At 39.5% G+C, this 72,089-nt stretch overlaps 3 protein-coding genes across 7 annotated transcripts in view; 2 read left to right on the top strand and 1 right to left on the bottom strand.

The window, feature by feature from the left end:
- The window catches only part of FUZ (fuzzy planar cell polarity protein), a 17,515-nt gene extending 4,540 nt beyond the window's left edge, over nucleotides 1-12,975 (bottom strand). The window contains exons 1-3 of the mRNA XM_053452159.1: nucleotides 12,816-12,975; nucleotides 4,657-4,778; nucleotides 1,380-1,464 (exon numbers count right to left, since the gene is read on the bottom strand). Coding sequence (XP_053308134.1) covers nucleotides 1,380-1,464; nucleotides 4,657-4,778; nucleotides 12,816-12,902 — 294 coding nt within the window. The 5' untranslated portion in view covers nucleotides 12,903-12,975. The remainder of the gene's footprint in view (nucleotides 1-1,379; nucleotides 1,465-4,656; nucleotides 4,779-12,815) is intronic.
- Nucleotides 12,976-17,434: 4,459 nt separating this feature from the next.
- On the top strand, nucleotides 17,435-25,944 carry LOC128470292 (cathepsin D-like). Its single transcript, XM_053452160.1, has 9 exons — nucleotides 17,435-17,656; nucleotides 18,867-19,023; nucleotides 19,653-19,776; nucleotides 21,083-21,201; nucleotides 21,358-21,557; nucleotides 23,235-23,357; nucleotides 23,750-23,894; nucleotides 24,530-24,628; nucleotides 25,384-25,944. The coding sequence occupies exons 1-9, from the start codon at nucleotides 17,595-17,597 to the stop codon at nucleotides 25,543-25,545; spliced, it is 1,191 nt and encodes a 396-aa protein (XP_053308135.1). The 5' UTR covers nucleotides 17,435-17,594; the 3' UTR covers nucleotides 25,546-25,944.
- Nucleotides 25,945-34,358: 8,414 nt separating this feature from the next.
- On the top strand, nucleotides 34,359-71,076 carry LOC128470290 (potassium voltage-gated channel subfamily C member 1-like). 5 transcript variants are annotated; one of them, XM_053452158.1, is made up of 6 exons: nucleotides 34,359-34,622; nucleotides 38,083-39,135; nucleotides 55,421-56,354; nucleotides 60,983-61,177; nucleotides 64,061-64,100; nucleotides 70,724-71,076. In XM_053452158.1, coding segments are annotated over exons 2-6 (1,770 nt in total). In that variant the 5' UTR covers nucleotides 34,359-34,622; nucleotides 38,083-38,535; the 3' UTR covers nucleotides 70,725-71,076. The 5 variants fall into 5 exon arrangements, with proteins under 5 accessions (XP_053308133.1, XP_053308131.1, XP_053308130.1 ...); XM_053452156.1 differs by having other exon boundaries at nucleotides 64,061-64,186; XM_053452155.1 differs by lacking the exon at nucleotides 70,724-71,076 and adding an exon at nucleotides 69,386-69,523 and having other exon boundaries at nucleotides 64,061-64,186.
- The last annotated feature ends 1,013 nt before the right edge of the window (nucleotides 71,077-72,089 follow it).

Genomic DNA, 72,089 nt, shown 5'->3' with positions numbered 1-72,089 from the left:
ATAAAGTTTTTAAATGTATTGATAGATCTCTGGAGGGTTAGAAACAGATGAATTATTTCTGTCCTAAAGTTCTCTCCCTTTCTACTCCTCACCACTCGTACAAAGGGCACCCGAACCAATAAACAGCAACCGGCAAGCTAACAACAGCAGACAGCCTAATGGGGAGGAATAATCACGGAGACCCTGATGGCTGTTGCCTGGCCTAGGGCAGCGCGGAGGGTAAGTGCATCTCTGACCCTAGCATACATGTAAGGCAGATTTATTTAAATCGCCAATCATCACTAGATTTCATTAAGTCCGGCGTTGCCGGCCGACAACCTACATTAGGAGCAGAAAGCAGAATTTTCGTGATCTTGACAATAGGTCTGCTCCAAATGCCATCCTGATCCCCGACGCGCCCTCCTTACATTTTCATTTAAAATATTGACACACTAAATCCCTGCTTTGTATAAGCTACTTATGCACCAGTAGCAATAAGAAACATAACAGCCGCTAAAGTAAATACATTATTGCCTGGTAATAAATTTAACAATGTTAACCTTTCAGGAGGATCTAGAACCTGAAGTGAAATTTAGCTACTTGCCACTCTCCTCCCTTACTACTCTGTGTAGGGAGAACAGGTGTCCTTTTGGTCTCCGATACACAACAGTTCAAAAGTTTGGGGTCACTTTGGAATTTCCTTGGTTTTGAAAGAAAGATTTTTACCATTAAAATAACATGAAATGGATCAGAAATCCAGCGCAGACGGGGTTAATGTTGTAAATGACTATTGTAGCTGGAAACGGCTGATTTTTAATGGAATCTCTTCATAGGCGTACAGAGGCACTTTATCACTCCTGTGTTCCAATGGCCCTTTATCACTCCCATCACTCCTGGGTTCCAATGGCCCTTTATCACTCCCATCACTCCTGTGTTCCAATGGGCCTTTACCACTCCCATCACTCCTGTGTTCCAATGGCCCTTTATCACTCCCATCACTCCTGTGTTCCAATGGCCCTTTATCACTCCCATCACTCCTGTGTTCCAATGGCCCTTTATCACTCCCATCACTCCTGTGTTCCAACGGCCCTTTATCACTCCTGTGTTCCAATGGCCCTTTATCACTCCCATCACTCCTGTTCACTCCCATCACTCCTGTGTTCCAATGGCCCTTTATCACTGTCATCACTCCTGTGTTCCAATGGCACATTGTGTTCGCTGATCCAAGTTTAAGTTTAGAACCCTTTTGCGATTATGTTACAGCCAGAAATTTCCATGTTTTCCATGAAAGCTGCTCAGTGACCCCAAACCTTTGAACAGTAGTGTATACCCGGATGAGCTACCAGGAGTAAACGGAGGATTACCACGGTAAAAGAACATTAAGCGCAGGAACGTCTTACCATGGCGCTGAACACGTTTTCAAGCAGTTTGTTCAAAGCGTGGTCGCTGGCACTGCTTTCAGATGACATCACAATTAAATTAATGCTGAAAGAACAAAATAGGGAGAGACGCGGGATTATTGGCTCAGTATAATTAGGATTTAATAATTTAATTAATCTGGAATGTGGAGAGATTATGAGAATGTATAACGACAGAGAGGGTGGTAGGTACCTTGACCAGCCTTCCAGTGAGAGCAATAATCATAGATTATTTGTAGATCAAATCAGATACTGTTTTATACCCCCCACAGGCTCCTTACACATTGTTCTGGGCTCTGAACAACCAATCGGTGGCAGAAAAGCAACCTCACGTAGAGATGGGGGTCTGAACGGACCCCATCAGCATTCACTGAGCCAGCGCTGGAGCCGACTGGAGGTAAGTAGATCACACGCAAGGAGATTTGTTTGGCTCAAAACATTTTCGTTAAGGGAAAGAGCTGGGGGGGGGGATCAGTATGACGGCCCCATTACTAAGTCGCCGGGGGGTTGCTACATTTTTCAAAATGTTACTTCTTGCTAACTTTTTTGTTCGGCTACATTAATCACATGAGATACGTTTTTTTTGGCTCAAAACAATTCTGGCATCCAAGATGTTCCGTGAATCTACCCGACCTTCAACAAATACTTATTTGAAATGTCTCTTATACTGTTTAACACTTTCAGAGCCGTCTACACTCCATTCCGGACACACAATCTCGTACAAGGCAGATCGGCCCCATTCGGCCCCCGTCTAGTCGCCCGTTTCTCCTGCTGTAAAGACTCAAACCTTAATCAGTCGTTGGTCCCGTCTTAGATTCAGGCACATTTTTTACTCCAGCTGTTTCGATAGAAAACCTTCTCTTTTCTTTGCTTTGTCTTAATTCCTTGTCTAAAGGCTCAATAGACGTTATATAAAGTAATGGAGGCAGAGGGCAACCTTGCCTGGTGCCGTTGGCTATCCTGAACCGATCTGATACGATTCTTGCTCATATTGTTCTGGCTGAAGGGCCGATGTATATATATGTGTGTGTATATAAATAGTATAATAGCTTCCAAAATCCAACCAGCCAGCCCATAGGACCTAAATGAGAGCTCGATAAAACTAAGATCCTCTTAGTTTCCTTCAGCTTTTAAATCTATATTTACATTCTCAGCGAAATTAAAATCTCCTGCCATAATCAAGATAATTCTCCACCCTGCTCCAAAGCTTATGGAGAAAATGCTTTTGATAAGAATTTGGAGCATTTAAGTTCACTAAAGAGTACAGAATCTAATTTAAAACAAAGACTAACGTTGTATGTGACATATGCATTAATTTCTTGAAATTTTAACTTAGCCTTAATATCTTTTTCTATTAAAATCCACAACAGTTTTGATGGAACCTAATCTCTTCATCAAGCATCTCACTTTTATGAACGTGCACATTTTTAACTGCAAAAAAAAAAAAAAAAAGCTCAAATTCCAAAAACATGATACTTCGTGCAAACAAAACAAAAAGTTATTCTAACAAAGCACGTTCAAAAAACAAAGCATGTAATATTTCCTATCCACAAGCACTGCCGCAGAGATCAAATGTATGTTGTTTGGCGATGCTATAGAAAACTATAGAAATTGGACAGCAGATCGGCCCCATCCGGCCCCCGTCTAGTCGCCCGTTTCTCCTGCTGTAAAAACTCAGACCTTAATCAGTCGTTGGTCTCGTCTTAGATTCAGGAGCCGTATGTCTATCCCATGCATGTTTAATACCCTCACTGTATTACCCTCTACCACTTCTGCTGGGAGGCTGTTCCACAAATCTACTTAAGATCCATTTAGTATTTAGAGCAGGAAAAACTGGGCTTACCTTCTAACATCTGAAAAATAGCTACATCTATTTAAACTCAACATAACTGTGTCTTTATATGTTCTTATTAATGAAAAAATGGCAACTGACAAATATCCATAACAAACAGAGCAGGGTCACCCATTTATATGACGAAGATAAAGTAAGTGCTGGCAAAACGCATCAGGTAATAGGTCGGTGTACTCCATAATAAGTGAGACCTCAGGGATTTTTTACATTTTTATTATTATTATTGTTATGCATTATTATTATTATTGTTATGCATTATTATTATTAGAATTAATGTTATGCATTATTATTATTACACATTATTATTATTACTACGCGTTATTATTATTATTACTACGCATTATTATTATTATTATTGTTATGCATTATTACTATTATTATTATTGTTATGTATTATTATTATTATGCACTATTATTATTAGTATTACTATTAAATTTTTTTTTGGTTTGTCATAATAATACCCAGAGGAAATAAATTGTATCATCAACTCATCTATATATTTCTTGATGGTTTCATGGTGTGCGTGGTGGTTTTACTCATATGTGGTTTCATACCCCACCCATAAAAAATGGTTCGATTTTGACAGTTTTTGGGTGGGTGTCTGCTTGTGTTTCACGTACCGGATTTTCTTGTTGCCTGTTTCTATATTTCTTTTGTTACAGTTTTCTATTTTCACATAGAAAAACATTGAATAGAAGTGACACTGCTTTTATTGTAGCAGAAAGCATTATTTTCATGGAACGTAATCTCTTCATCATGAGTATAACTTTTATAAATGTGCACATCTCGCCACACCGGGGAAATAGCTCGCATTCCAAAAACATGATACTTTGTGCAAAAAAAACCCCAAAACCCAAAAAGTTATCCAAACAAAGCATGCTCAAAAAAATTATGTAACATTTCACAAACTTAATCAGTCCTTGGTCTTAGATTCAGGAGCCGTATGCATATCCTTTTTTTTTTTTTCCACATTCCAACATGTATTATATTTTTAGATTTCCCCTATTTTTCCACATTCCAACATATTTTATACTTTTTGATTTTCCCTATTTTTTATATATATATATATATATATATATATATATTATATTTTAACATATATTACCTTTTTTATATTTTTTCTTTCTTTTTTTTTTTTTTTAACATTCCAACGCATTTTATTTGTTTCTCAATTTTTTTTTTCACTTTCCAATATTCCCAGTTTTCTGACATTTAATTCTAGTTTTAGTTTAGAAAATCCCCGCCTTGGGTCGATCCCTTCAGTCGAGAAACCCCGACGTCTTTATCCTGCTGCATCACTCAACAGACACGAGGTGGTACAAAGCTTGATGCCCCATTAATAATAATGTCTTACGCACACAGAGCGCTTCGTTTCATCATTCTGTTAACTCTTGTGATTCGCTCACCTGTCATGAAAAGATCTCCAAACCACCTTGGTGTTTTCCGTAGAAGTAGAGGTCAGGAGAACATCCTGGTTATTGGCAAACATGTGAACGCCGTTCAATGAACCAATAACGGAAAACGTTAGCTGCAAAATAAATCATTTGAAAAGAGTCACTATGGTTCAAGTGAACAGTAAAGGCTAATACATCATTGTGAATGATTTTTCCAGGTGCTTAAGAGGATGGAAAAAAATGACATCATTTTAGGAGAAGGACTTAGGGGCCCAATTTGGTCGACAGACAAAGAAACATGGCAGATCGGCCCCATTCGGCCCCCTGTACAGTCCTCATTTTTTCCTGCTGTAAAGACTCAAACCGTAATCAGTCGTTGGTCTCATCTTAGATTCAGAACAAACCTATGTATAAGGCTAACAAATACTGAATAGACACGTAGATATTAAAATAATAATAATTTTTATTAACTTTTTATTATATTTTCGTAACTTTTACGGAGCATATCTACCGGAACACAATAAATAAGACAGGGATCTGTCGGTAGTAGCTATTAGGTTCGTGACCAGAGGCATTACCCTGTTTAATCTATATATTATATATTTGTCCAAAATTTCAATCCATTTCTACCATTTATCAGTCATCTGCCTCTCCCAATTTGCGATCGTCATAATTATGTTGTCATAATTGTAACCACTAAAATATGCACAGAAAGGAGCAACTGTTCATGCGCGGGGTTTGGTCAATTGATCTCCTATGAGTTACCCAAATCCTGGCCTATATGGGATTTACATCAAGCGAGGACTTCCTCCCAGGTTGGTTGGATCGTATTGCAGAAGCAGCGCCTATGTATATAAGTACCATTCTTCTTCACGCCTCCAGCAGGTGGCGGAACATTCTGGATAGAACGTTGACAACTTACAAGGAACTAAATACCTTGTACGGTAGGATTGTAATACACCTACACAACGGATATGACTCTTGGCCCTGACCATTGATCTGGATATTTTATGAATGGATAATACCGTATTGGCCCGAATATAGGACGCACTTTTTTCCCCCACTTTAAGTCTTTAAAGTGGGGGTGCGGCCTATATTCGGGGTCTAGCGCCCGACGCCCGGGACATGCAGTCCCGGGCGCCGGCAGGCAGCGGGGTTAGGATACAGATCCCCCGCAGCGGTGCAGGGGACCTGTATCCTACTGTCTGATACGCTCAGACAGCCTCCCCTGCCGGCACTTTCCACGGGGGGAGTACCGGCACGGGAGGTTGTCTAAGCGCATCGCACGGACGTTCACCGGCAGCGGCGATGCGCCGTTGCCGGTGAACGTGCGCACGATGCATTCTAACCCCCCCGACTTACCAGGGCAGACTCCCGGGTCTTGCAGGGCCGGCGGAAGACATCTACGCAATACGCGTATACAACTTCCGGTACCGGCACTTCCGCTGAGTGCCGGCACCGGGAGTTGTATACACGATGTGCATAGATGTCCCCCTCCGGCCCCGTAAGACACCCGGGAGTCTGCTCTGGTAAGTCGGGGGGGGGGAGGACAGAGTGGTAGCATATCGCGGGGAGGACAGAGTGGCAGCGTATCTCGAGGGGGGGGAGGACAGAGTGGCAGCATATCTCGGGGAGGGAGAGAGGGCAGAGTGGCAGCATATCTCGGAGGGGGAGGACAGAGTGGCAGCATATCTCGGGGGGGGGAGAGGACAGAGTGGCAGCATGTTTTTTGGTGCTTTTTTAAAGAAAAAAATTTTTCTTTAAAAAAGCACCAAACTTTTAGGGGGCGGCCTATATCCGAGCCAATACGGTATGTGTGTTCCTGCCCCATGCTTTCATAGCTGGGGGGGTCCTTCCACAAATATGTAATTCGAAAAATTTTAAAACATTCTTTAAACTGTCAAGTTATCTGCGTACAAAATATGTTATCTAAAAAGATTTATTTTTTTTTAAGTAACCCTTTTCCCTTTTTTTAATAATGGATTTCCTTGTCTAAAAGCCAGTTGAAGCTGCTTCAAGACTTCAGTTTCTGTATAGTTAGTAAGATGTTATCGGCATACAGGCACATTTTTAACTCCAGCTGTTTCGATGTAAAACCTTCTCTTTTCTTTGCTTTGTCTTAATTCCTTGTCTAAAGGCTCAATAGACGTTATATAAAGTAATGGAGGCAGAGGGCAACCTTGCCTGGTGCCGTTAGTTATCCTGAACCGATCTGATACGATTCTTGCTCATATTGTTCTGGCTGAAGGTCCGATGTATCTCTCTCTCTCTCTCTATATATATATATATATATATATATATATATATATATATATATATATATATATATATATATATATATATATATATATATGTGTGTATATAAATAGTATAATAGCTTCCAAAATCCAACCAGCCAGCCCATAGGACCTAAATGAGCGCTCGATAAAATTAATCTAAAATTTACATTCTCAGCGAAATTAAAATCTCCTGCCATAATCGAGATGCCCTGTTGCACTTTCTCCACCCTACTTCAAAGCTTATGGAGGAAATGCTTTTGATTCAGAACATTTAAATTCACTAAAGAGTACAGAATCTAATTTAAAACAAAGACTAACGTTGTATGTGACATATGCATTCATTTCTTGAAATGTAATCTCAGCCTTAATATCTTTTTCGATTAAAATTAGCGATAGGAAGTCCGGATCACTAAAGTGAATCGGTTCATTTTGAGTGGTTCGTTGAAATCACGAACTGCTCCGTAACTAAACTTACAGTTATGTGCAATGTCAATAAGTTCATCATCTTATCTAGAAGATAAATATCCGGGGGTGCTGGAAGTTGAGGTTAATTTAGGGGCAGTTCACAGTTAATGGGGTGTTTAGGGTTAATTTAATGGCCAGGACCGAGGAGTTCAGGTGCAGTTGGGGGCAAAGAGGTGCAAACTAAAGGGGTCATTGGCATGCTGGAATACCCATATACAACAATTTTCACGGAACCTAATCTCTTCATCAAGCGTCTCACTTTTGTAAACGTGCATATTTCCCCATCAAAACAGAGGCTGCAGCGTGGAGAGTATCTTAACTGCAGATAAAGCTCAAATTCCAAAAGCATGGTATTTTGTGCAAACGAAATCCACATAACAAAAAGTTATCCAAACAAAGCATATTAACAAAAAAAACATGTAATATTTCATATCCAAGAGCACTGCATTTTCAGAACGTATAGCCGCAGAGATCAAATTTATATTGTGTGGCGATGCTATAGAAAACTATAGAAATTGGACAGCAGATCGGCCCCATTCGCCCCCCGTCTAGTTGGCCCATTTGCCCTAGTGTAAAGACTCAAAACGTAATCGGTCCTTGGTCTTAGATTCAGGAGCCGTATGTATATCCTACAGCATGTCTTCTAAATTCAGACAGCAGCTTGCCTCTTCTCTATTTTTCATGTGATGTCCTTACTCTATGAGATGACCCCTGAGGTCTTACTGGCACACTAGCCTTTAGAATTAGAACTCATATGATCAAGATTTTCTTGGGAAAAACAATCTGATTTGTGATGTAAAATGTATGTTCACCTTACTCTATAATAACCCATTTTCAATGCCCTGGCTGAGGGAAGGAGGTTCTCATCCAGGATTTGACGTTGCATGGCCACATCCATCGTCGCTTCGATGCGGTGAAGTTGTCCTGTCCACTTAGCAGAAAAACATAATGTTTCCACCTCCGTGTTTGACGGTGGGGATGGTGTTCTTGGGGTCCTCCTCCTCCTCCAAACACGGTGAGGTCTCATCCGACCACAACACTTTCACCTCTGAATCATTCAGACGTTTACTGGCAAACTTCAGACGGGCCGATACGGGCTTTCTTGAGCAGGGGGACCTTGCGGGGGCTGCAGGATTTCAGTCCTTCACGGCGTAGTGTGTTACCAATTGTTTTCTTGGTGACTTTGGTCCCAGCTGCCTTGAGATCACTGACGAGATCCCCCCATGTAGTTCTGGGCTGATTCCTCCCTGGTTCTCATGATCATTGAGTGAGATCCACATGGTGAGATCTTGCATGGAGCCCCAGATCAAGGGAGATTGACAGTTATTTTGTGTTTCTTCCATTTGCGAATGATCGCACCAACTGTTGTCACCTTCTCACCAAGCTGCTTGGCGATGGTCTTGTAGCCCATTCCAGCCTTGTGTAGGTCTACAATCTTGTCCCTGCCATCCTTGGACAGCTCTTTGGTCTTGGCCATGGCGGAGAGTTTGGAATCTGATTGATTGATTGATTGATTGCTTCTGTGGACAGGTGTCTTTTCTATAGATAACAAGCTGAGATTAGGAGCACTCCCTTTAAGAGAATGTTCCTAATGTCAGCGGGTTACCTGTATAAGACACCTGGGAGACAGACATCTTGCTGATTGATAGGGGATCAACTACGTATTTCACTGAGTATAATGTAAATCAATTAATAACTTGTTTGAAACGCGTTATTCTGGATTATTTCTGTTGTTATTCTGTCTCTCACTGTTTAAATAAACCTACCATTGAAATCATAGACTGATCATGTCTTTGTCAGTGAGCAAACGTACAAAATCACCAGGGGGTCAAATACCGTATTGGCTCGGATATAGGCCGCCCCCGTATATAGGCCGCACCCTAAAAGTTTGGTGCTTTTTTAAAGAAATTTTTTTTCTTTAAAAAAGCACCAAAAAAAACATGATGCCACTCTGCCCCCCCCCGACATATGCTGCCACTGTCCTCCCTCCCCGAGATATGCTGCCACTGTCCTCCTCCTCCCCCCCTGAGATATGCTGCCACTGTCCCCCCTCCCCGAGATATGCTGCCACTGTCCTCCTCCTCCCCCCCCGAGATACGCTACCACTGTCCTCCTCCCCCCCCCGAGATACGCTACCACTGTCCTCCTCCTCCCCTCCCCCAGATATGCTGCCACTGTCCTCCTCTGCCCCCCCTCCTCGACTTACCGGAGCAGACTCCCGGGTGTCTTGCGGGGCCGGCGGGGGACATCTACGCAATACACGTATGCAACTTCCGGTGCCGGTACCGGAAGTTGCATACGCGTATTGCGTAGATGTCCCCCGCCGGCCCCGCAAGACACCCGGGAGTCTGCTCCGGTAAGTCGGGGGTGGGCAGAGGTAAAACGCATCGTGCGGATGGTCCGCACGATGCGCTTACACAACCTCCCGTGCCGGCACCCCCCCCCGTGGGAAGTGCTGGCAGGGGAGGCTGTCTGAGCGTATCGGGGAGTAGGATGCAGGTCCCCTGCACCGCTGCGTGGGATCTGTATCCTAACCCCGCTGCCTGCCCGGCGCCCGGGACTGCATGTCCCGGGCATCGGGCGCTAGACCCCGAATATAGGCCGCACCCCCACTTTAAAGCCTTAAAGTGGGGGGAAAAAGTGCGGCCTATATTCAAGCCAATACGGTAATTATTTCCTTTACTGTAGATTACCAGCGCAGTTAATGATTCACAAAAGGATCTGTTAAAAATGGATCGTTCCGTCTCGTGAACGGATTCATCAAGTTCATCGAAAAGAACGATTTGTTCATGAACTGGACCTCACTATTAAAATAGCTACTCATTCTCTTGTCTTCTTAACCGAAACACCAAGTTATAATAGAGATGTGCAAAGATGAAGAGGCTGCTGAGAGGCTGTTCCACACTTCTACCACCCTCTCATTAAAGTAAAGTAAATCTTCCTTACATTAAGTAAAACTTTCTTATATTAAAGTAAATATCTCAGGCCTTTGGCGAACCTCAAGCTACTTCTACTGGGAGGCTGTTCCACACTCCTACCACCCCCTCAGTAAAGTAAATCTTCCTCACAATAAAGTAAATATCTCAGGCCTTTGGTAGACCTCAAGCTACTTCTACTGGGAGGCTGTTACACACATCTACCACCCTCTAAGTAATTTCATCCAATCCAAAGGGAAGGACACAAAATTTGTTGTCCGAAAGCCAATGAGCAAAATAAAAAAAAATTGTCCAAAATGATTTTTGTCCTTGTGCACAAGTCATATAATAAGTCAACACTGCCTTGAAGGTGTATTGTTGTAACCGGTAAAGATAATAATTTTATTGCAACCTGGTACATTAAACATTACCCTGGCAGGTGCAACGAGGTGACACTGGGTCATCAGCAGTAATCCGGGAACTTCCAAAATACTTACTGTAATACTCTGCAGGGTGGGACATCAGGACATCAAAGACTTTGGGGAACGCCTGGGAATGTCCACAGCAAAATGCGTTGGGTGACCACAAAATGTTCTCCTCACCTGCCTGGTATGAGAATTTCACGAGAATTTTGTTCTTTTTGTGATATTCACTACCTGAAGACGAGTGACGCCCAACATTCCAGATTTTTTGTCCACCTGATATACACTGGAGGGACCAGACGACCATTTTTTCAATGGGATGCTTATGGAAAATACACTGAAAATTGTGCTGAAATTTTCTCTTGATGATTTGTACATCTTGCTGATTCATGGATTCAATTGGGGAGCAATTATTTCTCATCAAATATAGCCTTACGAACAGCAACCAGCATCCTCAGTTAACTTAACTTGACAGTGACATCTGCTGGTGAGATCATACAATATCATACAACACAGCCATAACATCATGACCACCGGCTTAATATTGTGCAGGTCCCCCATTTGCTGCCAAAACAACCCTGACCCGTCGAGGCATGGACTCCGCTAGACCTCTGAAGGTGTGCTGCGGTATCTGCACCAAGATGTTAGCAGCAGATCCTTTAAGCCCTGAAAATTGCGAGGTGCGGCCTCCATGGATCAGACTTATTTGCCCAGCACATATCTCAGATGCTCGACTGGATTGAGATTCGGGGACTTTGGAGGCCAAGTAAACGCCCTGAACTCGTTGTTGTGTCCCTCAAACCATTCCTGAACCATTTTTGTTTTGTGGCGGGGCGCATTTTCCTGTTGAAAGAGATCATCAGGGAATACCGTGTCCATGAAAGGGTGTACAGGGTCTGCAAACAGTGCTTAGGTAGGTGGGACGTGTCAGAGTAACATCCACATTAATGGCAGGACCCAAGGTTTCCCAGCAGAACATTTCCCAAAGCATCACACTGACTCTGCCGACTTGTCTTCTTCCCATAGTGCATCCTGGTGCCTGGTCAGCATGGGCACCCTCACTGGTCTGCAGCTACCCAGCCCCAAACGCAACAAACTGCGACGCTCTGCGTGTTCTGACTCCTTTCTATCAGAGCCAGCAGTAACTCTTTCAGCTATTTGAGCTCCAGCAGCTCGTCTGTTGGATTTGCCCGCACCGGCAGCATTCACCCCACGTGCATCAATGAGCCTCGGCCACCCCTGACCCTGTCTCCGGTCACCGCTTTTCCTTTCTTGGATCACTTTTGATAGATACCGACCCCTGCAGACCAGGAACCCCCCAAGAGCTGCAGTTTTGGAGATGCTCTGACCCGGTTGTCTCGCCATCACAAATTGGTCCTCGTAAAAGTCACTCAAATCCTTATGTTAGCCCATTTTTCCTGATTCTAACATCAACTTTGAGGACGAAAAGTTCACTCGCTGCCCAATATACCCCCCCCCCACTGACAGGCGCCATGATAACAAGATTATCCGTGTTATTCCCTTCACCTGTTAGCGCTCAGAATGTTATGGCTGATCGGTATATCACATATCTAAAAAAAACAATGTAACCGTTCTCTGTTTGTATCCACACTGAATACTCTCAAAAGATGTTTAAACAAGAAAATATTTAGCACCATTACAACGACAAATAAATAAATAATATAGATATATACAACGTAATGTAAAAAGATAACTAGATAACAGTACATAACTAATTTATTAATCCTTTATAGGAAGGAATACTGAACTCTGAATATATAACCGTGTAATATATATATATATATATATATATATATATATATATATATATATATATATTTCTTTTTATAAACACAGCTGGAATGTATTATTCAGTAACATTCAATGTTTTTATTAAAGCCCAAACTTCACAGATTAAATGTACCTATTATTTAACACCCCTGAAAAAAAATATAGTTTTTGAATGTATTTCTGGCAATATCTAACATACTCAACTGACTGTCAGCTCTTGTGGTACCTGCTTTCCAAGTATTTGTAAACAATTGCCCCGGCTCATATGCCCCTGTGCTGCCTGTGTTTATGTTTCCTACCTGCCTGCTGCTGCCCTTGCTCCGGCAGTACAGGGGCACCCCGCTACTGGCTGCCAAGCACAGCAGGAACACCGAAGACTCCTCCATATCTCTCCCACATGAAGCCAAGCACGCCCGTCACCACACAGAACCGTCCCAGCTGGCAGCTGCCATCTTGCCCCCGCACTGCACGATGGGAAGGCGTCTGGCATCGCATCCAGACGCCGTCGCTAGGTAACGAAAGGAGGCAGGGCACTAGGTTCTCGCACAGAACGGCGGTGGGAGGAGTTAATGTGTATTTGCTGAAACTGGACACTAGAGGGCGACAAACGCTATTAAAACCGCTGCTGGGAATGGAATGCTAATATTTATTATTATTATTATTATTATTATTATTATTATTGTCGTTGTTATTATTTTATTTAACAGTGTATAATTTACAATCTGTAAATAGAACATAGTAAGCAGTATTGCATCATATTACAACTTGGACTCAGAGACCCAACAAGACAAGCTATTTAAAAAAAATAAAATAATAATAATAAAAAAATATATATATTTATATATATATATATATATATATATATATATATATTTATATATAAAAAAATATATATAATTAATTGATTTATATATATACAGTAAAGTCATTTAAGCAAGCATGGGATAGGCATAATGCCAAGCTAGATATAGGATAAGGGCAAGTACTAAAGGAGAGTACTCAGAGGTTGGGCAGACTGGATGGGCCTTCTGGCTCTTATCTGCCGTCACTTTCTATGTTTCTATGTTTCTATATATCATATTCCGCAGCGCTGTACAATGGGATATACAAATATATAACTGATTTACTTATGATTTAGATTGTAAGCTCTACAGGACAGGGACCCCCTTTCTTAATCTATTGCACTTCTCCTATATTATACAGTAATGGGTAAGTAAGTACACCTGTCAGCCCTTAATAAATAAACATATACATACATACATCTATATCGTCATTATTGACGTTACTCTGGGAAGGCAGATCTTCTTTAATACAGGGGTTTTTAACCAGCTGGGATTTTTCATATCGACAGTATTCCCATGCCATAAAATTAATTAGGGTCCGTAAAAGACGGGTCTAATATTAACAAAGACACGACGGCGTCTCCTTCAGAATCTGGAGGGTACACGTTAAGTTACGTGTGTAAATGAGTCATATGTATGTGAATTTAAAGCCCTGAGGATCAATTAACTTTGTCTATCAAACAACAAAGCGACATTGATTCCCCCGCCGTCGTCTCATGCTCCGGGAACAAAGTATTTTAAAGAGGACAAGAGCTTTTTGTTGAAGATATTCAGAATTTTTATGATTTTTTCATAAAAAATAAGAAAAAATTGAACAGAAAAAGGTATAAGGTTTTTGACATCTGCGTATTTGCTTATTTATACATGTTTTGGCCTTGTTATTTTTAGCCCCGTGAATGAAAAACAGAATAAAGGGACACTCCAGCCATCATATGCACTTTAACGTATAGAATAGTTTTGTGGTACATTTTTGTGGGGTTGCCGTTGTAAATACACGAGGGGCTTCTGCTGAATAATCCTGAATGCATTTGCCCCCAGCACAGGCAGGCTGTTTAAAGGGCAGAGATGGCACAGACAGGCTGTTTGGGGCAGACATGGCACAGGCGGGCTGTTTTAGGTAGAGAGGTGGCACAGGCAGGCTGTTTAAAGGGCAGGGGTTGGCACAGGCAGGCTATTTAGGAGCAGGGATGGCACATGCAGTCTGTTTAGGGGCATAGATGGCACAGGTAGGCTGTTTAGGAGCAGATGTGGCACATGTGGGCTGTTTGGGGGCACAGACAAGCTGTTTGATGACAATGATGGCACAGACAAGGTACTTTGGTGCACTGACAATCTGCCTAGGGCAAAGATGGCACAGACAAGCTGTTTGGGGCAAAGGTAGTACTGTGGGACATATTGTTTGTTAAGCTGGGGGGGGCAATTTTTGCACCGTGGCCCTGGTTTCTAGCCACACTCCTCATGTGGTAACTTGACCATGCAACAAAATAGACGGGTCTGGTGTCTAAATATTTGCAGGGCCGCTTTTCATTGTTAGACCATTGGTGAGGCCAGCTCCAGGGCTGCAGCTTCCACATCAGGTATTTTTTTCTGGTTTTGGGGAATGCATACTGAAGTACTCACAATAAACTGTCCATTAAAGTCCTTATCATACCATCTTGTTGTGAGCAACAGAACATCTCAGTCTTAACCACCCATACAGACTTTTTTGATTAAAGGGTGTCTAAGGGGGGCAGGACTTTGTTGGATAAGCAGGACTTCATTAGCATTGCCATAAAGCGTTGTGTTTATGTTTCATATTACACCAAAATGCTCAAAGAATGGTAATTATTTTCCAGCGAGGCTTTCAAATCCAAAACAAAGTAAGATGTTAGAGTATTTCCAGTATGATTACCAGTAATGGACTATTTCTTCCCCGCTATCTGTAAGGGGGAATTAATTAGTGGGAATTACATGTGGATCCCGTACCCTTGCGCTGTGACATTCGGGTCAAATCTTTTCATTTTTAGATAACGTTACTTTTTTCAGCCGGTTCTGTTAACTGGTGTTTTTTTTTTCATCTTTGTTCTCCTTGTTCATTTTTTATCAGACAGCCGGTTAGTAATTACGTTGTTCATATCCTTATGGCAAAAAAAAAGCATCGCCAGTGATCTTATTGTCCAATTATTGTATAATTTGAAATGACTAATCTGCCTTTTTTCGGTTTTACTGTAAGATTAAAGAGATGGCACAAAACGATTGCACAGTAGACCAGGGGCGTTCCGCACCTCGACCGATTTATTAAAGGAACCATGCCCCATTTATTTTTTAAATGTCTAGCAACTTATTGTATTATTTTATATTTCTTATAATTCCATGTATTTTTCTTTAATTTTATTAATTTAATAAAAGCAAAATAAAATCCAAGATGGGAATGCTGATGCTTTATGGCGATGCTAATGAAGTCCGTTCCTCCATAGACCTTCATTAGTCAGAGAGTCCGACTGGGTGATTAAGACCGAGCCATTCTATTGTTTCCCCACAGGCAGTATGATAAGGAGTCGGGGTGTTTAGTAGATCGGGGCTCAGATAACAGAGCGAGAATCATACAAACGGCTGATATGCAGCCGCCTGAAAACATTATGTGATGGGGCAAAAATATATTTTTCTTCTTTTTTTTTTTTTTTTTTTTTTTTTTTACACCTGAACATTAAGCACAGATGTTGTATACAAGCTGTAAATAAGTAAATTATAAAGCCATATGGTATGCTGGACCCTTCTGAATTTCAGCTATTTAATGCTTTTATTTATTTCTTTTCTTTGCAGAAACCTGTTCGGCGCTCATCGTAAAAATATATATTTCATTTAAAAAAAATAAAAAAAATTAGTCCAAATTCCCAGAATTTTCTATTACACATTGATGTTATTTTATTAAAGCACTGAGGACTAATTTCACTTAATGAAGCTTTGAGGTTTTTTTTTCACATTTTTTATTCATTTTTTTGCCTCACTGTGGGGCAGCTTTTGAAAAAAAAGAGCTAATTGGAATTAACAATAATAATAATAATAATAATGATAATAATAAGGTTACGCAGTTGGCGTTTCCTATGTTAAATAGAAAATGTATTGATTTTCTTCCCTTCCTTTACCCGGACTTCTCTTGTTGTATTTGTGTCATTATCTGGGTACCAATTAATGGCTTCATGTGCAGTTTTTTTAACCAAAGGTCCTAATTTTTGGACTTTTGGTTAATGCCAATCTCTCATTTTCCCCATCGTTTCAATTTTAGTTAGATACACTAAATTAACAGATGTAATGCGGTTTATGGACTGAAATAAGCAATATTACATATTTGAAACCCCCCTCAGGGATTTACCAAGGGAGCAGCCATGTAAACCCTCTGTTTCCACGATCTCCATGATTATTCCTCCCCATTAAGTTATCTCTTGCTGATTATCGTTGATTGGTTCAGACAGGCTTTGCTGTGACAATTTCAGGATGAGAAATTGAATAGATGATGTTGGTTGTGCCTCACTGAGACACAAATATCCGCTTACCCAACGCGTTTAAATTATAAAAAATGAAAAACCAGAATTAAAAACGAGTGACTTTATTTACGGCAAATGCTGTGATGGCAACCGTCCTGCTTCAAAGGAAGAGACAATCAGCAAAATACACAACATTTAATTGCCACTTTCATGTTTGTCTTACACTGTCTGACTCTGCCACCTGTGCTGGGAACCCATTCCATACACCAACTTCATAGTAGCCAAGCAGATATCTTTATATGTGAGCTGTGAACAGTTCTGGTGGTAAAAGCGTAGCAATCGTCAGGATCATCCGACCGCTTTTCACTTCTGAATAAGAAGGGTTAATGGGCAGTGACCCGCTTCCTGATTTCACCAAGCAGCTCGATGCCGTTATTAGTCAGCGGCAGCGCGTGGCTCTCGTGATCAGTCACACGGCATGCGGCCTCCCACCATCCCCATACTCTAAAGGCTACTGTTTACTGACGGCCCAGACGGCCAATAATTCAACCCCAAAACAAAAACCCACAGCTGAAAACACCCCCCCCCCGCCTTCAGGGGAAGAGAAAAAAAAGAAGCGACGGATACTTGTTGAGGTTTCAAAAAGTTAATAAGAGGAAGTCAACAGACGAGAAGAAAGAAACTTGTTACAAAGTTTCCAATTCAGGCTCTACAAGACTCTTAGCACAAGAACCCAGAAGACCAGAAGAAGACCCAGAAGACCAGACCCAACATGAAGACCGCGCTGGTCCTCCTCCAATTACTCTTCTCACTAAGCACCGGTGACGTGATTAGGTAAGTGGCGTCTGTCTACTCAACGGGGATTTAGAATTTTCAGTTGCAGAAGGTTCTGACGTTTTAGCCGGCCGTCTTCTTCTGCATGGACCATGTTGGTCGCGGTTTAATTTTGTAGCCCCATGGCTACCAGGCCTTAAAGCCTCAGAATCCCAAAGCAAGACCCAAAGACTTTCCGGGCACGGGTCACGACAGCCGGATCTGCCCCGGGAATTCTCTTTCCCACGTTGGAGGATGTGAAGTCACCTGGCCAAAAATCGGAGTTTCTGGAGCAGATTGCCGACGAAACGCGTCTCTTACTTACTGTTTTCCGTCATGGTCATTAGCAGGACGATTATGGAGGTCACAGAGCGCAACCCCGACTCTAAAATGAACTTTTCTGGGGTTGCTACACAAAATTATATAAATCTCACCGGACGGAAGAGTTTGCAGAGAAAGTTGCCAATATCTGAGTTTTTTTTTAAAAAAATTCCATACATATGAGTTACATTTATTAAGGAAAACCACGGTTACTTTGTTTATAAAGAAATATAGAACATTTGATGGCCATTTGGCCCCTTTAGTCTGTATCTTACTTGGTTGCAGGCGGGGGACCGGCTGTCCGGTGGGCCGCTGACCATCAGCGCCACACGCTAACTCCAGCGGCAGATCGGGTGCTGCGTATCCAGCCGCCATTCCCATGCATGTTTTAATTAGATTGTATCAATAAATACGGCCCTTGTTTTTTGTAAATAGCATTTAGAGGACTCTTTACACCTCGGCTGGTCGCTGGCTGACAGCGCATTGGGCATCGTGGACAAAAAACCTGGAAATCTTGTAAAAACCGAGTTCCGCTTTTTATTGAAGAAACGTCCAGAGAACCTTGCGTTGCTACGAGGGTTGACAAGATTTCAAGCTGGCATGAATAACGTGAAGAGATGGAGCTCGACACGTAGGGCCAGATGCGGACTTTAAATAGAATTAGCGATCACACAAGTGCGGGATGGTTTCTAGAGCTAGCAGAATTAAGGGTTAATTCATTTATAGGCCATGGCAGGGATGTAGTATTGCGTTTCTGTACATATTGTTACAGTATCCAGTTTCTTATACTTCTAGATCAGAAAGTCCAGCTCTGGGATGACAATGATGATGACTTCAGTCGGTGTTCTTGGTTCTCGAACGTTCTCTCATATCAATGTTTTTATTTGTAACGTTTGTGGTGCTCGTTCAGGATCCCGTTAAAGAAGTTTAAAACCATCAGGCACGCGATGAGCGAGGGGATGTCCATGGAGGAGCTCAAACGCCGAGGGTCAGAGGTGGAAACCCTGAAACACAAGCCAGTTCCTCGAGTGACCGAGTTCCCGGAGAAACTCACCAACTACCTGGATGTGAGTTTGGTTAAAGTCTACTGTCCCTGACACCCCCTACTAGAGAAGAAAACATATTAACGTGCTCTGTGAGTAACCCTACAAGCTGCCTTCTTCCTCTATGACCTGACATTTCTTAACATTGATTGGTTACTTGAAGCTGTCAATCAGTGGCAGGAAAGGACTTCCATTGAACTCTACAGGAACACTTTCCTGCTACTAATTGACAGTTCAAGGAGCCAATCAGGGGTTAGAAAGTCCTCCTACTGAAGTCAATGGGAAGACCCCTGGTTGCTGAAGGGCTTTCTCCTACTGTATCTTTAGGACATTGGTGAAGACCTCAATTCTAAGAGTAACAACAGTCACATCCTCACCGGAACATCTTCACTCATATATCCCCAAAGGAGATAGACGGAGATAATTTATGTTTTGGTGTTACAAGCAGAGTTTTTTTTACACCATGGTCCTTGTAGCGATGGAGGTGGACCCACTGAGGTCACTCTTGGATAACATTTTCCGTCCCGCTTCTTCTCAGCGGTGGCAATGATGGGAAAAAAATCAATGGCGTCATTCCATAATTATTATTTTTTGGAAGGTACGTTTCTCCCGATACTGTCGCTTACGTTTTTATTTTATTATTTTTTTTCCAGGCTCAATACTACGGAGAAATCTCTATAGGAACCCCACCCCAAACCTTTTCCGTGATCTTCGACACCGGCTCTTCTAACCTGTGGGTCCCCTCCATACATTGCTCCTTTTTTGATATCGCTTGTTGTAAGTAACAATTTGAAAAACCCCCCCCAAAAAAAAAGATTTTCTACAGTCCGCACCTTGAAGTCGTGTTAAATATTCTCATTTGCTCTCAAGGAAACCACTCAGGAACCTGTATTTATTAACAAATTTATTTACGGAGTTTCATTAGGAACATAAATTGTCTTTAGAAATGCCTACCGTCTCTCGGGGGCCAATGAAGAGTTTTCTTGGGCCCAGAGATGCTCGAGAGTAACTCACCTTCCCAAGAGTTACTGTAACGAGTCCAACCGGAGCGTCTTCTTCAAGCCTTCACGGATTAGATCATCAGACAGAGGGCTCTTCACAGAGTACCAGCTCCGAGCAGGCTCTCCTTCTTTGCTTTTTTTTCCCGACCCGTGGAGTTTTAGATATATGGCTCAGACGCGGCGCTGAAGTTCATTTAAATTCCGCTCTAATGGTGCAGTCTCTGCAAGCAAAAAAAAAAAGGTTATTGAGGCAAATGCAGGAAATCAAAGCACTTACAATCCTTCCGCTCTCTGCTTTAATTTCTCTTTAGCAAGGTATACAATATATATATATATGGTTAACACACAATAAAGAAATGGCCTCCATTAAAGTGAATGACGGGGGTAAGTAACTATTTGAGTACCGGTTATATAAGAGAGCACTAGAAGGTCCACCGTAGACAGTTGGGAGTTCCTTTCGCATGTCCTCTCTCTCATTTCCCAACCTTTACATTTGTCCCTCTGATTTCAAGAGGTCCCTCTGATTTCAAGAAGTCCCTCTGATTTCAAGAGGTCCCTCTGATTTCAAGAAGTCCCTCTGATTTCAAGAGGTCCCTCTGATTTCAAGAGATCTTTCTGTGAACTTGTTAGTCTAGTTGTGAACGGAGGCATTGGGATCTGACGTCGCCCCCCAACTCCCCGATACAGTAGAAGATGGATCCATACCAACCTGTTTCTTATTAATAGTTAATTTATTCCTCATTGTTATGGCTCTTTTCCCTTCAAATATGGATACTGGATAGTGTTATGTGGCCCTAAAGTGGCCCTAAAGTGGCCCTGACAGCCGGACACCACTTTTAAGCATGGGCTATTATCCTTATGCCACTGCCATCAGAAGTTTGCTGCCCTAGTGGCCAACCAGTGGTAGTGCAGTTTAATGCGCAACTGTCTGTACAAACCATTACTTGGTGTTCAATGCTAAATCATGCTATCTGTTAACACCCATTGCATTTTTTTTTATGTAGAATAGTTCATTTTCTGAAACTCTTTTCCTTTATTACATTTCTCAAGGATATATATTTTCTTATTCTTCTGTTATCCAGGGTTTCATAGAAAATACGACTCCGGGAAATCCAGCTCCTACAAGGAAAATCACACAGATTTCTCCATCCGCTACGGAACGGGGAGCCTCACGGGATTCCTGAGTCAGGACACGGTTACAGTACGTGTTCACTCCATACAAGAGTGCGCACGGACCAAGAGGATGGCGTTTTTTTAATATTTTTTATTATAGGTCATTTAAATGTGGTTGACTTTTAGTATTTATGTTCATTCCTTCTGTTCTCAGCTCCATTGTAATGGTTGATCTCGTTCCCAGATCGGTGACCTAAAGACCCAGAACCAAACCTTCGCCGAAGCTGTCAAACAGCCGGGCATCGTGTTCGTTGCTGCTCGTTTTGATGGCATTCTGGGGATGGCGTACCCAAATATCTCTGTTGACGGGGTGCTGCCAGTTTTTGATAACATGATGCGGCAGAAGCTGGTAGAAAAGAATGTGTTCTCATTTTACCTAAACAGGTTAGTGAATAGTACCCCATTTTAATTTCCCATCTTGCGTTAAGAGCGTATTAGGTCAACAGGAGGATGGCTATACAGAAAATGGGCCTTAGGGCCTTAGGACCTCCAACGGTCTCCTCACAAAAAAGACCTCTGGTGATTAGGAAAAGTTCATTAGGGTTCCTAAGATGGTTTCCACTGGTTCTAAAGGTTCTTGTACCTTATTTAAAGAAGTACAATAACGCACTCTCTCTGATGATCTGCTCATTAATAGGACTGTGCAAAGAACAAGAGGTCATCCATTAAGGCTTGGAGAAGGGAGTCTTTTCTCAAAGCAGTGGGGGGGAAAAATGGTTCTTTACAGTGAGGGCAGTAAACATGTGGAATCCACTCCCCACAGAGATCCCATAGATGCCTTTAAATACAGACTGGAGAGTATATAATATGAAGAACATACAGGGATATAATTGGCTATAAGGACAGAGTTAGGTATATCTTGTGGATCCAATGAGAGATCAGGTGCCATTTTTCCCCTTTTTGAAGGATGATTGAAAATCCCTTCAATGCACGGCTTTTGCCTTCTTCTGGATCAACATTTGTGTCTTTTTTAAGCCTAAATTAATATAGCTAGTTAGATGGAGGGTAATTTGGGTTCAATTCTATCCTCGATCTGTATAATGGAAGAGGCTAAGGATTGGTAGGATAGGACCCCTTTATGGCAGGATAGGTCGGTGGCTGCCAGTAGCCATGGAGTCAAACGTAGCCGGGTCAAAACCAGAAGTACGTGGATATGAAGCCAAATCGGTAGACACGAATTAAGGTCAGGGCAAGCTAAGCGAGCAGAGGGGAGGACATTGGGGGGCGGCGATGGATTCTGCGTCGCGGGAGAAGCGGAACGTCAGAGGTAAGTCTTTAGATTAGTCAAGACAATTAGTCTGACTTCACTCTTTGGAAAACAAGGATCCTAAAGGATTAACTTCATAGATATCACAAATAAGAGCTCTATTTTCTCGGAACGAGAGAATACGAGACTTTGCTGCCCCTTTAATTTTCTGAATTCCATCCAGTGTGTCAGAATCCCGTCCTAAATTATGTGTCAGGATTCATTCCATCATCAAAAACACAGAATCAGGAGACCTGCCTCTTCTAATCGATCAATACACAGCGCTCATGTAAATTGCCTTGTCAGGCATTCACTCAGACATTAGCATCTCTTTTTCGTAAAATACTTTCAAATATAGGACATTTGGTGGTCATCAGATATTTAAACACTCGCCGTTCAGCGGGAAAAAAAATGCCCTGATGTGTTTTTCGTCCGATTCCATCATGGCCATTTTGTGCCGGATCACATTAGTAGTCAAAGTGCCCAACGGTGCCCAGATGGTTAATTTTTTTATTGTACTACCAGTAGTTTATGACTAAATACATAATGATCTAATTCCATAGGACCACGCCTGGACTGGCCTTGGGGCGCACCAGCCAAGGTGCACCACTGCTCAATAGCGCCTCCTACCTACCTTTAAATCTGCGCTCATAAAGGGCGGTAGACGGTGATCATTATCTGAGTCAAATATCAAAGGTTTTTATACATCACGGTTTATCAAACCATTATTATCTTATTGTTTGTGAATTCTAAGGTCAGACGTCATTAAAAGAGATCAGTGGCATTGATAATTGCCTGTGTTTGTTTTTGTGAAGGGATCCCACCGCAGCAGTTGGAGGTGAACTTCTTCTGGGTGGTACTGACCCAAAATACTACACCGGAGACTTTCATTATGTAAATGTCACCCGCATGGCTTACTGGCAGATCAAAGCAAATGAGTAAGTAGCAACCTGCTCCGCCATGTTTAATCATGGACATTCCAACCTGTAGCCATCATTCCATGATCCCTCTACCATATGTGCCATGTACCATGGATGGTACCTACACGACTTTCATGCCAAGGTAAAGACAACAAACCTTATTATTGACTTAGGCGTTTATCAGACAATAGTTACGGAGTATGGAACCAATAGTACCTAGAAACCTAAATGAATAAGTAGCTTGGCCCTAACCTAGGTCATATGAACCGTACCATCCACTGGTAAGCAGGCAAGGTCTCCAGGGCCATTTCATGGTGACTCTCCAGGCCAACACAAGAGAGAAAGAGTTAAAAATCTCTAAATTCAAGATAAAACCCCTTGGATGCATCACCGTTATTTTATTTACCCAGGGTGAATGTTGGTAACGAGCTCACTCTCTGCAACGGAGGCTGCCAGGCCATTGTGGACACCGGGACTTCTTTAATTACGGGACCTGTTGAAGAAATTCGGGCTCTTCACAAAAAAATAGGAGCTTTGCCACTTTTCAATGGCGAGGTAGGTGTCATCAAGTTTCCAAAGCATCCAACACAAACCATTGCTACACGTAGATGCCCAACCTGGTCCTATCCATCTACATATTCATTAGGTAAAGTTGGCATTAGGTAAAGTTGGCAGTAGTCCTTCAAGTCCTTTGCGGTGTCTTCCCTATATTCTTATGATATTCTATTATGTTCTTCATTATATTCTTCAATCCTGTCCTAAACCACGTTTATAAGTAAATCTGACATCAGTAAGAGATACAGACACAACCCCTCTGATATGAAAAGGATTCGAATATTGCGCAACAACCAAAATGGCAGAATCCCAGGAGCGACATTCCATAATTGGTTCCTACATGCATTATTAAGTGTGTTATTAAACTTTCATGACATTATTATATATATGTTTATAGTGTAATCACACTGTATAGAAATGTTTGTCGATCAATAAAGTAATCAGGTAGCGAAGGGCGGTGTGTGACCATGATCCATATGGGACCATTGATGGTTGGTTTGGACCCTTGTGCATATCGCTATTAAGGTATTGCTTTTGTAGACCTGGATGAACATGAATGTAATGCGTTCTGTGATCGAGTTAGCGTATTATTCAGCTTGGATTCACATTTATGTGTTGTTATTTTTTTTCTCCAGTATATGATATTATGCAATAAGATTGAATCTCTTCCCACCGTCTCGTTTAATCTCGGAGGAGTGCAATACAACCTCACAGGATCCCAGTATGTGCTCAAGGTAAGGGCTTAGAACTAAACAAGATCACCTATAGAGATTGATAGTGGTTTACGTTGCGAAAAATACTTGCGTCCATCAAGCTCGACCCTTTTCCTATTCCTTGTTTACCGTTGATCCAAAAGAAGGCAAAAAAAACCCCATATGTCAGCAATTTCCAATTGTGCTTTCAATGGGGGAAGCCCCCCATTTCTCTAATGTCATAGCCTTCTTTTCAAATGACCCCAGGCCCAATTGAAAGCACCCCAACATTGCAGCCATGCACACAGCCCCTAGGCCGCATTGCAAGGACACCTAATCCACAGGGTTGGCTTGGGGTTATGCCCACTATGTCTAGATACTATGATGTGATGACATTCTACTCTTCCTTGCCCCTGATCCGTAATAATGTCACAAGCCACTCTGAAATTTATTGCAAGTGATCACTCAGACTGCCTGTAAACATCCCCTACCTGTAATCCTTAGTTTGATGAGTAGATATCCTTTTTTTATAAGTTTCATCATCCGCACATCAATATTTGGTAGTGAAATTAGACCTTCATTATCGGTGAGCATTAGTAGTCATGGAACCTAGAGTTCTTCTTTCTTGCAACATTGTGTCTTTGATGCCCATGATCAAGCGTCATTGTTGTTGGGCGTGAAAGTTGAGGTGCCCGGTGGTCGAGCGACACAGCTTTGAACGTTGTGTCTTTGACCAATTCTTTCGGGATTTATGGACTATTTTATGGCGCTAATGATGTTATTTCTGCTGCACACAGATAACGACGATGGGACACACAATTTGTCTTAGTGGTTTCATGGGACTGGACGTACCGCCCCCTGCTGGTCCTTTGTGGATCCTTGGAGATGTCTTCATTGGCCAATATTACACAGTCTTTGATCGGGACAACAACCGCGTGGGATTCGCAAAATCTAAATAATCTCAGCAATTAGATTCAACTGGTCTCCTTTTTGGACCAACAATGGTTAAGAATTACAACCCGGCTTTGACTTTAAATCCGTCACATCCGCCTAAAAAGTTTTGTTTGCGAAAATAATGTTTTTTTTAAAAAATTTAATACAAAACGATCAGTTGTTAAGTGGATAATCAAATAAATATTTAACAGCGGATGTTCGATATGTATATATATATATATACTAGAAATTAAAAAAAGCTTTTACAGTATATCTGTACTCTTCCGGTCAATATATATATATACGGTATATCTGATAGACGGTGGAATGGAATGATGGGTTTACCAGGAACTGGCGGATGATGTGAAATTGTGTAATAGTTTATAAAAAGATCTTTTTAGAAAAAACAACAGGTAAGAAAATAAGTTACGATCCTCAGATGTCATTGATCATGATTCTCTTTCAAGCCGATTGCATGTGATTCCCGGCTTTAGCTTGTGATTGGAATCTGTATTGATTGACAACTCGTCTTACTGCGTTAATGGAAGGGCTTTCAAACCACTGTTTTGGTAATTTTTTAAAATATATTTTAAAGGGGAAATAACCAAATATGTCGAGTGTGACCTTTTAACTGCCGTCAGTTTCTATAATAAAGATCCTTCGGTCAGTGAATCCAGCCCAATATTCTGTGAGGGTTCTACTTACTTGGTCTGATAGCTCTTTGTCGGGGTTAAAGCTCTGCTGACATGGACGTCAAGACCTACGGCTCTCCATGTTGCAAGAACTAGAAGAAATATCAAATTCTAGAAGCACAGACCATAGGTTACCTGTTAAACTGTGGTTGCAAGTAGACCTGTGCAAATGGGCCAAAAACACATGGAGAAGACAAATTATTCGGTTGGGTTTTGGCCCATTCGTTTTCAAACAACAAATTACATTCCCTGCCCATTGGGTTTTGCCGAAAATTCGATAGGCATTTTTGATTCGGGAATGAAATTCGTTGCCCGATGCCACATTCATTCATTCACACTCTCTCATTCGTTCATTCTCCTTCTCACACTTACAGAGAGTGAACGAGAATGAGAGTGTGAGCGAGTGAATGGGGGCCCATGAATTTCAGATGAAAATTCAGAGCTTTTTTCTTTGTTTTCATCCAATTCAGTGGGTGGGGGATCTGGCCTTGTTTTGGGGCTTTGTACAAAATGACCAAAATTTGGTAAATTAGCAATTTGTACAAATCCGAAAGCACAAGTCTAGTTACAAGAGCCATCAAAACTATGAGTAGATACATTCTAATGGACACTTAATTCTCGTCTTCCTCTTGAGATACACACTTTATGTTTCGTCCTTCCATCAGAATTTTATGTCCTGGTTTTGCTCCGGTTCTGCACCTGAATTTTTTATATTTGTTTATAAAAAACCCCCCTAATCTGCACAAGTGTTCGGGAAATAAGATGAAATGCGCGTCTGCCTGTCACGTTTTCATCCGCACTTACAGAGTTATGTTTTTATAAGTGAACGCTTTTAGTCAAAAGGCAGCTCGTTTGATCTCAGATGAAAATGTGCTGCGCGTGTGGTTGTTTAGGAAGAAGCCTTTTTGTCTGTATAATAAGGTAAACTACAAATGTTCCTGACATCAAAGAGGCGGAACAAACCAAGACAATTTTGCTGTGAATTGGAGATAACAAAACAAGGTCGAATTGTCAATTTTTTGAAGTCCCGAAAACCTACAATGGGGTAAAGAGGTCCTTGGGCTAACAAGGCTATGTGGAACCACATGGGAAGCAATGTGTGCCAGCACCTAGCTCGATATACTGACGAGAAACAAGTATCTCTATCCATTTAACCCAAACCACGAGCCAATGGCCAGGTTGGCATGAACGCTAAACCAAGATTTCGCAGGAGAGCTGAGCTTTTCAGCTCTCCGTATTCACCATGCACGATGGAGGGCCAACCTCGGGGACCTTTACCGGCAAGAAGGACTCTTCGGAAATGTCCTGTACCCCTCAAATGTTAAGACTCTTCACATTCTATACTTTAAAATCTACTCTCGTTTGGATCTTAGTGTCATCACGCAGGTTTCTTACATCATCAAATGTTAGTGATGTTAATTCTTGACACCTTCCTGTATTTTTTAATATTTAATATATTTTCAGAATTCTTTCCATTGATATCTAAAATTTAAATATTGTTTTTTTATTAAATATAGCATTACAGTTTGAAAAAAAAAATTTTAATCTCTGCACGAGAACGGATGTCTATCTATCTCATGATGTGTAAAAACCCTAAATAGTAGACGTGGCTTCTACGCCACGGCTTTAATAAATCAACCCTAAAGTGTAGACTAGTATTGAATGCAAATTAAATTGAAAAATGGTTTACTATTTGATTATGGCGTGAAAGGCAGTGATAAAACAGTCCGTGACAGGAGAAGGCACAAGGACTCGCCAAAAGATGGAACATTTTCAGGCGGCTGACCTCATCTGAATCGGTCTGCGCTCCCACTTATTACATTTCCGACCTTGTATTCCCTTTTGCTTTGGATAACAAAGCCCTGTTATAAATAAGGGATGACTTTTCATATTTTATTCATAGATTGCAAGATACGTGATGGTTACTTTTTGTTCGTATTTGGTGTTATGTGTGTTTGGGTGATTTCACGTCAGGTGGCAAGTCGGAAACGGAGCTATCATTAGGGCTGGCTCCATCTGCCGGTTCCAACGAAAGCCACTTGGAAAGTTCTTCAAAAGACCTTGGTGAGCCCATTTTTTTTACAAGAGTTGGAATTCAATCAGCAGACTTATTCTTGGGGACCTACTTGCGATCCAGAAGGACTAATGAATGTGACTCAACTGTAGACCTCCCTATTGAAAGTCCATTCATTTCTTTGGTCACAAATATCATTTATGGTTCTGCTAGCAGTTCCTGGAATGTTTTATATTGTTTTAAGATTATATCTGTGTTTCTTGAAGTCAGTAGCCCATCATTCTGGTCAAGAAATTGGTTCCAGAGCCCAAAAGACTACCAAGAAAACCTTTACCTGCTCTTAAGGCTTCTTTGGGCTATGGGCAACAAGAACATTCTTCCAGGAGGCTTAAGTATGTTGGTAAATGGTGCCATACCCTTGAAAAAAGGTGTACTGACCTTTATATACACAACAAGCACCCATTTTGGGGGTTTGGTTTCCATGGTAAAGGTTAATTGCTCGAGTCACAGATATTAATTTGTTCTGCAAGTCTAGCCGCTTTATCATAGCTATTTTATTCTTACCTCCTGCGAGATGCCTTGATGTAGCAGGTGTGCTTGCGCGCTTTGGCCATAATACCGCTTTCTGATTATTAAAAATATATATTTACGGGTTCGGATTTCCGCGTTGGCAATTTGCTCTTCTTTGTCTGTGATGGATCGGGTTGCGATGTACCTTTTTCACGTACGGAACTGAGACATGATCGTGCGCAGAAACGTCTTCTTCTACCCGTGGAATGTTTCTAATAACCTCGCTGTAGCTGTATTTAGATTATATCACCTCCTACATAGACCGCTGATGTGTTGGCAACATAAAAAAAAGAAGTAGTCGCTGATTCTGAGCAGCCGTAGTGAATACCTCCTTAAAGACTCATGCGAGCCCAAATAGTAAATACCTTTCAGCTGTGAAAAATTCACAATGAACAAGTGATCCTGGATTCGGAACAAAAACCCTTTCTCGCCTACGTACATCAAGCGGAACACCAGGAGATAAAAGAGAGCTGAAAGAGAGCGGATTGGGCTGCGTTTGTGTTTTAATACGCTAAAAAAAAAGTCAAAAAGGGCAACAAAGGCAATCATATCCAATCACGTCTTTAATCAGATGGTTTTGGAATTTTTCCATACGCTACAAATACAGGATAATCATAGCCTATCATGCGTTGTAGTGAGTGAGTCCATGGAACCCCTTCCAGCCGGGAAGCCAAAATGTCAGCCCCATCCAAGCCACGGGATAAATGAATGATAAGGTGGCATTGATAGGGATTTTCCAGTGGTGGGATGAAGTGCCCCTCTTGCCCCTACACCCGATGCCCATGTACAGGTGCTGGTACCCACTGACATATAGACCTGCGTGTAGCGGCGGACAAGCCACTAAAACGTCTGGTTTCAACCATCTTGTCTTATAATGTGGGAGACCAGCCTACCATGCACTGGAGGTAATTCTGGACCAAACCATCATGGTTACTGAGGAGTTTCTGTGGCCTGGGTGGGTGGATAAAATTTTGGAATCCTTTGGTTTTTCTTTCACTTTCTCAGTTTGGCTCCAAGAGCCAAAATAAATCCTGCGTCGTTGTCAAAGCTAACAGGGTTCTGGAGGAACCTCTGCTTGTGGACCTCCATAAGTTCTCCAATCTCATGCTTGATGTCCCTCATCCTCGATAACATCCCTTCTTTTTACGCATCTCAATCTCCTGTCTCAATCTCCTGTCTCACTGTCTCCCTTCGCCCCAACATAGCGGGGCATAAGGACTTGTTGCACTAGGGACCCCGTTGTGCCTAGGGTAACTATCCTTTTACCCTACATTAAAGAAGACCCTAACTATGACACCAAACTCTTTATCTCACTCAACTCTATGTGTATATAAACCTTCAAATTAGTACAAGGGCACACCAAATGAGTACCCGCATGCAGTCATGTCCATGCGCGGGGCAGGAAGGCATCTTTCACGCTATCGGGTCATGCCAGCATATCACTTTCATGGATGTCAACGTCCTATCCCTTCTTCTTCTTACCTTTCATCTCCCACCTTCATGGGCCAGATGTGCTACACTTTCGGTGGCCTTCGCAGGACCCCGAGGTCATTTACAGGACGTCAGCGTCAGGCTAATTCATTCTTATACCATAATTATTAAATAAAAAAAAAAACAACCGAAATAACCACCAACGTTAATTCAATTACTTACTTGCGGAAAAACATTGAAGCAACCCAACAATGACAAACGACATTTGTCCTTCCTTTCATGTTTTCAATAAAAAAAAAAAAAGAAAAAAAAGTTGTTTGTTCTTTTTGTCCCCGAGCCAATCAAATCACTTGCTATTCCTGCAGCGCACCCCTTTTGTGCGATTTATCTAACTGCATTTTAATGAATTAGACTTTAATGCAGACTCCTGCTTTTAAATGTCAAAATACCCTTGTTTTCACCTTGTGGCCAAAGTAATTCGTTTCCGAGCGCATCTATAATTCCGGGTTCCCGGCCCAGGAAAATCCACAGGCATCGGCCACAATTCTATGAGAGTATAACGGGAAATTAGCAGCTATTTTAAATAATTCTAGGTCAAAATGGGCAACAGCATGAAGGCCGTGCTTGCCAGGTCATGAAGTGGTTGTTGCAAACGATTTCCAAGGTGAAAAGCGCGGCCACAGCCAACACTTGATCTCCACTAGTATTTTTTTATTCATTTTTACTTCAAAAAAATGTTTTCTGTCTTGGGAACCAATTTATGCGTTAGAAAATCTATAATGTCTGTCTAAATGTTTCCACCGGGTCTTCTGCTGGTTCGTGGCTCTCCAGAGCCTTGTGTTTCCCCCTAATGCCCTGCAGAGCCTTCGAACGGCGTAATTACCCCTGCAGAGCCTTGACGTCCCTCATCTAACCCTTTACTAGAACCACTAACTGGTCTATGCTGAAAAGATTGGTCCAAAAAGTTGTCCTTAGGTCTGGTAACCCTTTACCCCTCAATGTCTGGGTTTTTAACCCAACCCCGGGTTCCCAAGTTGAATTGATTCTCAGGGTGATGCAGTCTGGAGTTGACTTTATGGTCTCTCCCCCGATTCAATGATATCTGAGAATCCCTACCGCTTTCCTCACCGCTACATAACAGATGAAATTACTGCTTGAATACAGGAAGCAATGTCTAAAACATTGTTTAAAAACATGTCAATGCTTAGATGACCCGGACCGGTGTATCCTTCAGGTATCTGGTCACGCATTGTGTAGGACACAAATCTCTAAGGGCTCGCATTGGTAGATCTTCTCGTAAGAAGCTTAAATTGATCTTAAGACAGGATCTACAACATGAGAGAAAGAAAAGGAGGGAAAAGTTGGATTTCAAATTTCAAAAACTCATCAACCTTTCCTTCAAGGTTTGTGGTGCTCTTTGAATTCCACATATAAATGTAAAAAAAAAACAAAGCAGGATCCAATCCCCAAGGGTAGAGACGACCTTCTGCATAACGCCTTCACAGTAGGAATCAGCAAATGTATACACAACCTTTCCTCTCTGACTACCTGGATTCCTTTTAAACAAGGCTGATGGTGGTCTCATAAGGTACAAGAGGAAGAACCACCTAGACACCTAGCCTAAAACATCTAGGTAACCCAACGTGCCAGGTCATCGCTCTGCCATTCATAAGATTAGGCTCTGCGCATGCTTGCCTGTGCCCTATGTACTATAGGGTATCATACTGGGGGGGTTTAGAGCTTACCTAAATCTCTAGTTTTGCTGCTATGCCCTTAAAACGGAATTCTCCTCTGGAGGTCCCCATAAGGAACCAAGTTTTCAGCATGGGTTATTGACTACTGCTACCCCACTCCAACCATCAATGGTGGGGAGATCCTCCCTTTCAAAGTACTACTTAGAAATGGACAAAGTTACTTCTCCCACTATGTCTTCATTCACGAAATCCTAACACTGGAGGTCCATTTGGTAAAGCGTATAGCTTCCTGCTTCATTGTCAGTTCAAAACAGGAAAAGTAGAATAAAATCCTTCAGGATTAAGACCATCTTTCTGTCCATATGGGTATGGAAGAGAAAAAAAGAGAAATGAATTTAACAAAGTACCGGAGGAAAGTTTATTTCAAAGGAGGAGAAACGTTATAACAAATATCTTAAAATAGAGGGTCAGAGGCTTAGATGTAATGTAAAGAAGTTACTTTACTAAGAGTGTGGTAGATCAGTGGAACAGCCTCCCAGCAGAAGTGGTAGGGGGTAATACAGTGAGGGTATTAAACATGCATGGCATAGGCATACGGCTCCTGAATCTAAGACAAGGCCAACGACTGATTAAAGTTTGAGTCTTTACAGCAGACTAGATGGGCCGAATCAGTCTGATCTGCCGGCAAATCCCACACCTTGTGGGTGTTAAAAGGGGTGCATTGCAGTGAAAGGGTTGATATTCATCCCCCCCCCTGGATTTTCATATATACATATAATATATACACACACACACACAGATATATATATATCCAGTGAAAATGGAAAGGGTTTGGGAGATTTAAAATTGCAGATTTCCACTGTTTATGCCACCTTTTGATAAATGCCCTCCAATGAATCCAAAATACTGCAGTGATTCCAGTGCCACAACATTCACAAGCGTCTAAGGGAAACTGAATATAACATGATGCAGAAGGGCTGGGTGGTTGATGGTTGCTTGGAGTGGGGATGGGGGCCACTTTCAAGTCCATAAGACCCTGAGTGCCATTTATATTTTAATTATATGTATTCTTATCTGCAATGCCCACAAGATCAAGTCAACTCATGATCTAAGGGGATTTAGAGGTGACTTCTGGAGCTGAAATGCTCCATTTACTGCAGAACCTATAGCTGTCAATCCACATTCAGCCCCTTGGTGCAGCTAACCGCACAAAGCAGGCTGCTGATTGGTTAATTCGAATTCTAAGAGGTGCTGCAGCATCTGAAGCCTTTTGCTGCAGCAATCCTCCAAGGCTACCCTCCAGAGACCTCCCTGCCATCGCAGTCACACAACATCACAATCCCTCTTTCGACACACAAGCTGCAATCTGTAGCAACAACACAAATACAATGTTGCAACAAAATAAAAACAGATAACGATGTAACAAAGGCAAAAAAAAAAGACAATAATGCAACAGTTACTCTACAAACAGAACAAAAGCATAATACACTTAATGACTGTATGTAAGAAAGATAGAAGACACCCAACCATCTACATCTAGAAAGTCTTTCTAACCTCATGATGGAAATCTTGAATAGAATTACCAGAAATACCAGAATTCTGGATCCTTGCTTCATCCTATTCATTCCTTGCTAATTCCCCATGGGTACCCAATAAAGATCAGAGTGTCACACATTACACCTTTAATCTATTTGCACAAGTGTACAACATTCCTTTGTAACCCCCCCTTTCCTTAAGGTGGCTGGACTCATCCATCACACACCTCAAGATGCTTCAGCAATGCAACAATCCAAGATTCTAATTCAGAACGTACCATACATTGCAGAAGTAGGGGTGGGAGGTGGGGGGGGGGGACATCATCATTTGAACCTTCCCACCTTGCAGCTGAACATTCAATGTCCACATGATAATGCCATATTACAAGCTCTGGGAATATCAAGTATCACCAGGAGGAGAGAAGGAGATACAGCACTGGAGATTTTTTTTTTTACATTTATTTGCAGAACAGCTTCCTCTTGGTGTTCCTATAAAGGTAAATTACATGATCCAAAAAAAAAAAAAAACCCCCTTACCTTAGCCTTCATCAGGTTGGCATATAGAATTACAAAAATAATAATAAAAAAAAAAGAAAGAAAAAAGAAATGGAGGTTGAAATTCCACCTTAATGAGGCAATGATGTCATAGCACTGTCTGCAGCAGGGAGGCACATCCCCATTCTGCATCTTGCAAACTGGAGAGAGATACATACACAGGCACAAGCCATTGGATTTTTTTTTCTTTTTTTTTTTTCCCTTTTTTTCTTTTTTTTTTTTTTTTTTGAAACCTCCCATTCTTTTTTTGACAAGGCTGTAACCAGCAGGCCAGGCAAGGCAACAATATTTACCCCTTTCTGCAAACAAGCTGATTTTCTCCCTTGTTTTTTTTTTCCTAGCTATATATATTTTTTTATTATATATATATATATTTTTTTTTTTTAATTCATTCACAATTTTTTTCACAGACAGCCTGGCGGATGCAGATCTTCCATACCCATCATGTCAATTTTCATGTGATTAATTTCAGAGCAGTGGGGGGAAAAAAAAGATAGTTATATATTTACAGGTTTGCATGGATGAATGTTATTTTTTTTATAAACCTAGCGGTGCATTTATCCTTATTAAGAAGAAATCCTTTTATTGAGAAATATAAGTATCCTGTTACATGTAAGTATTGCATTTTATGGCTGTATCATTATTTATTATGAATTATTAGTAGTAGTATTATTTACTTATTATTTATTACTTTATTATTATTAATGCTATGCAGATATATAGGGTTTGAAGTAGTATGTGTGTCCTATAAGCTGTTGTAATATTTTTTTTTATATGTTTTGCATTCAAAACCTGTTACTGATGTAAGAAGCCCTATACTTCTATAGGCTTTACATTCCCATAGGGGAATTCTAGCCTTGTCAGCTAGTCAAGGAGACCAGGCACAGATGCTGGAGGGTGCCCTCCTCCTTCCTTATAGTCAAGCATGAGTACAGTCCCATCATAATGTATGGGCATGAGTCCTCAATCACCTACCCAGGCTTGATCTACACATCCATACAGCCTGTGGAGTGCTTCATGCTTTCAACTGGACATGCAAACCAGAAGGGATGCTGAGGAAAGCGAAATATGTGAATTAACCCTGTCTGGTCTGTGTCAGTTCAGATGCTCAGAAATAATAGATAGCCATATGGAGATAGAAATAATAATATAATATAATATAATATATATATAAAATAGAGAGAAGGAGAGAGGGGGGAGAGAAAGGTTAATTTATAATATATATATCTATATCTATCTATCTATCTATCTATCTATCTATCTATCTATCTATATATATATATATACATTACTTTGGTGTCCAATGATCTTGTATTGATTGTATGCCATTTAGTTGCATGTAAAATTGTGCCTTTTCCCCCTTTTTTCTCCCAAACCATACTTAACTCTTTTGTAGCCAGTGGGCCCAAGACGTGGTGCAGGCCCCTTAGACAGTCAAAGCTTAATACTTACTTTCCAAAGCTTTCCTTCCTCTAGAGGATCAGGGAATGTGATGCACTTTCCAAACTTGCATGCACACCTTTAATGCTGGTTTAGATGCTGGATAGTGGAGAGAAGGCACAGACACAGTAATTCAGTGGTGGAGGGACCAAGTCTAATGTTGGTGTAAGTGAGTATGACAAACAACCTAACATAGGGTAGTATGGGGAAAGAGGGTTCTGAGACATAATAAAAAAAAACAAGACAGATTTATGTGTATTATCTCCAAAATAATTTCAAGACCAGTGGGTTGGGAAATAACCCAAGGGTCATTCTAGAGGATCACAAATTCAATGGTATAGAGCTATATGATCAAGGAGTTCTTAATCTGATGGGAAAAAGCCATTAGTGATTTGCTGCATACACCATGGGGGAGGGGGGCTGATAATATACCCCTAGGATTAAAGCACATACATACCTACAGGCATATACATGGACATTCAGCCTGGAAGCCTATAAGGAGACAGATTTATGGGTCCATAGATAGATGTTTTCTGGGACTATTGATAACAACAAAGGGAAATGCAGAGGTTGCAGAACCAGCAGCCCTAGGAGGTTCTGGTCACTAATATCCCCCACCAAGGTCAATTAACCCACCCTGTCCCCTGCATGCAAGCCCTATCCAGGCTTTTATCAATCACCCTACTGACTTCAAAGTGTAATATTTCTACTCTAGAGCACTAACTGAGCCATCGCAATAAAGGCAATCGCGTTAACCCTTTGACTACCAGTTATGCAGTATCCACTATGGGAGAGAGAGGGTTTAACAGACCACTGCTGTTTATGTCTTAAGTCTGCTGCATAGATCAATGTGAATTCTGGGTTTGATATGTGATTGCTGATTAAATTTGAAATGCCATCACCTTTTTAAGGTGACTTTGTCAACATCTATTCAAGAATATATATATATATATATATATATATATATATATATATATATATATATATATATATACATACTGCAGAGCATTTAAAAGGCAAACCCTGAATATTGCCCCTGAAGAATGAGATTTATCTTCCTGCATGGGCTCCCTGTAACCTACAGCTCTCCTTGAGGTCTTGCAGGGAAAAAAACAAGTTAATCAGAATTAGTCTGTAGATAGTGGATGATGTGGATAGGAGGGGGTGGTGGGAATTGGGGGTGTAGGAGGATACATAGAGACTAGTCCAACATGGGGAGAGGGAATTAATACATAATATGTATGAAGCCATGCACTGTACAGGAGACAGCCTGTGTAATGGATTTAAGAATGAGAGGAACTTAATGGGGAGGTGAGTGTAAGAGGTGGAAAAAGGAGTGTGAGAGTGTAAGGGGGGTTATGTATAGTATGTAGGTGCAGTTATTGTATGCAGAAACCCATTCATCCAGTATCCATTCCCACTATATGTGTGAACGAGAGAGAAGAGGGGGGATAAGTGAAGAAAGATAGATACAGAAATAGAGGAAGAAATAAAGAGATAAATATAAAAGCAAAAGAGAGAAGGAGGGGGAGAGAAAATGAGGGAGAACGATGCAGAGATAGGGAGAGTGAGTGAGAGAGATGAGGAGAGAGAAAGTGAGGGACAGATATAGAAAAAGAAAGATCGAGAGAGCGAGAAAGAGAGGAGATGAAGAAAGAGGGAGAGAAAGAAGAAAGAAAAAGAAAAAAATGGAGAGAGGCAGTATTTCAATGGAGAAGGTACAGTTACAAGAGCAATCCGTGAGCTACATACTAACATTTACCACACACGCTTAAAAGGTGTGAGAAAGGGACACACAGCAGAGGTGGTTTCCACACTATGATACAAAGCATGAAGCTTAAAGGCAGCACAGCCCTTCCACTCATTCACTATAACACCAAAGAGACCCACACACATCGCAGAACCACTCACCCTCTTAGCATTACCCATATTGATCCGCTAGGGAAAGCCCACTCAGCAATTTTTTTTTTTCCATGAACCATTGGGTCATTTAGGCAGCAGAGTCACAAGGGTTAAATATTCCACCCCATCACCTCCTAAGGAGGCACTTTCGGGTGATGATATTGTAAGTGCAGAACATTACAGGGAATAGCTCTCCTCCTGCTGAGACATACACAATGTGGACACAGGGGGTACTTACAGTTCCAGAGGAGGCAATTAACATAGTTAACCCTTAAGCTGACCAACAATGAGAAATATGTGTGTCTATCTAGAGTCCTTATTCTTAGATAGCAAACAACACTAAATCATAACAAACATGAATCTGAATAATATACATAATTAATTTACAGCATATACTATGCATTTCTTACATTATTATATATATATAATAATAATAATATATATTATATATTATATATATATATATAAAAGGCATATGGCAATGGAAATATAGGACAAGGTAGAAGAGAGGAGTTATCTGGGACAGATGATGGGATTTCAAGGAAAGAAATGTAGATTTACTGAAGCTTTGGAAAGGATAATGAGATGGGAATAATGTAAGTGACGTGGATTTCAATGAGTGTATTTCAGATGGATATGGAACTATGTAAAAAAATTACAAAAAAAAAATAAGAGAAAAAAAAATTAATGAAAATAAAGTAACCTGTATATATTTTCCTTCTTCTTTCAGGCTCCCCAGTAGCACCAGCCAGACGTGTTTGAGAATCCAGTGATTTTTTTTTGAATATCATCCATCAACTTTACTATCCACAGTCTTCCAGCCTCAAAACTAGAACCCTGTTTTAGATCTTGAATTGATACATTCTATATATTTTTATACAGAAGAAAAACAAAAACAAAAAGGAAATCTTTCCAAATATCTTAATTACAAGGAAGCTCTATCCTCTCTCTGCAGCTTTCTCCTGTATTAGGTCTCTCTTTTTTTTGGAGGGGGGGTGTGTGTAGTGAAGGGGCTGGATGTGTGTGAGCTGGAGAAAAAAAAATATAATTACCCTGTGATGACGTCATAAGTTTGAAGCCACCTGATTTGATGTCCCTGTGAAACCTGATCTGTACTTGCAGATTTCTGTAGGAAAAAAAAAAAAAAAAACACTTGGGGTAAAAAAAAAACCCAAATGCACTTATGATCAGTTCAGTTTGTGTCTCATCCTTTCGTGGGCGAAAGTCTGGTAACAAACCTCCTTCAAAGTCATGTTTGAAAGGAGATATGGGCAAATCAGAGGAAAGCGACAAGATTGTCATTAATGTGGGTGGCATTAGACATGAGACCTACAGAAGTACCCTGAAGACATTGCCAGGTACCAGGCTCTCCTGGCTTACAGAACCAGATGCCTTCAGCAACTTTGATTATGACCCCAAAACAGATGAGTTCTTCTTTGATAGACATCCGCAAGTGTTTGCCTATGTGCTCAACTATTACAGGACAGGGAAACTCCATTGTCCAGCAGATGTCTGTGGTCCTCTTTATGAAGAAGAGTTGGCCTTTTGGGGCATTGATGAAACTGACGTGGAGGCTTGTTGCTGGATGAATTACAGGCAACACAGAGATGCAGAAGAAGCCTTGGATAGCTTTGAAACTCCAGAACCCACCGAGGAAGAAGAAGATGGGGATCTGAAAAGACTCTGTCTACAAGAAGATGGTAGAAAGCTGGGTTGGTGGAAAAGACTCCAGCCTAAAGTCTGGGCTCTCTTTGAAGATCCTTATTCTTCCAAAGCTGCCAGGGTAATGTATACAAAGCTTTTATTGACCTCTTTGTCTTTTCATTTGGCTATATGAACGTGTAGATATACTGATAGCATTGTTTAGTATTTCATTGCTCATTTTAATCTGGAAAATCATTTTAAATGAGGTATAGTAGTAGAGAGGCTATCCTTCTCTAGAAGGATAGTCAACCACAGGGGATGATGAGGGGACATGTTGATGATAATGGTGAAGCCTATCATCTAGGTCTTGCAATCTTAGGGTACAATGTTCTAGATAGGGTACAGAAATACAGGTGCATTCTCAAAGGGCCAGGGGCAACTGATGCATGCTGTATCCATAAGCCCACCATTGCTTTAACTGCAGAATATAGTGCAGGGTGCAAGTGTTAATGGGGAGGTCTGGAAATTGGACTGCAGTGCAGAGGAAAGCAGCAAAGCTTGCAAGAAATTCCCCTGCTGGAATCTAGCTTTACCTTGGATGTGCAATGGGTCTCTTAGACCAGGATAAATCAGAATTTAGGGCTATAGAAGGCTGATACAGATGACCGCAGACCATTCACTCCATAGCATGACTTAGAAGAAGGCAATCAAGTCTACCGAGACTTAATAAAACACAGTGGTCCTTCTACATGATGAAGCTGCAGTTGGCATAGCTCTTTATTTTACTCTTTACAATTAGATTCCAGCAACTTGCTGTCTGTGTTCTGGAAACCTTCATCCAGACCCAGACAGCATTTAATGCTATCAAGTAACCACAGATATGAGAATCTCAAATGTGGGCTAATCTAATATTTGGTGATTCCATTGAAAGAAACAAAGCAACCAAAAAGGTTTGTTTCAGGAGGTAGGTCAAAACCACCAATATGAGACACAGCATCAGCATTTGGTGCATTAACATTGGAAAAAAGAATTATACCGATCAAGTATTTAACAATTAGGACAAATATGGGCTATTACATTCCTTTTTTTGTAATAGACTTATAGCTCAATTGACACATAGATGAGGTTGATGCTGATTTAAAATCAAGGGTAATTTGTTTACTTGGGTTAACCACAAAACCTCTTTCCCTAATGTATCGGTTCATCTTCCTCTGTTGGTTCTAGTTTTGAATGTACGGATTGTAAGACGAGCTGCGGAAATTGTTGGCGCTATATAAATAAAAGATAATAATAATAATAATAATAATAATAATAATAAAACAGCTATAAACACCATGATGTATCTTCTTGACGTGTGAAGCTAAATGCAATTCTCCTTACCGCCAGTAGAGGGCGATATTCTCAAAATAAACTAGAAAAATGCAGCAAGAATTTTAGCTAAGTCTGCAGTTTCTTACACCTCTCTTCCAAATTAATTATCTATTGTCTTGTACAGTAAACCGTGTGTGAGATGGTTGAGATCTATGGCAGTCCCCATAAATAACCATAAAACCCATGAAACCACTTAGGAAAACCTGATTCCAATTATTGATCTATTTTTTCTGCATCAAAGGCATTCATCCCCACCCCCCACCAAGTATTACAATACAATATTATTATTACCTTATTTTTATTTATATGGCGCCAACAATTTCTGCAGCGCATCTTACAGTCCCTACATTCAAAGGGTCCGACAGAACTAGAACTGACCGACTTAGACGAACCGATACATTAGGCGAAGAGGGCCCGGCTTGCAAGATTATAATCTATAGGTGCTTTTTATTCATATATATTATTCATATATATTATATAATAATATATATATATATATATATATATATATTATTATTATTCATATATATTTAAATTAGCAAATCAAATTGGCTATAATCCAATTTGAGATTTTTTTAGGATTAATTCATTATTATGAAAATAATTGTTGAAGGCTACAGATTTATAGCTTAATCAGTTGCACTGACATCATACATACGCACGTTATGTACTTAATAATCATTTAATGAGTGTGAGATGAGATAAGACTATCACAAGTAGATCATAGAATTCTAAAACATTAAGAACAGAGCGTTACTAGAGGCAGTTTAACTCCTGGCATGCCATGGGATGTAGAAGTGTATTCCTCTAGGCTGTAAGCTAATGAACAGATCTCATTGCCTAATGTATCAGATCGTCTTAGTCTAGTTGTGTCAGACCCTTTGAATGTAGGGACTGTAAGAAGCTCTGCGGGAATTGTTGGCGCTACATAAATAAAATATAATAATATTATTATTATTAATAATAATACCCCAACCTCCAATCTGCCACTGGAATGGGTAAAATCCATCAGCCCTGTACCTAGTATATTCCATCTGTGGTTTATACCCTCTTTGGGCCATCAGCAATGCGTCTATGATAGCTGTCCATGGTGCTGAACACTGCAATAATAGGAGCAGAGGTGCTGATTCTGCTGGTGTCAGCTTAAAACGAAACGTGGAGGCTGAAGCAGAGATCCGATACTAACATGTAGTAAATAAAAATGTTATTTACTAATAATATATACATTGTAACTTAACCAGCAAACAAAACCATATCAAATGCAGAAATAGATCATAAAACCCTATTTTGATGACCTCCAGACTTCTGCTGCAAAGGCCACTCAGCACAGACTCCCAGTACTCTCAGCTGGCTATGCTATAAGGTGTAATTCCAAACAGTTTTCATTATTAGGGGGTTAAACATTTGTTTTCTGTGCCCCTCCAAGTTCTATAAGTCTTAATAACCAGAGTTACATTATGTAACCAATGTAACCATTGTTGTTGTTTTCAGGTCTCCTAATACCCCACGTCTTTACTATAGGATTTTAAAAACTTTAAACTCTGTACATTTTATTATATTTTGTCAACTTTTTATTTTTTCTAGAATAAAAAAGGCTAGTTCTCAAATAATAAAACAAGGTTATTTCTCTTCAAATGAAGCTTAGCAGTCATTAGGGCTCTTTTTATCTGCCCCCAAAGAGGCTTCTTTCTCTGGAGTCTGCAGTACAGTAGTTATTGACAGCAAAAGCCTTGGCAAATATTATGACGGTGAATGCCAATGTTTGTTTATATTGGATTACATTCACTAAAAGCATATTACATTAATGATATTTCTAGATATATATATATGGTTTCTTGGGAGGGTTTGTTAGAGACCTTTAGGCGAGAATTGCTTCTAGGAATTCTTGTAGGTTCCAGGAATTTGTCCATGAGTGTGAAGAAACGTAGCACTGAATACTCTTTCTTATTGAAAATATGATAAATTATACCAAAATATATATAAAAAAAACTAACACAAAAAAAATAACTATAGAAAATTGGGAGAGAATAGAAACAGGGTTTGCTGGCAGATCGGCCCCATCCGGCCCTTCTAGTCTGCCTGTTTCTCCTGCTGTAAAGACTCAAACCTTAATCAGTTGTTGGTCTCGTCTTAGATTCAGGATCCATATCTCTATCCCGTGCATGTTTAATACCCTCACTGTATTAGCCTCTACCACTTCTGCTGGGAGGCCGTTCCACTTATCTACCACCCTTTCAGCACTGATGGCACTGGAGTATGATGTCATATCTAGGTGCCCTCAGTATCACCACCCATTAATCATATGGAGCAAAGGAGTAGCAGATGAGCCTCCAGACGCGCATGCTTCTCTGCTACCTTCCACTTGACCACCAGGGTTAGTGAAGCCCCCTTTTTCTCGTCAGGATAAGTAATGAAACAGGGAGAACAAACCGTATTCGGCCTCAAAATAAGTAAACAATGAGTCCTCCTCTGCTTCCGTTCCTTTACTCTCTTCGCTCTCTAGGTTATGTTATCAGAAAATCTATTGGTTCTCCCTATCGCCATTAATTATTATTATTTTTTTTAATTATATGAGCCAATAAAAAAAAAGCCACATTAATAAAAAACAAACGCTATACTGTTTAAATCAATTTAAATTGGGAAGTCCCAATTTTGTCTTTTTGTAACTTTTTGTATATGTACCCATTGTATGGCAGGGCCAGAATATTTAAAATATATTAATGATTTATTGGTCTAAAATCCACTTTTTTGTCACTTTAAGAAATCTATAAAATAACGCATTCACAGCTCTATTGGCTAACGCGATATCACACGCATCGACAGTCTTACTGCAGCGTGCAGCGAAACAGCTGGGCCCCGGCCATGTCTTATATTTAAATATATATCATAGTTATGGGATTTAATAGGGATTTACCAGGGTTTCCATGTTGGGAGAGAGTAACGTCCTTTATGATTTTACATGGAACAAAGCTCATTAGAATGCTAAAGTTTTTAATTATATTTTACCATGTCTTTTGCAATTTCTTTCCCCCCCTTTTTTTATTATTATTGGAAATATACAAGCAATTTATAAAAAAAAAAATGATCTATATACTACTAAACTAATAATAATAATATTAAAAAATAATAAATAATAATAATAATATTAATAATTTCAGGCTCCTGCTCACCCTGCGTTCCAGAAAGAGTTAAGCCTTAGTTATAAGACTCATGGGGTGAATGGGTTAATTCTGGGACAACAAAAATTGCCACTTTGGATAAAATATAGTTCTTGGCAACACATTAACCCATGCTTTGCCGCTTCGAAAAGCTCTGTAAGTTCTTCTGTAGTGGTTGGCAGCTTCGGTCCTAGAGGTCCTCTATTATCACACGTTTCCAATGTATCCCCCCCCCAAAATGTCCAGGTAGCCCTTCTATTAGCCCAGATGGTTCTTTGAGGCAGACGATGATGATTGACGGGCCGTTCTTGGCTGATGTGAGAAATTACTGATAACTTGGAGGAGCTTGGGCAACCGAGCAGGGTCCACCACTAGACTTTACAATGTGATATACCCAGTTTCTGCATCTTCTAACCAAAGCCAAGCGTGTCTAGAAGCAGAAGACTGTTTGCCACATTTTAGAACGCTGCCGTGGACGTTGCTTTATCTTTATCCATCCTTTTTTCTCACCAAAACATACAATTTGATGGCGACGAAGAACCCCCTGTCCCATCTTGAAGGTCCTTTTTCTACAAGCTGTCAAATGTTAAACCTCACTTGATCCTTGACCCGGTCGGATGTTCAGAATAGCCGGATAGACTCAAACTCCCTCATTGTATTAACTTCTACCACCTCTGCTGGAAGATAATCCTACTGATCCACCAACATCCCAGTAACATATATAAAATGCCCAACAATACCCAATAGAAGACACCCCGATAAATCTTAACATTACAAATAAGACTAATAAATTCCATTTACGTGTTTCTATATCTGGTACGAAATCTACCGTTTTCAGGTCTTGGTTAATTTTACTGTTTTAGCCTTAAATCTTGCGTACTATCGTTTTTTTTGTGTTGTTGCTGTAGTGCAATAGATGTTACAGCATTGCAGTGTCTTTCGGACATGAAGGATATCTCTTGCTTGGCTAGCAGACGCCGAACGTGTAGCCAATTATAGACAATGTCCCGATGACCGTAGAGTGAAGAACACATTCGAAAACACGCAGTCATCCTATTTTCAAACAAAAAAAAGCAAAAAAAAAAAGGTGATTGGTTGGACAATGAAAACACAATTAAGGAACTTATCGAATGGAATGTGAGGGGCCGAGGGATGTTGGGTGTTTATATATCACTGCAGTCTCAGTAGGAAAAAATAAAATAAAATCCCACCCAAAAATTCCGAATTTGGAAATAAGTCCCAAGTTCCATTCGTAGAATCCCTTATTTCAAGCTGTTACCAGGAATAGTTCTTTAAATGTAAGGAGAACGCAATAATTATGAATTAGGGCAAAAAACGGATGCATTGGAGGATATTTTTATAAAATTATATTTTAATGTTTTCCAAAAAACACGAAAATAACAAAATATGACATGGGGTTTTTTCTCTTTAAGGAACAGGCAGCATTGAGCCTTCTGAGGACCTCTATTGCGATGATGTGAAGCATGCCAAATATCAGGCTAAGCATCATGGGAAATATGGTCAGTCCTGGAATACCCGAGGTGGCCCACACCTGATTATTCCACTCGTAGACCTCCGCGCGCTTTTAGAACTCGCTAAAAATTAAAATCTCCTGCCTGCCCTAATTAAACATTCCCTTTTTGTCTCCGGCTTTATTTTTAGCCTCAGCCTGAAGGTATGTTACATCATCATGGGAATGACAGTGGGATCTTCATAGAACTCAGGAGAAATTCTCGGAACTCTGGCCTATTTTGCTGCATTTAGAAAACAAAAAAATTAATAAATAAAATCCTCCCCATTGTGCCAATTTATACAAAAAATAAAGGGCCAGCCTGGGTTCTTTCCGTCTAGAAGAAGGGTTAGAGTAGATCCTTGGGTATCTATAATAAATCTTAATTTTCAGAAATAGTTTACATAAAGGTCATGTTATTTTATACTTTTATTTAATACAGTTTCCTTAAAATGGGGAAATGTGTGAATTATACTTGTATTTTTGTTAAAAATGGCAGATTAGGGGCTCCAGAAAGTATGGTGACTGTATGACGTGCTGGCAACATTTTGTATTACTTAAAATATCGTTAAACTTATCCTTAAATTTACCTTCATGGCACAAGTGGACATGGAGGAGAGTATTGTGCAGGGTAACATAGCTAGCCTGTCCATGCAGATTAACAGAAGTAGTAGGGCGTTCAATCACAAGAGGTGCCAGGTCATGAAGGTCATGACCGGTCTTGTTACGCGTCTGTGTGGTGGAACCTTGTATGTCCTCTTCTAGGAAGACCAGTAGATGGAGAAGGTAGATGGAAGTAACACAAAGGTAGAGGGGTTGGAGAGACTGTGAGAAATGGGTGGAGAGGACATGATGTTGAGGGTTGAAGGGGAAAGGGAAAGTAGACTTGAAGGCAGGTCTGTTTGAAGGAACATCCAACAAACTTGATACTTTCCATATTGATTCTTGTATGGATTGGGGTGGTGGCAGTGATTCAGAGAAGTCTTTGTTCATTGAGGTCTCCAGATCCCTAGGTCCAAACTGGCAAAGTGACTTCATTGTATACCTTGAGAACAACCCAATAAAGGCTTTAAAATCAGCCGATCGAGCAGATAAAGTTTGGTTTTGAACTTGTTCATGACTCAGATAAACCTTTTTAACCCATGAACGTGACCTCTAACGAATCCAGAGGGAACAGCGCACATAATAATATCAAATATGTATAAAATATGCATGAATAACATCTATTCAGGGTAATAAACATGGACTGCAGTAATATTTGCACAGACGAAGAACTCGGTTTCCTTTTTTAAAGGGACAATAAACCCTAAATGACCCGGCCTGTATTCACTGACCCCAAACCATAACAAACAGTGAAACTACCGATTGCTTTACTATGACTGCTCTGCTCCTCATACAATAACTTAATTATAGCGTTCAACCAAAAACTCTATAAACAAAACCCCCAGAATTCTGTCCACCACGTCACTCATGTTTAGCTGTTCTGAGTTGATATCCCATATCGGATAGAACTCAAACTTTCAGCAGATCTTCATAGGCCCGATCCTCAAGGTGCAGGTGGATCATGTTTTGCCCGAGCAGAATATTAAATCGACGTTTACTTTGCAACTTGCAGATATTGCCCTAAAATAGTGCTGCATAGGACACGGGTAAGACTAAGCGTACCCCGAACGAGTTAATACCGGGGAGGCAGTTCAGCTTCTGGTCTGCTCTAACGTTCTAACCATTAATGGAGCCTCCGACACCAGCGCGATGAGTTAACAGCCTCGGCTGACCTGGCACCGTGCTTTGCTTTTCCGAGCTAGATTCGCACTGCGACTTGTCACTGCAGTACATCCTCCGTGACAAATATCAGCAGATATAAAGAACAATATCTTATGGATCTATCTACTCGACCGTAGAATCGACGTATCCTGCAACATCCAGAATGCTGCGTCTTTCCCACGGTGGCCAGGGCTGTTGAGGAAGACCCCTCGGGCTCTGCACTGCAGCCTATAGTGCTGCAGTGCAGATGTTCAAGCAAACAGCGTTATCTTTGGGATTCTTATTAGAACAGACAATTACCGGGGGGGGGGCGGCCGGAACGTCAACTATTGATGTCTTTGGCGGCAGCGTCCTCAGCCTGTCCTATTCAGTAAATAACTGCTGCTGATACCCAGTAGCCAAAACTGAAATTCCCGAGCCCCCTTACAAAACCCCTCATTTACATCATCACAGAATTTGACGCTTTCAGCATTTATTTTTTGCTGAGAATGGACAGACTGGTCACTTTAAACCAGTGTTCTAGACCGGTGGTTCCCTACTCTGGTCCTCAAAGAAACCCAACGGCGTAAGGTTTCAGGATCTCCTTAGATACAGGTGGGCCTGTCAGGAACAAGTAACTTCATGCGCTCATATTAGCCTTAAAGTGAAACCGTGGTCTTCACAACTTTAAGGTCAATTCATTGATTAAAACCACCCGTGTGCTTATTTGCTTGCGATATTTAGTTAATAAATCCTGCTTATTAAAGATAAGTCTCAGAGTGTCAGAACCATAACTCATAATATCAGTCAGAATAGATTTCTAGAATCACCAGAATATTATGGGATACAGTAAGGAATTATTGATTGGTTTTCTAATTTTTAATGCCAACGTTCTCTTCCTTTCTCCTCCCCAACCCTTACAATGGCTACCTGGACCACTCATGGTCGTTCATGGGAACGTAGTTCCTGCGACGTCAGCAGGACCACCTACTGGCGTCGGCGGGAATGGCCACTGACATCAGCGGAACCGCACTGTCACTGTAGGATTTGGGGGCAAATGCCCCATAGCTGTTGGCGGATTAGAGCTGGAACCAATACTCTGCTTTCTGTAAGATGAAGTCATCAAAGCTTTGAGCCCCTAATGAGCACGTTCAATGGTTATAAATCACCCCACTTACAGCCTGTGGTTACCCTGCAGGTTAAATACATCTTGATTTCAATGCTATCGGATACACGATATAGATGTCGGATTGGTCTGGTGTTGTGGTTGTTAGATGTTGAAAAACTCTCAAGCAAATCAAGGTGAAGTTTGAGATTCTGATGGAATGGCAGATGCAGACCGGTAGCTCAATAACCTACATCCATCTGCAGAATCCAGGGCCAGACTGGGGACGACTAGGTGGCTCTGGTTCTTTAAGGCCAGTGGCCACCAAATGACGTAAGATCGTCTGGTGGCTGGATATGCATGGCCGCAGGATATCCATTCAGTGGCAGCACGCTATAGTACCTGATCTGTCATGGGTGATGTCAGCCAGCGGCCCATAGGGCATTTGCCCAGTATGCTAAATGACCAGCCCGGGCCTGGCTTATATCTAGTAGGGTACGGTTGGGTTAGAAATCAGCCGGTGTATTGGACAGCATGTATCTCAGCTGTTGAGGGACCTCAATGGAAGTAGTTGTTTGAGTTGCTTTTTATAAATGGATTAATCTACAAATTATGAAACAAAATGTTCATTCCTAGAGGTTATGCGGGTTCTTTGTAGCGGCTTTTGTTGCGGATATCTGACCTTCTATATTGGGCAAAGCTTTAAGGTTTCACCAGCCTCTTGGCCCAAGAGGGAGGGCTAGTATGGAGGGCTATTGATTTTACATGTTGCAGATCATCAAGATGCTGGATACAGATTGTGACATAATTGAATTATATAATTAACTTATATATTATACATATTGCCTGGCTTTGCTTATGAGAAAGTCATAGACCGCTATGCTCCAAGGGTTGTTCAGAAGTGTCCATTTTTAAACAGCAGATATGCCAACTCTAGGAAATATTTTTTTGTTGAGTCTGGGAGATAACTGAAGGTCTGAAATGATAACGCTTGAGCTGATGCCAGAGAAGTATCACCTTGATATTGTGTTGCGGTGTTGGAATACAGTATGTTTAGCTAAACACTTTGCAGTGGAAAAAAATCATAAGCAGAAATGAAGGGGACGGCTTAATGTTGGGTGATTGGACGTGAGGAGACACATGATTTGGTAAACAGAATCTGCTGGCAGATCGGCCCCATTCGGCCCTCATCTAGTCGCCTGTTTTTTCTTGCTGTAAAAAGTCAAACTGTAAGCAGTCGTTGATCTCGTTGGAGCCATCTTCCCCTAACTGGTATACTCTTTAAAGAGCATATATTGGCACCCAAACAAAACACAACTGAGTTTGTACGTTAATTAAAAATGTTTTACTTTGTCATGTTAAAACCAAGGTTGGAAACCTCAATTGGACCGGATGCAAAAGTATTTTCACAAAGGGCTGGCCTGACTTTCATCAAGCTGGTACACGTTAGTCTGTAAACAATTTTGGACCAGGCAGACATCACATTACGTGACCCCGGGGTTAAAGCTAAGCCAGAAAGAAATCGGTGGGTGAGGTAATCGGGTGAGTGGGAGGGAGTATGTATGTATAAGTGTGTGTGTTAGCATGGATGTGTATGTGTGTGAGCATGAATGTGTAAGTGTGTGTGAGCATGAATGTGTATGTGTAAGTGTGTGTGAGCATGGATGTGTATGTGTGTGAGCATGGATGTGTATGTGTGTGAGCATGGATGTGTAAGTGTTTGTGTGTGAGCATGGATGTGTAAGTGTTTGTGTGTGAGCATGAATGTGTATGTGTAAGTGTGTGTGTAAGTGTAAGCATGAATGTGTATGTGTGTGTTAGTGAGCATATGTAAATGCATGTTAGTGTAAGTATGGGTCAGTGTATATACGTGTTAGCATGAGTGTATATGTTTGTGTAAATGTGAGAGTGTGTGTACACATATACGCCAGTGCATATGTGAGTTACTGGGGAGGGGGCAAGGGGCCGAAAGAAGATGGCAGAAGATGCCAGCTTTCCCCTATAAGTGGAGGCCATAGATTACAAGATATTTAACTGCATCACATTGTGCCAGCAACACATTATTATTATTACTATTATATTCTATTTATATAGCGCCAACAAATTCCGCAGCGCCTCTTTTTAAACCCCAACTTATCATTATCCTTCTTTAATGTTTCCCGGGGGCCAAGGACAGCTGCCACTTTCACCACTTTTTTTTTTTATCTATTGCACCTACATGAAAAGATCAATCGTGATTTAACACGAGGCAGGACTGTGCATCTCATTACTCGGGGGTTAAAATAAAAACGCGTTACGGGCATTGTTCAGGATGATAAAGGAAACCTCGCAACGGCTGTATTTCTCTTTAAACGTTAAGCATATCTGCATCGATGCAGCAGCACTTAATCCCAGTCCTCCGTCTCTCTTCATACGAGCTTTATTTCCATTCACTGACCCACTGCGGTCTCAGAAATATTAGCTGCAATGCATCAAATTGGAACTTTACTGCTAGGAAGATGCATGTTGGGGGAGACAGCTCCATTTACCGGGATGAGACGCTATTTTATTCTATAGGACATATAAGATAAATGTGTGGTCCCAGCCGGAATGTTTTTTTTTAGATAAAGGTTTAATTAGAACCAATTTATGTTCTATGAAAGCGCGCGGGGTGTTCCGTGTTCTCGTAGAAGGGTGTTATTGGGATTCGGCATCGTGAAGGTATTGCGGTGGAAACCGCTTACACGCTCTTTGCCGTGCGGAGGATCGAACATCGCAGCCCCCCTAACGCAATCCCTTACCCTCGGCACACGCAGAGCTGGAATGCAGACGTCATGGTTTGCCATACGCTCTGCAGCAGAGCGAGCCGGGCGCATGCACACGCAAGGGATCGTTGTAACATAGAGCTTTCGGTTTTAGAGCCTAATACAGTGGGGGGGGGTATTAAACATGCATGGGGTAGACATACGGCTCCTGAATTTAAGACGAGACCAACGACTGATTAAGGTTTAAGGCTTTACAGCAGGAGAAACGGGCAACTAGACGGGGGCCGAATGGGGCCGAACGGCCGGCAGATTGTATGTTTAACTTCTGCAGGGTGGCTGTTCCACATACAGAGAACTAAAGCTGGGGACAAAGGGAGTCCTATGCCCCTGCTCAATTCTTTTCCACCCTATATGCAATATATTAAATTGAGTGAGGGCACGTCGAGCTCCTCAGTTCTTCTTCATCACCTGGTCTGTGGGTCGAAGGCTCAGACGCTTTATTAAGGGTTTTAGGATGTTCAGAATTTTTTTTCACGTTTTTGACCTTTTTGGGTAGGTAAAAAATAGCAGTTTATTAGTGAATAACCAATTTGAGGAGGCCTACAGAAAATGTTTAAGAACCATTTTATTGGAGACTATAAGTAGATCAAAAGGCACCTGGAGTGGATTTATGGAGGAATTAGGAATTTGATCTCTACCTGTGGGTTTGTGTAAAAGGCCCAGGACATTTGTTGCTATTGATCTGTTTATATTCCGACACATTGTTTCCCTGGCAGATGAAAAAGAGGCCTCCTGGGAAGGTCCAAAAGAGCCTCCTGTGCTTTAAATATCAACTTAAGAAAGTGAAAACAATCCAGACATGCAGATAGAAGTCAAAATAAATTAGGTAGAAGACAGGAGAACGCATTGAGAAAAACAATCATTGTAACAGCAACAGCTAACATAAAATAATAAATAAATAAAAAAACATCGCGCAAGATTTGTATAAAATTTGATTTAAAAAAATTGAATTAATTTAAAAAAAAAATTAGAATTTATAACAAGGAAAAAAAATCTTATTTTAAATAATAAGAAAAATAAATAGATTTTAAAAATAATTGTAAGCCAGGTGTTTAAAATAACAAATAATGTCAATGTAAATTAAATTTAATTTTTTCTCTAATTTTATTTCTTTTTTGTAATTTTTTAGTTATTTTTATACATGACGTACATATATTTATACAATGAAGATTTTTATTAAGATTATTTTGAGCTAACACAAAGGTTCGTCACACATAACATTTTTGGTGAACCATAAAGATATCATTTCATATGAATCTTTACAATTCGTAAATCATAATTTTCTTTAAATATTTTAAAAAACAATACTCTCATTGCCTCCTTCAAATTTTGAGGATGTACAGGCGTGTTAAAAATAAATGAAATTCATAATTTTGTATTTTATATAATTATAATAATGATTTTTTTTCATTATCTTTATAATTTAAATTGAGTTAATCCCTTAAAACCTACAAAAAACCATGCTCTTCCCTTGTTACGCCAGCACCAAAATCTGTATCCCCCCTCAGTGCTTATACTTTGCTTATACTTTTACAGCAGGTTTTCAGTACGTGGCTCCTCATTTGACGCGTCCTCCATCCATTCCTTTCTCTAATATATGTTGTTGTTCTATGTCACACCAAATCTTTGTTTCTGTGTTGGATATAGTGTTACTTCTTTTTTGAAGACGACACCATGGACATTCTACACTTATTCTTGACAATGAAGTTCAAAGAGGCCCACTGGAGCAGCAGCAGGGGATGGAGAAATAGTTGGCTGTTTAGAGCAGGTTAACTGACAAAAAGAGCAGAAAAAAACACCTGTTAGTCAGGGGTGTGCAGCGAAAAACTTTTATTTAATTCTGTAGACCCCCCACTGTCAGAGTGGTTTGGTCTGCTGTCTTCCTTTGCCTCTAGCTGGTCTCCTCACCTTCACTGTGGCAGATGTTCCTTCACAGGCACAGAGTCTCCGCCTGGGCAGAGACGCAGTTTGCAGGCTGCAGACACAAGGTAGTTTATTTCAAACATGTATTGCAGCTAGGGTTAGTGAATACTCCAGCTGTTGAGACTACATTTCCCATGACTTTCAGCCAGTCTAGTATGTTAAGCATCACGGGAAAGGGAGTACCCAACCACTGGAGTGCCAAATGTTAGCGTTTTATATCATTATTGATTGGCGGTGCAGCTGCTGTGGATTGCACATCTCGTGATTCTCAGCCATCCATTTGGTTGACTGAACATCATGAAAAAATGTAATAACAGCACTTTGAGTGCCAAAACTATCAGGTGTCCTATTTTTTTGGTTCCAAGCATTTATGTCACTTTTTATTACCCTCTTTTTTTGTAACACCTCTGAATGTTTACAGTGCGTCAGAGAGCTACACTTCACAACATTAACGTTTCATGACTGCAGCTCCCCTGATATACAGCCATTACAGTCCTCCTGTTGTGCAGGTTCATGATGGTCTGTAGCTACTACTACTGCAGTCATATCCATTTTCCTATTAATGGGTAACTAACACCTGCCTCCCACCAGGAAACCCCTCTCCTGGGCCAACAAAGGTAGGCAATTGGGAGAAGGTACGCAGGTATTTGGAGGGGGGGTGGAGAAAGGTGGGGAGGATATTTTGCCCCCCCCTGGAAAAAAGGATTGTTTATACCTTGTCTTGACCTGGAAATAATACATTTTTAAGCAAATATCTTAAGGCGTTATCTGTACTTGGATTCAAACGGGTTAAAAAGCAGAATAAAATTGGTTGCTTTATATGGAACATCTTGCAGTAGTAAGTTATGTGATTTGGGTGCTTTTATGGTGTACCCTTGACTTCATTAATTCATATTTATCCTTAAGAAAAATATTTTTGTTATTGCGGATCGTGTAGGGTAATAAACTCAAAACACAGAAAAAAAAAGTTTATTTGGGCAAAATAAGACAACATAGTGAAAGGAAATTCAACTCAGAAAAATGCAAGGTTATGCATTTGCAAAATAAAGTTAAGAATTCTATTGACACATTAAATTATTGGGAAGCTAAAAATACCAGCGAAATAAAAAAAATCATTGTTTTCCCCTGGACATTAAAAAGTAATAAGCTGGGATTTCTTCATAAAATATATTTTGTATGATATTGAGTACTTCTAGCTGCCAGCAATACTCTCTTTTTCTGACATTTATGCATATGTAATATTTTGCCATTTTTAGAGAAAGACTATAAAAATATATAGACGTCACTTTAAAGAGTCCGAAACGGATAAATCTATCACAAAAAAACCCCTGAAAATTATAGATTATAGATAGAAAGAAACATTGAAATATTTTCATGAGAATAAACAAAAAGCGAAACACGTGGAGCTAATTTCTTTTTTTCTATTGTGAAAGTTTAAGCGCGTTTTATATGCGCAGCTCTGGATTGATTATAAAAAGTGATATAGGTACTCTATCCAGGTACCACTTCTTAAGATAGTACTGAGTAGTACTTAAAGAATGATCGTTACATTCATTCTTAAGAAGCCCGTCGAAGAATGAGCGTTTTTGTGCCGTATTCATTCACAAAGTTTCCATGTAAATGAAACAAATTACGCCTTCAGGCAACCCTATAATCATATATAAGTACCTCTTTCTTTTTCTTTGTATTTACCATTTTGTCAAGGTGTTAATGCGTAGTTCAAGCTGATTCCAGCGCGCTATTCATTTCAGTTGAGTTAAGAAATGGATTGAGATTTATTATGAAATATTTTAATTGGAAATGATTCAATTTTTCTTTTGAGCCGATTAGCATTTCAAGTTTCCGTCCGGGAGAACCATGGAATGGCTTCAAGGGTAATATAATTTTGGAGATCTATTAAGGATCTCTCAAAATCCAATGGAATCTTCAGTTAGTATGTCCATTGGTTTCGTCCATATCATAGAAACATAGAATTTGAAGGCAGATAAGAACCATTGGGCCCATCTAGTCTGCCCATCAATAGCTCAAGTCAATCTACATGATCATTGTCTACTGGTGTTCAACGCAAGCATTCACCAAAGTCAACCGTACTGAGAACCCTTGGATAGAGCACATGATTAAAGTAGGATTAAGCCCCCCAAACCCTGGACAGATCTTATTTTAAATTGTTCTATATTTCATAGTAAAAGGAAAAAAATCATAAAACAGTTTGTATCTTTTAAATGATTGGAGGATAAAAGATGCTTAACTCCCTGACTACCTTACTTGGCCATCTTTGGTGGGTACAGGACCAACACCATTCCATATATATTGAGAATCACACCAGGTCCAGGTTATATTTCACATATTATATATGTTCCACAGTCCTCTATGAGAGATGGATAGGAATGGATTCACACTGAAAAAAAGTCACTTTTATTTCATTAAATCAATATTGTTCCTGATGGTCAGAAGCTGGTTTAAAGATTAAAGTGTAAAAAAGAAGGCTTTCAAATGTGTGGTGATTGGATATTTAAAAAAATAATAATTTAAGGATATTGCTTCCTTAAAATGTAATAAGTCTTGAGATAGATAGATAAATAGATAGATAGGTATACAAGATATTCAGCCAGGGAATAATAGACTAGAAAGATCTAACAAACTTTGTTGGAAGAGTCCCATTCTATAGCAGTCTTGGTCCCAGCGTAGAGATGAGTAATTAGCCAAGCTTTTATATACCTCTACAAAATGTTTGTGTTTTTCTATTGATATTTTCCATTGAGTCTGTGTCGTTTGTATAACTGTAAATATTCTCTGTGTTTGTTTGGCAGTATATCGCCTTTGCTTCCCTGTTCTTCATCCTCATCTCCATCACAACGTTTTGCCTTGAGACCCACGAGGCGTTCAATAATATCAACAACAGGACCGAAACGAACACACGAAACAACATCACCAGTACGGAGATCATATTAGAAGTGGAGACTGAACCCTTTCTAACATATGTAGAAGGCATGTGCGTGATCTGGTTCACTTTTGAGTTTCTCATACGTGTTATGTTCTGCCCAGATAAAATGGAGTTCATAAAGAGCAGCTTGAATATTATAGACTTTGTGGCCATCTTACCGTTTTACTTGGAGGTTGGCTTGAGTGGTCTGTCTTCCAAAGCAGCTAAGGATGTTCTAGGCTTTCTGCGGGTTGTCCGTTTCGTTAGGATCCTGAGAATCTTTAAGCTCACTCGACATTTTGTTGGCCTCAGAGTTCTTGGTCATACTCTACGGGCCAGTACCAACGAGTTTCTCCTTCTTATCATTTTCTTGGCGCTTGGGGTTCTAATCTTTGCCACTATGATATACTACGCAGAGAGGATCGGCGCTGATCCAAAAGACATCACCGGCAGTGCCCACACCAACTTCAAAAACATCCCCATAGGGTTTTGGTGGGCCGTGGTTACAATGACAACTTTGGGCTATGGGGACATGTATCCAGTGACTTGGTCGGGAATGTTGGTGGGTGCTCTCTGTGCTTTGGCAGGCGTGCTAACAATTGCTATGCCGGTTCCCGTTATTGTCAACAATTTTGGAATGTATTACTCCCTAGCTATGGCTAAGCAGAAACTACCAAAGAAAAAGAATAAGCATATACCCCGGCCGCCTCAACCTGGATCACCTAATTATTGTAAACCAGACATGCAGTCTCCCCTTAGGAGCATGCAAGGAGATTCCTGCCCTTTAGCTCAGGAGGAAATCATTGAGATCAACAGAGCAGGTAAGAATGGACTTCCGATCAAAAGAATTCACAGCTACTTACAGGTACAGTAAACATTATATGGAAAATATTACCAGCTATCCTAAAAGAAGCAGATAACAGGTAATAACAATTCTCCGAATGGGTTTAAATAGAAAACTAAACTATTTATATCTGCTCATTGTATCTGCCGGTAGACAATCTTATGGTGTTCTGTATTCTAACAGTGGATCGGTCCACAAAGTTTTAGGTATCACTAAGAAAACTTTCCAAACTACCTATTGTTTTAATTCGATATAACCATTGTAGAGACTGTTGGTGTCGACGGGCCCAGAAATGTTCTGTATCACCAATGAGTTCCATGTCGGCTCTTAGGACCAATTAACTATTATCAATGATGAGAATCAACGTAACGATCCTGGCCTGGACCATATATATTAACCCCACGTAGGACCAATACCGTAACAATATTGGCTGTAGAAATCATATACCTTGATAAAAACACCCATTGTCTTTATACCCCTGCAGAGTTCTTTAATACGGTGCTAAAGGACCTTATTCTTCTAATATCTTAGACCATTGCTGGTGCTCATTCATCATGCGCTCTCCTTGAGTGTCGCCAAATTTGTGATTAAACAAATAAATTAAATACAAGATAATATATATAAATACATTAGCTAGAACCAAAACAGGAACACCGGCAATACCAGCAATATTAAAATATAAGATAATATCTTTATTTCCTAGTATGGTATCATTTTTTCCTGCAATAACATTTTGTGACAAAAGGGGACAAAATAATAATAAAAAAAAATGATTCATTTTTTATTACTCCCATGTTTAAAAATGCAAAGAAATGCTCAGCCTCCTCATACTATCCACCAGCAACAAACTGAGCCCTTAAAAACGGCCCTGGGGTCAGCAATAAAGTGTCTTATTCAGGCACTCACTGAATAATTAAAGTCAGGGAGGAAAGGACTTCATTAGATAAGCAGGACTTCATTAGCATCGCCATAAAGCATCACCTTAGTGTAGTGTTGGAGCAGGGAAGGTCACATGACTGACAACAATGGCGGCCTCCAGGTCTGCAGATAAAGGGAGTTTTTTGGAACAGTTTGAAATAAAAAAAACCCTTTTCTTGAGTGCAACACTACATTATTATATACATCGCTTTATTTAATATTTTATTGGATAGTTTTTTTTCTAATAATTTTTGGACTCATTTAAATAATTAATTTAAATAATTAGTCTTTCAATTGACTTTAACTATAGTTCAATGCTGAGGCATTGACTTAATTTTTAAGTCTAGTAATCACTTAAATTACAGAAATAAATAGCCTGCACATATTAGAAATTATCCCTTCATTTAATATTATTTTTTATTTTTGATATTTAGATTTTAACTGGATGCTATGATTTGCATTTTTTTTAATTAGTGTTTTTTTTTTTGCTAAATCAGAAAGGTATTCAATAAAACTTTTAAATCATATGACGAAGTTCGCAAACATATGACTAATTTTTAAGAGCTGAGCTGAATCTTTTAGAAACGGCGCGTTTTCAGCTTTTCAAATCAGATCAGATTTGCCCTACTTTTGAAGAAGAAAGGCTTTGGTAAATCACTCGGAGGCACAAATGGGTTTTTTTTTTTAAATTCTATTTTTAGCATCTTTTAAATTGGCTCTATCAAGAATGAACAACTTGGCCGATAATTGTACGAAAACACGCACACAATGGATGTCAATGGATAGTGCACGTTGTCCTTTATCTTTCCTATGGAGGCAAAAGTTTTATTACTAGATAATCTGCGACTTTGTTAATCTGTACAGGTTGGGGCAGTAATCTTAAAGTACCCCTGCGTAGGCATTAAACAGCTGTATTATAACCCCCCAGTCAATGGGTAAAACCATTAACCCCATTAACTCTACCAGAGCCAGAACTGGAGCGAAACCATTTCCAGGCACTTAAAGCCCACCAGCGCAGTGATTATGACCTTTTGCCGTTATAAAATAAAGCCTGGGCATTTAATCTTCCTGCCCGATGGCCAGTTAATGCCTGCATTTAATCCTAATTCAATAAATCTTAATTCATTAAATCCTAATTTTTTAGATTCCAAATCTTGTAGCTAAAACAGAGCCACTTGGATGTGGACTGTTGCCCATTTTGTCATTTACCAGTACGTTCCATCATAAAAATTTTGGCTTATCGCTATACCCGGGAGCTTCCCAGGACTGCCTCCCAGGAGCTCTCTCTCGTCTGCTCCTTATATGGCGCAGAGAGTGGGTGTGTCTGGGGTGTGTCTGGGTGGGGCCAGCCATGAGTGGGGCGGAGCAACCTTCCAATAAAACATGGAAAAAGGGCTGTGAGGGTCTAGACTTTAGACAGGACCTGGACAGGGAGTGGACCGAATGCTGCTTCCTCGACAATACATGAAATGCTTTCATTCAGAATCCGTCCTGATTTCCAGAACTTTTGGGTGAAATCCAGAGACTTTCCAGATATCATGCCCCAAGCTGATTTCCCACCTAGCGAGAGTTGATTCATCAACGTGGTGGCATCTAGAAGACTCTCGAAAAGCCAACATGACAAAGAAGACGGGCTTAGTTTCTCTGCATGTTGTTCCTTATATAAATAAAGCAAAGATAGGCAAAGAAGGGCATTGATTTTAATATTAAATAAAGCTAATTTAGCTGCTGTAATGACTTCTTTAAGCCCTCCTTGATTTCCTCCTTGGAACATCTAACGTCTCTCCTTCAAGCTTCGCCTACACTAAATTTACTATCATCCTGCGGCTTTTGATGCGTTTTCCCCCCAATATGCCATATATTAAACATATTTTAACACTTCGCAGATCATAGAATGTTGGCATCATTAGTTACCGCGTTGTTACCGCCACGGAGTTCTATCTGCCAAGCCTGTGTCGAAATTGTACGAAAAGGGGAAAAAAAAAAAAAGAATAATTATACTTTTTATGGATTAGACCGCATCGAGACAGTCTCATTATACATACGATGACAATTTTGTGTTTACTAGCCTGAGATAAATTATACCCTGCATTTGTTAATTATACTTTAGCTTTTGCATTTTAACTGCGAATGTTTAATACATGTAATACAGTTAACTGAAGGTCAGATTAATGTTAATGGCTTAGGGTTGACTTTGTCTTTAACTCTTGAAGTGCCACACCAGCTCCATTTTAGTCTAATTGTTTGGGAGGGGGTGGGATGTGCCACTGTTCATCACGGTGACTAATTACAGCAGCAAGTGGGTTAAAATCAAGATTTTTTATCTAATAAATGTTTTCCTTAGTGCGTCTCAGCAGATATAATACTCCGGGGCAAAACACTATATCGCTAATTGGCTCAGCTGTTATCAGCAAATTAAAAAAATATAAAAATTAATAGAATATGATGGCTTCGTTACTTTCGAACTAATTTATTAAAAAAAAAAATCTGTAATAATGTATTAATGTGTAATAATGCTACGGGCATACATGTGAATTTATACATTTCAGAGACAAAGCTAGTAGCCTGACCCAGAATCCGTAACAGTACGAGCGGAGCCAAAATTAATTCTTTAAGATCACATTTAGGCGACTTGAGGGATCTCAGAAAGGACACAATGGGCTAGATTCAAAGCTGGGGTAACAGCTAATTACAAAGATACATAGAATTTGCAGCCAAGATCGGCCCCATTCGGCCCCCGTCTAGTCGCCCGTTTCTCCTGCTGTAAAGACCCAAAACCTTAATCAGTCGTTGGTCTCGTCTTAGATTCAGGAGCCGTATGTCTATCCCATGCATGTTTAAATCCCCTCACTGTACTACCCTCTACCACTTCTGCTGGGAGGCTGTTCCACTTGTCTACCAGCCTCTCATAGATTGCTATATAAAACAAAAAACAGTGCGACAAGTTAATGAAAATTGGCAAATATACTTCTATGTTGATTTTTTTCATCCATTGCAGTCTATCTGAGGATCGTTATTCAAATACTTGCAGTAGATTTATTTCAGACATTGACTTCAGGCCAAGGACATCATATTTCAGAATTACAGGATGAAAATAAAATATTCTCTGACGCTAAAAGGTTACAAACTAAGCCACTCTGCTACTTTTAGAACGAGCACAGAATCCATAGAACATCTTTCCAGTAGGGGTGGTTGTGATGAAAGGGTACCAAAAATGCTAAACCTTACTCCTAATATCAAGGTGGATTCGATGGTACTTAATGATGGATTTAACTCTTTGTTATCCAGTGTGCATTAGATGGTTTTATTCCTTACACATGAAAACATTATCTGTGAAAACAGGTCTATGATGGTAAACCAAAGTTCAAATGCCCCAGACTGTGCAGAATTTTCTAGAATGGTAGCCAGACATTTTAGAGACGAGAAAAGGCTGTATCTGTAGTTTTCATGAAGTTTTCATCCAAGATGCATCATCAGTAAGTTTTAACATGGTTTCTGTTAATTAATTCTAGGAGAACTCAGTAGGACCACAGAAGGTCTCAGCCCAAGACCTTCTGTGGACCTCATGCGTTCTCAAATTGTATAATTTAGATATGTCTAGCATTGACCACATGTTTGAGTTCCTTCTTGATGACCCTTCTCAAACTAACACTAGATGTACTTTCTGTCTTTCACTTATCACTAAAGACTCAAAGCAGAATGGAGATGCCGCCAACGCTGCCCTGGCTAACGAGGATTGTCCTACTATAGACCAGGCTCTATCACCAGAAGAAAAGTCTCCTGTTACTCCAGGGGCAAGAGAGAGATACAATCGTGACAGAGCGTGCTTCCTGTTGTCCACCGGAGACTTTGCACATTCACCAGATGGCAACATTCGCAAAGGTATTCGCCTCTGACGCATTTGACCACCTTCACCGCTCACTTTCATTTATGCAGCTATTTCAACCAAAACTCCTTTTGCAAAGAACAATGTTTTTGGTCTTCCCTCTACTCCTTAGATATCTCGGGGCTTCTTCTTTTTTTTTTAAACCATTTCCCTCTTTTGAAACATCAATGCTGATATTTCCTTGGGATATATAGATGATGTGCGTCACACATGGCCAGTGTATTTTCAGAAAAGAGCTGCCTCCATCCTGACGACCCTGTAGGTTATCACCATAAGACCCTTATGTTTTAATCCATAGAACATATTATCCAGGCAGCAGACATGGAAGAGGATCCTACTTTTTTTTTTAAAGCACCCAAAACAGATTGCATGATAAATATGGAGGAAATAAAAAATGAAGACACAAGTGCATCAAATTTACATTTCTTTTTAAATTATATGTATAGTGTGTTACTGTTTTTCGGGTCCCCAAAGCAAGGCTGTTACTCCCTTTTTTTTGTGATGGATGATGACAGGTTTCTTTTAACTATCTTCACTTGGAGCAGGTATGAGATCGTTAAAGTTATCTGAGATAGGAATATGAGTATGTGGAAAAGGGATTTTGGAGGAGAGATAAGAAAGGCCAATTCACAGGTTAAGGTATAGCAAATCAAACCATAAATGTCTACGCAATTCCATTCATTTAGTCGTATTATGGTGTATGGTATAGATATTATGCCATTGCCTTGGGCTACACTCATCACATTACATTAACAATAGATTTTGCCAGTTTATTGAAACCGAAGAAAGAACTATCACAAATTTGTATGTCGTTCTTTTAAACAGACGGCATAGAAGAATATGGAATCTAATCTCATCTGGCAGCAGGATAAGATACCCTCGCTCCAGCTACTATAGTCCAGAGTACTGTCACTAGAAGGGTATGATGGGAACTGTAGTCCATCAAAAAACATTTTTATACTGAGCATGTTAAATATACATTCATGTAAATATGTACACACATGGAAGTGAGTGGGAATCAGTCATGAGTTCTGATGTAAAGCTACTTAAAAAAAAAAGTGAGGTTTAATTATTATTATTAAAAATGATGAGCTGTATATGGGTTGAAGTGGGATGAAAGATCTCATCTCATTGAACTCTTTTCATATGTCTATGTTGAACCCTTTTTTATTGCATTTATGGCCAAGTTCCGCGTAAAGTAGACTTGGCATTGTCCATGTGTCCACTTTTTTAAAGGCACTGCAGAAGATTAGTGAGTGTGGCTTCACTGCACCCATTATGACCATGCCACCCATTCTTTGCCCATGTTCCTTCCACTTTTCACCCATGCGCTTCCTACGGTGGCATTTTTGATAGGTGTGTTCCTAGGGATGTAAAACCATCCCAGATCATACTGACAATTTTGTAGCATGGTTTAGAGACCCGAGGATGAAACTTTAAACTTAAAAGAGTGAAAATTGGATTAAACAGATGCTACATTAAAATGATGTCCATTATCTCCTTGGGATATATAGATGATGTACAATGTGTAAATGTCCAATTTTTTTGTAGAAAAAAAAAGCTTCATCCTAATGACTCTAATGACTTCATGCTAAAGACAAATACATTTTTATCAGTAGGCAGTTAACAGTCGGGTAAAATCTCTAAATCGATGTCCAACCTCAGAAACTAACAAGCTGAGTTGTATCCCTATTGACTTCAATACAAAAGCCAACCTCGAGAAACTTGCATTCTCACAGACATTATTCAGCTCAATAGCGGACAAAAGAGAAAAATGTATACATTAACATCCATTTAGTGCTATTATAATAGGGGGAATAGTAAAATTTAACAGTAACATTAAAAGTGAGGATACACAATTTGACAATATGATTAACTGAAATAACTATTACTTGAGTTAAAGGGTCGCTGAATCTCATTATATAAATACAAACTGGATTGTATATTTGCAAGAGTGGGACCTTCTTCTCCTCAGAATCTTCAGAATGTTAATGAGCAAGCTACTTGTAACCTTTCTTGTAACGTTCAAGAGTAAGTTTGCCAGTAAGTCCAAAATTTGGCCTCCATTTTTTTTCAATAGAGGAGCGTGTACACATCTAAGCAGCCAAATACGGTGTAATCAGAAGCCTTCACAAGATAACTTTACTCAGTATTACTCAGAACAGTATAAGGGATTTGTATCACTTTATCATTGTCATGCTTGCAATTGGTCATTTAACATTATTGTACTGGCGTGTTGAGAGTATTGGAGATGGTTGTCCACAACAGCTGGTGATAGAGTGTCAATTACCCCCCATGTATCATGTAGGGAGGACTACCCACTTGGCCATTTTCTAGCGTATCTTAATGAACAGAATTATATTACCTCCCGTGGAACCCATCAGGAGGCAAAGCTGACAATCACACACCATTAGGGACCATGGCTCATAGAGGCTCATTTATGTATTTGCAGGACCTGTATCGACCAGTGAGTTAGTGATACTTCTAATCATCCCACCCAAAGGGTGACACTCAAAGGGTTAAAGAAGGGGCCATATACTGAAGCAGATGTTTGGTTCTTTAAGACCCCCCCCCAAGCTGGATAGTCATATAGATTCTACGAGTAACCTCAGGCATGATAGCAAATATTGCAAACCAATAACTTATAGCAAAGGGGTCGAAATAGTTACTTAGAAAAAAATGTAATCTTCTGTATCTTGCAGGTTTCTTTCAAATAGAAAGAAATTAGCTCTTTTACGCAGGATGAGACAAAGGCTGGGAGTATGGGGGCGGAACACCTTTATAAACCATCCACATTAAAGCATTTCTTTTTTTTGTTTTTGTTTATTTTCATTTTCATTCATGTTTCATTGTCATTGCCTGCGCCCTTCGCTCTTCAGCTGTCAACGCCTGTACTCCATCTCCTCGACACGGCGAATGGTACAAACAGGACATTGATCTTCTGCATGATCTTAATGCCAATGCTGCCTCTTGGATCAAGCAATAGGATGCATGGAGCCTTAGGGGTGAGTAGCATGAAAGGGGATGCCCTTTTCTCACCCTCATTAACTCTAAAACATGCTCTTTTATGTTTATTTCTGCAATGCACCTCAATAATCCTACTCATAAACCTCAGATCCATATGGATTATACTTTGGTGTTTTATTGGCTGGAAACTATTAAGTTTTTTTCACATAGATAAAGTCTTCTCCAGCCAAGTATGGATCCGAATTTCATGTAACTCATATTCCATGTACTAAATGGTTATCTAATGATCTGATGCCCAAATGCCATTTGTCTAAATGCATGTCTGGAATGCCCAAAATACATTGTATCAAGCAAGCCTTTGGATACAATATACAAAGTTCAGATCATTCCTTAATAATTGTCACATGTTTACAGGTTACAGTAGAAGTCAACTGCATCTCTGTAACATCTGAGTCCATACATGGCCAACATACAATGATAATCTCATATCGAGGTTCATTTGATACAATTAAATAACATTAATAGAATGTTTGATCAAGCAAACGTAGTGTAGACATACGACCCACAGCCATTAGTGGATTGTCCAACTTAGCTCTTTTTGGAAGTCCACCTAGATGTATCAATAAAGTATAATATACTTAACAGGAAACTCAGTTCTGAAGAAAGACTGAGTTTTATCAACTCAAGTATTAAGTCTAATGAACATTCTCTTTCAATATCTAGAATTCAACACTTGATCATCTTTCCACCCAACTTAAAATGCCATTCCATTCTTCTCTATAGGAAATAACATAAAAGTAGCAATAGCACATACGCCATTCCAAGGTCTGCTATGTGGATTTTGTGTGGCATCCTTTCACGCTGCCCTCTAACCCATTTTATTGAGTTCCAGGTAAGTCGTTCCAAATAGAAATTGCAGTAAAACCTAACAATCAAAGGGACGTGCAGTGACTCCAGACAAACGTTATTCTTTATATGTAATGTTTCAAAAATCTAGAACGTGTAAGAAAAAAATCTTTAATTGTCTTTTAAAGGGGCTTTATTAGTCTGAAGACGTTCTATTTTAATATAGTGTGTAGGCTTATACAAGAAATGGTAAAATAATCAAGTAAAATTATGCCTTGTTCATAATTTTGCCAGGGACACCTTATTGTCATGTGACATAAAAGCAGGCTGTGATAGGTTGTTTCAATAGAAACTGAAAAATGATAGACCTGCTTAGGTTTATTTGCTTAATATCCTAAACAGTGAAATTCTCTCAATTGAGAAAAACATTAGGGGCTGCATGATGATTTTTTTTAATTAGACACATGTAGAAATTAAATAAATATTACAAATTGCGATGCTTGCACGTAATACTATTATTTTAATAATTAATAATTATTTTAATAATAATATAATAATATTATAATATTTCCAATAAAAAAATAAATTAAATTAAGTAACAATATAAAATTCAAAAATATTCTAAAAAATACCTTGATCTAGTGAGATTTTTGTCTCAATATAAAGTGAAGTTACATTTAAGAGGTAAAAAATATTTTAGAATTGTCGAAAAAATGTTCTGAAATTACCAAATTTCAAATCAAATAGCCATGAATTATTAAAAAAATAAAAAAATTAATATGTAGTTAATTTTGTTGAGACGCTTTAATTATTAGATTAAACACATATTTTACAAAAAAAATATTTAAAAAAAAAAGAATAGCGAGAACCTATTTTGATTTGCTATGTTATTCCTATGTATTTTTCCAAATATTCCATGTAGAAATCATACCATATGGAATTGTTTATTAGCTTATATTCAAGTTAAATATATGGCAATTTAATCAAAATTCTTCATTAAGATGTCACTTGAATCTAATTATGAAATAAGGAAATTGGTCTTTATAAAATATTATATAATGACTCACATTAATGATACATTTTCTGGTATTGACTCGAGTTGGATTCTGAATCAATTTAGTAATTTCTAGATATTAACTTTTTTTAACTGACTTGTGTAAGGAAAAGGTACATAGTGGAGGACTGCCAGCATGCACATTTCGTTTGAAAGTGTATTAATCCAATTCATGAAAATGCCGTAAATGTTGGGGTAATGAGGAGACCTGGAAGAGGAAGCATGTGCCAAATATGTCTGCCCCGGGGTACCTAAAGTAGGGCTTAGTGAGTGTTGAGGGGTAAAAAATGGTCGAGTACTAGAGTGAGGTGTAAAAGAATGAAGAAGGAATAAAGGAAAGGAATATATTTTTTCATAACATTAAAGCTTAGTGGAAGGTACCTAATCAACCCCAAAAGCTAAGGCAAGTCAGATCAAGTCATTGGTCTAAAAATAACATTCAAAACCTTCATGACGTCTATACACAAGTTTTTAACATCCAGTGTGGTTGGCTGAAGCATGGCGTTCTACAGCCAACAGTGCAGATACAACTTTGCTCAAATTCTGCATTAAAAGTTTCCCCACCTTTGCTACATATTCTCCCCCATTGCCTGCTTCCAATGTGCAGGGGAAAGGAGTATCTTCAGTTGCTATATCTGATTACCCAATGTGTTGGAGTAATCAACGCTGAATCACGCACATTATTTTGTGTACTTCTTCTGTAGAGTCAGCAGACTCCATGAAGAATTGGTACCAAACCTTTTGACCTTCTGCATTTTCTGTCGTTATAAAACTGCCCTGCTGAGTAAAGCCAAGATGAGTCCTTGATTTCTATTGTAATTTTTTGTTGAGCAGAATAGGTCCCAAAACCCCCTGATTCTCCATATGCATAAGATTGGCCCAAGTTAAGGAGATCTTACTAGGTTCAGATGGTTGAGTTGGCTCAAATGAGTCTAGATAATTGTAGGTCAAGGTTGCCCATCCATGTCTCTAGTACCAGGTAGTACCAGTGCCCACAAACCCACAAACCTTCATTTTATTCTACATGCTCTAGAGGTAGGACTAAATAATCCTATCTTCAAGACAAGCCCGTGAGAACTTTGTGATTTCCACTTGATTTCCTTGATGCTCAAAGAATGAAGACCTTATATACGAAGATATACCTAATTCTGAATTCTCCATACAGCTGAGAACAGAATACAGATATGTTCTCTGCAAATTACAACCAAGCTGGTTTTTGTTTTGAACTAGGATTTTTTAATAAGAATTATCAGCATGCAGTTACATTATTTTTTTCTGATGACTCCACAGCTCTTACATATAACCCAACAATGGATACCACATGTTCTCAAAGTCACACTTTAGGTAAAATGAGTGTTTTTTAACCAGCAAAGAATATTATTTTTAAAGAATGAAGTCTTCCTCTTTGCCAGTATAGGAACTGGGAGCCAATTATTCTAGACTAATGGTTTTATTCGCAAACATCAATGGGCAGAGGGGACCTAGTCAAGAAGACCTGGCAAATCTTAACACAACCATCCATAAACCTCTACCCTTTCTGCTGGAGGCTATTCCACTTATCTACCACCTTCTTGGTATCACATTTAAGTAGTAGAGTTCTATGTTCTTGCAAATTTCAAATAGAATTCTAACAAACTCTGAATAGTTGATAAATCCAGCCTTCACATATAACTAAAGGGCACTAAATTTTTGATAAACATATCATGGCCTTTAAAAATAAACATTAGCCTTGATACATTTTTATGGATTTTTTTATTTTTTTCGCGATGGCTGAGAAGTCTATATTCTTATTGGCTGGGACTACAATAACTTACTTGTTTGGCTACTTTAAAACTTGTTTGCATTTGGCATTCTTGTTAATTTTTCTCTGCTTTAGCCATTCTGAGACATAACAGCCAAAAATATATCTATTTCCCTAATCAAAAATAAAATGGGGCTAATTTATTTGAATTTACAGAATATTATAAGTGGGCTTCTGGATAATTAGCTTTTTTTTCTATTTTGGTGGGTAATATAAAGCATTTAATTATTTTACCTTTTTTTTTTTAGTAGTGGATAAGTCCAAATCATGAAATCATTTTTAGCTGGAAATATTCAGTTTTGGGGCTTAGAAATTAAGGTATTATCCCAAATATATTTTCTACTGACGAAAAATATTTTTTTTCCAACTTTAAGAAAATTATCTTCAGGATTATCTCAGAATTATATAAATGAGTAAACATATCAGACATTAAATAACATTTGTAGAAGGGCAACTATACACCGTGACATATTTAACATAATATTTGCAGCATCTTACAATCATAAAATGTATTCATGAATTTAACAGAAGAAAAAATATAAAAATAATACCTAAAATACTTGTGTACTTTTTAGTAGAAATTTACTTTTGCGATGCTGGTAAACTTAGAAGGAGGTACATGGTGTCTGCAGCTTGTGTTTTCAATAGCCTGGGGGAGTTCTTTTCTCTTGCACTCTTCACTTCCTGCTAAATGTTATATCAGCTATCCAAACAGGAAGTGGACTGTAAGCTAAAATACTTTACACTGTAAATGCAAATATTTGTTTCCCTGATAAGATATTTCAACTTTTGTTTCCTATAACACTTAAAGAAAAAGTGTTGTTTCTAAATCTTGCAATTTTTACTTTTCTTTTTTATATATGAAAAAAAATTGATTTTTATTTAACAATATCTTATTTATAATGATATATTTTTCGATACTTGGCAAGTGCCATTGATCTCTCACAAAATCCACATTGCTCGAGACAGTAGTGCTTATACTACTTTTTATGTTTTCCTAAAGACTGAAAAATACGACTGAAAAAATACAAATTAGCACATTTTTTTTTTAAAAAAAGGGCAAAAAAGCATCAGATCAAATAGATACAAATACTAAAAATTCTAAATGAGAATTAAGTGAATTGGTTAATGTACTAAATATTGTTTTTTGGGGGTTTTGCTAAATGACCTTCAAGTTAAATTCACGTGGCCAATAACTGAACTGGAAAAAAAAAATTTGGAACTGGGGAAGGAAATCCATAACTTTTTTAGATAAGAACTAGTGATGGACAAAGGTCTCGAGAAATTCCACATCCCATGATGCTTAGCGGAACGACCGTACTGAATGTCGTGGGGCTTGTTGGTCGCCAACATCAGGAGACCTTTGCCCATCTCTGGTCCTGACAATGGGAAGATATAAGGCTGTCTGTGTCTCCAAACTCCCACAATCTTGGCTTTTATTGTATAAAGTTATCCTTGCCCCAGGATCTGGACAAAATAAGTTGCACTTCATAATCTTTATTTTTTTCTTTTTTCATTTATGTCATGGATATGAAGGTTATGAAAAATCCCGGAGTCTAAACAGCATAGCTGGCATGAGTGGAAACACGCTCAGACTGTCTCCTGTCTCCACCCCATTTGGGTCACCATCTGCAGTGAGACGTCCGCGGTCACCCATTCCCTCCATCTTATAGCATGGACTCAACCAACTGATAAGGGGAACCTTAACTAGTAATAACAAGTCAAATACAAACATCAAAACTGGCAAACGAACACAAATAAGAGACTATAACAAATTATATTATTTTTTAAAGCGGTTGACAGAAAAAAAAAATAGATTATACACAGATATATTTAAAAAAAAAATCAAGTCTGGCTTTTAAAATAAAAAAAAGACAACAAAAAAACAAACAAAAAAAATGCACTTTGCTGAGGAGTATTAAAAAAAAAAAAAAAAAGACTTCAACGACTCCCACACCCCTGGTGAATCAAATTGGTGTGCTCCAGGAAAATGCTCTTTACGGAGTTGAGAAAGCTCTTCCAGTAAGGAAGCCAAAACACCAAAGGAGATTTTATTGGGGAGTCGGGGGATAGGGTATCATTTTTTTTTATTGATATAATATTTATTGTTGTTGAAAAAAATGGAGAAAAAAAAAAAGACTAAACTATTTTAAAAAAAGAATGAAACTGTTAATGAGCCTGAAAAACCTCTCTAAATATATATATATATATATACATAAAGAAATATATTTAACTTTATAAATCTCCAATACATAGTATTTCCTTTATAAACACCTCTTCTATTTATTCTTTTCTTTCCTGTTTTATTAAAACTTTGATCTCATTCTTATGGAGCTGCATTCTGCTTCCCCTGTCATCCCGTTACCACCATACTCAGGATATTATGAGCCATATCGTACAAATATATGTGTGTATATATATATATATATATATATATATATATATATAGCCACGCGTTCGTTAAACATATACATATATATGTGTATAGATACATACATTCTCTCTATTTCTACATATATGTATATATATACTCTATATATTCAACAGATAATATATAGGTATTTATATATTCTAATACTTGTCATTTCCTTAAACCCTTCTGTGCATGATCTAGTTTTGCAAGCAATAAAAAAAAATCTGCCTGAATGCATGTTTTCACGTAAAATAAATTGAAAATTGTATATACTGTAGCTTAGCTCGGTTCCATTCCCATACCTGGCTAATCATTTTGGTGCATGGCTTAATATGATGACAGTCTGTGTCAGAATGTCCACGTTTCCTCTCTCTCTCTCCCTTTTAATCTTCTTTCCCTCTCACTCTCTCACCTACCTCCTTTCTCCTCTGCTCCTTTTGTTTTTTCTCTTCCCCGCACAGAAAATTATAAGGAGAATCCAGTACTTGCCCGATATATGCAGGCGGAAGCTGTCACTGTGAATTAATTGATTTCTTCCCATAATTAAAAGTATCCTTCAGATACTTTATTTTCAGAACAAAAAAAAAAGAGGGAAAAGCAGATAAAAAAAAAAACAACCACCAAATGAAATTTAAGGTAACAAAAATAATAAAAAAATGAATTAAATGGAAAATTAAGGCAAACGAGGACGAGAAAAAAAAAAGATGGCGATATGGTGAAGCTTGGAAATTTATGATGCATGGATCAACATCCAAATGAAAATGGAATGAAAAAAAGATGGAAGTGAAACGGGCAGCTAAGAGAAGAGGATGAATATGAAATAAACTGGATTCTTCTATTTTTAAAATTGAGGTTATATACACATGATTGCACTGGAGAGTATTGAAGAATGTGAAGATGATTTTGACTTTTCTTGAGAGGCAGAAAACTGCTGCAGATTCAACAAAGAAAAAGAACTGGGAAATTACAAAAAAAAAAAAATTACAAAAAAATTACAAAAAAATTTACTATTTAAAGGTTGCATTTTCCTAGCCAGCATGTGTTTGCATGTTATACTGTAATAATATTTAATGTTATATGCAAAAAAAGGTATATTTTTCCTTCCAGACTGCAAAATCTGACAAAAATGTACAAATTTAGCCAGCCATTCAATGAGTACCTTAAGGACGATATTTAAATTGATGACTATATATATATATATATATATATATATATATATATATATATATATAGCTCTTTTTTGCATTGGTTTTGTTATTCTAATGTAGGTTCTTGGACGCGTTCCATTCTAAATGAAGGAATATTTTATGGATGCATTTCCACAGATGCGTACGATATGTTTGGGCTTTATGTTTGTTGAAAACCGAAAGCGTGATTTATCGTTCCGTTGATTACTCAAAAAGATTCTCACCCTATGTTCTGTGTTGTCTCTAGAGGTTGTACCTTCAAGGGTTTTTTTTGTGCCATCACTGGTGGTTCAACTTAGAATAAGACATATAACCCCATTATGATAATGGAAGAAGGAGAGAAGGACACAGTCGGCCATATTGTTTGCCCCCCCCCAAATCGAGCAAATAATATGGTGGCCAACCCATGGTTCAAAAATGATTGAGTAGACAAGTGACATTTAAAGCTTTTGGGATAAAAATCCTCGTAAAACCAGGAATCAGTTTGCTATTTTAATTAATCTGGTAAAAATTTAGTGGCTCAGAGATCAGGAATGTATTTCCGGTTCCCACCGATAACGAATTCTCTGAAGTACGGAATACACCGCCAAATGCGTTCACTTATTTCCCACTCAATATAAATTATTCAGGTGTGACATAG

This window comes from Spea bombifrons, chromosome 12 (assembly GCF_027358695.1).
Source record: "Spea bombifrons isolate aSpeBom1 chromosome 12, aSpeBom1.2.pri, whole genome shotgun sequence".
In the NCBI taxonomy this organism is placed as follows: Eukaryota; Metazoa; Chordata; class Amphibia; order Anura; family Pelobatidae; genus Spea; species Spea bombifrons.
This window is presented reverse-complemented; position numbering and strand designations above follow the sequence as displayed.

Bases quoted from the DNA above. Each gene is read 5' to 3' on its own strand.
- LOC128470292 (XM_053452160.1), top strand. From the start codon at position 17,595: ATGAAGACCGCGCTGGTCCTCCTCCAATTACTCTTCTCACTAAGCACC. The intron at 19,777-21,082 runs GTAAGTAACAAT...TCTGTTATCCAG, and splicing joins CTTTTTTGATATCGCTTGTT to GGTTTCATAGAAAATACGAC. The intron at 24,629-25,383 runs GTAAGGGCTTAG...TGCTGCACACAG, and splicing joins GATCCCAGTATGTGCTCAAG to ATAACGACGATGGGACACAC.
- LOC128470290 (XM_053452154.1), top strand. From the start codon at position 38,536: ATGATCAGTTCAGTTTGTGTCTCATCCTTTCGTGGGCGAAAGTCTGGT. The intron at 39,136-55,420 runs GTAATGTATACA...TTTGTTTGGCAG, and splicing joins ATTCTTCCAAAGCTGCCAGG to TATATCGCCTTTGCTTCCCT. The intron at 61,178-69,385 runs GTATTCGCCTCT...ATGGATATGAAG, and splicing joins AGATGGCAACATTCGCAAAG to GTTATGAAAAATCCCGGAGT.